General features: G+C 41.8%; 7 protein-coding genes and 3 pseudogenes across 8 annotated transcripts; 2 read left to right on the top strand and 8 right to left on the bottom strand.

The window, feature by feature from the left end:
• Positions 1–1299: 1299 nt before the first annotated feature.
• Positions 1300–1872, bottom strand: LOC102920783 (interferon alpha-12-like). The gene has a single exon (XM_006973994.1). The coding sequence runs from the start codon at positions 1870–1872 to the stop codon at positions 1300–1302; it is 573 nt and encodes a 190-aa protein (XP_006974056.1).
• Positions 1873–11618: 9746 nt separating this feature from the next.
• On the bottom strand, positions 11619–18510 carry LOC102920483 (interferon alpha-12-like). Of its 2 annotated transcripts, XM_042269947.2 has the most exons (2): positions 17971–18510; positions 11619–11696 (listed from the first exon to the last, which is right to left on the bottom strand). In XM_042269947.2, the coding sequence occupies exons 1-2, from the start codon at positions 18463–18465 to the stop codon at positions 11619–11621; spliced, it is 573 nt and encodes a 190-aa protein (XP_042125881.2). In that variant the 5' UTR covers positions 18466–18510. The 2 variants fall into 2 exon arrangements, with proteins under 2 accessions (XP_042125881.2, XP_076419680.1); XM_076563565.1 differs by lacking the exon at positions 11619–11696 and having other exon boundaries at positions 17893–18510.
• On the top strand, positions 16805–17419 carry LOC143271676 (U1 small nuclear ribonucleoprotein C pseudogene; annotated as a pseudogene).
• A 4842-nt stretch (positions 18511–23352) lies between the features above and the next one.
• Positions 23353–23925, bottom strand: LOC102919861 (interferon alpha-12-like). The gene has a single exon (XM_006973992.1). The coding sequence runs from the start codon at positions 23923–23925 to the stop codon at positions 23353–23355; it is 573 nt and encodes a 190-aa protein (XP_006974054.1).
• A 13157-nt stretch (positions 23926–37082) lies between these two features.
• On the bottom strand, positions 37083–37655 carry LOC102912108 (interferon alpha-12-like; annotated as a pseudogene).
• Positions 37656–43971: 6316 nt separating this feature from the next.
• On the bottom strand, positions 43972–44553 carry LOC102913366 (interferon alpha-13-like). Its single transcript, XM_006974053.3, has one exon. It carries the CDS (start codon positions 44551–44553, stop codon positions 43972–43974), a length of 582 nt encoding a protein of 193 aa, XP_006974115.3.
• Positions 44554–54066: 9513 nt separating this feature from the next.
• On the bottom strand, positions 54067–54639 carry LOC102919239 (interferon alpha-12-like). The gene has a single exon (XM_006973991.3). The coding sequence runs from the start codon at positions 54637–54639 to the stop codon at positions 54067–54069; it is 573 nt and encodes a 190-aa protein (XP_006974053.3).
• An 8262-nt stretch (positions 54640–62901) lies between these two features.
• LOC121826147 (interferon alpha-12-like) lies at positions 62902–63474 on the bottom strand. Its single transcript, XM_042269948.2, has one exon. It carries the CDS (start codon positions 63472–63474, stop codon positions 62902–62904), a length of 573 nt encoding a protein of 190 aa, XP_042125882.2.
• A 5924-nt stretch (positions 63475–69398) lies between these two features.
• On the top strand, positions 69399–69894 carry LOC102918949 (U1 small nuclear ribonucleoprotein C pseudogene; annotated as a pseudogene).
• A 555-nt stretch (positions 69895–70449) lies between these two features.
• LOC102918640 (interferon alpha-12-like) lies at positions 70450–71022 on the bottom strand. Its single transcript, XM_006973990.3, has one exon. It carries the CDS (start codon positions 71020–71022, stop codon positions 70450–70452), a length of 573 nt encoding a protein of 190 aa, XP_006974052.3.
• Between the last annotated feature and the right edge of the window lie 410 nt (positions 71023–71432).

Raw genomic sequence — 71432 nt, 5'->3', positions numbered from 1 at the left:
TACTCTGCCAAGACAGGGTAAGATGGTCTTTCAGAAATCCTGCTTCTGAAAATGGTCTGTCAGATACTCTAGGCCTGTAGCCAATTTGAATGCACCAACAATGCTGAGAAACATTAGGTGACTGTCCAGGCTGCCAGCTGTCTTGGTCTACTCTTGCAAGATTCCCGAAAGTTGCTTGCATCCATCTACCATTTCTCAGGTACCATTATGTTCCTTCTCAGGTCTTTGATGGGATTGAAGACTAGCAGTTATAGTTACAACTTAGTATATATAATATCTTAGATAGAACATATTAAGTATTAGATTCAGGTTCTTTAGGATAGGACACCTTTGAATGATCTTTATAACATGCTGTTTACCTATGCTCTATACTTCTCTGGATTTTAGTATGTGTTTCTTGCTTGATATTGTTTGCATTGGTTGTAGTTATATCTTATCTAGGTCATTATCTCTCATTATTTCTGGACAATATTTGATAACCATTCCTTTGTATATAGTCTTGTATTAGTTTAGAACCTTCTTATTTAGACAAAAAGGGGGAGATGTAGTGGGTAGCCATTCCAGCTTGGTTCTGGAAGTTCCAACCCCCATTGAGACTCTGGCAACTGTCACGCCTATGAGGCAGGACGAGGGGAGGCGCCCAGGGACCCGAGAGCTGGATGGGTCAGCGCTCTCTCTGGGCGCTATCGGTGCCGGGACGCTGACCGGTGCAGATTGACTGTGCAGAGCTCCGGAGAACACCGCTGGACTGCGTTACACCTTCCCCAGACCCTGCGACCTACCCATTACTTAATTTGTGAGTTACGCCATTAAATAAATATCCTTTTAACTACGTGGAGTGGCCAAAATATTTTCTCCAAAGGTGTGTTATATTTATGATGTACAGAATGAATTTAGAAGCCTCAAACAGTTTTCAAAAGATCTAATGGATGACACATAAGATTAACCATGTATAGTAAAAAAATTTATTGAATAGAAGAAATAAATTAAGAATAACCGTTTGAAAATTTAAAGGAAATATAAAAATCTATGGTTTAAAAATAAATTAAATCATGTAGATAAACAAACAAGCAGAAGAACTAATAAATAAATTAAATGAATAAATAAACCAACAAACAAATAAAACATCTGAATCAATAAGCAAATGCCCTTACAGATCAACACAATATAACCCAATATTAGGATAACCATCCAGGCTAGTTTGATATCAAACTCAAAGAGTTCTTGGAAAAGGCCAAATCTGAGCAGTGAGGTACAGGATCCCAGCCCAGGAGAGTCCTCTCCACTTTGGCTCAGGTCTTACTCCTTCTCCTCAGTCAGTCCTGCCAGCAGCTTGGCTGAGGAAGACAGGGCTCTCCTGACTTCTGCTCTGACCACCTCCCAGGCACAGGGGCTGTGTTTCTTCTCCTTCAGGTAGACAGTGATCCTGTGGAAGTAGTTCCTCACAGCCACCAGGGAGTCTTCCTGGCTTGAAGAAGGTTCCTGCACCTCACCCTGCTCCACCAGACAGGCTTGCAGGTCTTTGAGCTGCTTAAGGAGGTCAGTGCAGAATGTGTCCAGGAGGCTTGTCTCCCAAGCAGCAGATGATTCCTTTGAGCTGAAGAGGATTAGGACCTGCTGGGTCAGCTCCTGCAGGACAGGGATGGCTTGGGCCTTCTGGATCTGCTGGGCATCCACCTTCTCCAGAGGGAATGCAAAGTCCATTCTGTCCTTCAGGCAGGAGAGAGGGGAGAGTCTCCTCATTTGTGCCAGTAGTGTGGAGACTCTCTTGCTCTTGAGGTGATGAGTGTGAGGCAGGTCACATCCCAGACAGCAACTTGACCAGTAGTGCATCACCACAAGGAATGTCAGGAGAGCACAGGGCCTGGCCATTGTGAATGTGGCAGATCCTGCTGGTCCTTTGGGCTCTGTGGTCCTGAACCTTCTCCTCTAGGTTCTCTGAAGTCCATCCTGCCTGGGTCTGTGTGTCTTAAATAAGAGAAAGCACTAGTTTCCATTTTCTGATTGCCCTCCCAGTACTCTCCCATGTACTTTTCACTTTCTTTCAGTCATTCCCTGCTTGTTTCTGGTCATTATTTTTCTTGCCATTTTTATTTTCATTATTGTTTCCAATTTTAATGCTCCCCCTCAACAAACCTTCTCTAGAGTTTATTCCTGAAAGAAATTGTGGTTGATATTTATATTACAGATATACTTTTCCTGTGTGAAATCACTTGTCTGTAAAGCATAAAACCGTACCTCTAATACTTGGCCTGGAAATTTCTTGAATTTCATGCTGCAGTTGAATTTTGTGCTTCATATATTTCTTAATATAGCTACTTGAATTGTAATGTCAATTTTGTTTCAACTAATTTTTGTGAGTCTACAGGTGTTATTTGAAACAATGGCACATGTAATATTCTTGTCTGTGTTGGTTTGGGTTGCGAGTTTGAGTTATTTTACTCTAGTTATCTTAATAACTTGAGTTCTTAAGTAGATGAAGGCTCAAATTTGGTTTGTATTCTATATTAGTTATTTCTTGTATGATCATTTGGTGGTTATTATGGTACAATCAACAAGAGCTTCCTGATCAAGACGGACATATTCATGTTCATCCCTCAAACTCATGGTGGGACCAGAAATCTTATTCATGGAAGTTGTTCTCTCACTCCACATCTTTGCTGCACACACACATATGTTCAAAAAAACTCATGAAAATGTATCATCTATGCTTTGCTCTAACGAAAAGTTTTGGTGTAATTTTGCCACTTTTGGTGTCCTCTGACCTTAAGATGGGAAGGGATGCCGTTTAGTGTTCCAGGAGACCATTCGTCTGAATGAAGACCATTCGGGGCTTCTCTGTGTTATAGCCATTGTGACTTCTACTGTTAACAGTGTGTCTCTGAAATTTCTCTCAGTCATGGACCTATTTTGTCAGTCTGGGTTTGTGCTTCACAGTGCCTTCAAAGTCAGGATCCATAGATACATCTCCCTTTCTGCCCACCATTCCTGTATGGAGGATCTTTCTACCAAAGCCAATTACCCAAAACAGCATGTGTATTTTTCTAGCTGTGTCTGACTCAAAGATTGTGATCCCTGATTGCTGCCTTTTCTCTACTTGCCCTGTGACTTCTGTGGAGTTTGAGTAGACTCACACTCTCTGCCCCACAGTGGCTCTCTTCTTCTTCCTCTTCTCCTCCTTTTCCTCTTCTTCTTTTAAAGGATTTATTTATTTATTTATTTATTTATTTATTTATTTATTTATTTATTTATTTATTTATTTATTTATTTATTTATTTATTTATTTATTATATATCACATGTGACTGTAGGCCAGAAGAGGGCACCAGATCTCATTACTGATGGTTGTGAGCCACCATGTTGTTTCTGGAAATTGAACTCAGGACCTCTGGAAGATCAGTAAGTGCTCTTGACCTGTCAGCCATCTCTACAGTCTCCTTAGCTATCTTCTTGTACCCCACTCCCTGGGAGTGCTCACCATATCTTGATAACATCAGCACTCACACAACCTGTGGTGTTTGTTTGCTTTTTAGCGCCCTATATCCAACAAGGTAGCTGCTCTCATTTCAGTGGATTCATCAGAATGGCTTTTCTGTTGAGCAGTGTGCACATGGCCAGAGGTCAGAATCTCAAGAATCCCCAGATGTCAACATCAGAAGACTCTAAGGTCTGTAGTAAAGTGTAAATATCCCAGTTTGTCCCTGTAAGATATAAGTGTTTGAATTTTTTTCCCCATACTTATTTTGTGATCAATATTTTTCACTGAGTGCTTGCTGTGCCTGAAGTTGGGAGGTGGAAATACAGACCAAAAGACACAGTGATAGCAGTGCCTCTGATTGCCTGTTAGTTACCCAGAAGTTTGGACTTACAGATATTTATTCAGTTTTACTTTAGTAGTGGATACTGCACACACTCTGTCTTTGTCTATTTGAAAATAGAGCAGAAGAGCCTTGAGGGGTTCTACCACATAATAGAGGTTCAGTACTGCCAATGTGTATAATTATTCATTTAATTTTTGTATGGTGATGGAGGCTCCATGGTGGATGTTATTTGTCTCTTGAATTTTCTTTGCATTGAATATTTTGTTACTTTCCCTCCCCCCACTTTCCTAGAGAGAAGATACTGACGTTGTTGGTGGCATTGAACTGAAATTGTGGTGTCACTTGAAATGAAATCAAAAGAAGGAAGTGTTGTCATCCCAGTGGGGAAGCAATAGCAACAACTTTCTGCTGCACTGTGGTACAGTGTCCTCAGCCCACTTCTTGTGCCCCATTTCCTGAGATTGCTCACCATATCTTGATGACATCAGTACTCACACACAGTGTGGTTTTGCTTCATTTTTAGCCTCATAAATCCTTGAAAATCACTGCTATGGTTTCAGTAGATTCATTTGAAAGTTTTTTGTGTTCAGCAGTAAACACATGACCAGAGGTCAGAGTGTGAAGGATCCCCAGATGTTTTGCTTTTCAAGAGTTGCCATGTTCGTGTTTCTCTTCACAGCAATAGAAACTAACTAAGATGCTCTCCTCACATCACGGTCCTGTGTCAGTTTCTTTATTCCTGTCTCTTGATTCCACAATTCTATTGAACCAAAGCAGATTATTATATCTAACATGTAGAAAATGATATGGCTGTACATAATTTCTGGGCATGGTGATAGTATGGGACTGCTTTAAAGTAATTTATTCTATTATATAAACATAAAGGTTATTAATGTTACCTTCAAAATAAGGACCAAGGAAAGAATGCAGAAAGTCATGTCTAAAAGATGTTGCACAATGACACACAGACTCTGGTTTATCCATAATCATACTCCCTGACAAAGTCTTCTACAATTACAAGCTCTGCAGATCAACTTGGTATCAATCAATTTTCCCCTTATACGCACTCCACAGTGTGTGTCCCTATATATTGGATAATCCTTTATCTATTCCTGTGATTCTTCTGATGACTCCAACATGGCAACCTTCATGTGGGCATGTCCCACAAACAAAGTGACAATGGCTACTTTCTCCTGACTATGAAGTTGAGTGGCTAGACCTGACAGGAGGAAGGAATTTGTAGTTGACAAGTTACTCTTAAGAAGGAGTTGATGAGACATATTGACCTGAGTTACTCCTGCAGGCCATGTCTGGGTCCATAGTCCTGCTGCACTGGTGTCTGTGTTGATGTCCATGGCCACTGTCACCACAGAGGTCCATAAGAACTGTACATGTTGAAATCCAAGGGCCATGCTGAGCCCACCCTGCCCTTCACTGATCCTGGAATGACTAGCCCTGCCCCTCACTGGACACTGCAACAGGAGAGCTGCCTCAGTTCCTCTTGGGACGTATAGCACCACACCCCTCACTGCGGGCACTGGAGAGGAGGCCCCAAGGGAATTGGTGTAGGAAAGCTGTCTCTAACCACAACCTGAGGAGGCTGGTCCCAGCTTCCCAAATGTGGAGCTCAGCTACCACTTAGACCCACATCCTAGACCTTAGGTTGCCCCCCTCATCATCTATCCCATTTATGACCTGATGACTGGTCCTACAGAACATTAACCTGTAGCCGGAGTTTTCTCCAGTCTGCCTGCCCCATGGTCAGGACAAATCTCTCTCACCGGCCTGTCCCACAATCATTTAGACTCAACTGAGTAAATACACAGAGTTTTTTTATTGCTAACAAACTGTATTATCGTGGCAGGCTTCTTTCTATCTAATTCTTCCACCTTAAATTAACCCATGTCTCTTAGTCTATAAGTTGCCACATGGTTCTTGGCCTTCTGCTACCTTACATCTTGCTTGTCATGGTGGCAGCTGGCAATGTGTCTCTGCCTCATCCTTCCACTTCCCAGAATTCTCTACTCTCCTTGTACCACCTATACTTCCTGCCTGGCTACTGGCCAATCAATATTTTATTCATTAACCAATCAGAACAACAGTTTTATCATACAGAACATCACACAGCAATAACCCCAGGATCTCTATGACTGACTTGGTGCAATAACAGGATATTAGGAGAGTTTCTATATGTAGGGTCCAGTGATGATGGTGTTCCAGAGGCCAGACGTCTTGAACCAGACCAATGACTCATTGCAAAGAACATGTGAGGGTGAGGCTGATTGAAGAAATAGGTATACTTTGTAACATACTGAATCTCCTGATGTCATTAGGACAAATGAAGAAGGGTTGAGGAAGTGGGAAAGACAGTGGATTGAGGTGGATTTTTATGTCTGTTTCATTTTGTTTTTAATTAATTTCTGTCGGAGGTCAATGCTGAAGGGGTGAGTGATAGATATGGGAGTGCTGTGAAGGGTCCAGGATTGGGGTGCATGATGCAAAATTCCCAAATTATTATATATGTATATATGAAGTGGATGAATCTCTAGGGTTACTCTTGTAGCTGTACCTACAGATGGCATTGTCTTCCTCCCTTATATGTCCTGAAGAATCCAAAGGGGATGTTGGGTGAAGATACTCTGGGCTGTTGATCTGTGACCCTGCCAAAAACAGATCTCAATCCAGTGTGAATCAGAACTAGTTCACTCTGTACCAGTTAAGAGTGACTGTAATATTGTCTGTAACAAGGATTCAGATTGCCCCTTGTGACATGATCTATCTTGGAGAGGTAACCTGAACTTTTGAAGTCACTCTTTAAACAACAGTCATAAGTCAGTGCATTTCCCAAGCCCAGTGTTGCTGGTCTCAGTAGGCAGAGCAGCGGAGGGAGAATCTGCTTTGAGTGTTCAGACATTATTTTACATCATTCCTAGCTGGGACATGGTTTTCTCAGTTACATGACACATTACAAATGCTTTACATACTGGTCAAAATGATGTGAGGTCAGACACAGAGCTTGGTTGTAGTTATCAACTGAGGGAACTACACACAGACTCCTCCTTCTCCAGAGAACCTCCTCTAGAGAAGACTAGAGGGGAAAAAGCCTTACTGACTCTTTTGTGCATGTTGAGCAGACCACTGTCCAGAAGGCATGACCCCTGTGGACCTGGGAGGGTACTCCCTCCCTTAGATGAGAAGTGAAGGGAATTGAGTCTTCCAAAGTGATGTCAGTTTTTCAGGGGAAAATTCCTGTTTTAGTTTTGGAGAAAAACTCTTCTGGGAAATAAAATTTTTAAAGAAAACACACCAGAGTAAAACTGTTTCTTCTTTGAAAGTGATGGCCTGTAGGGAGCTCTCTTCCTCTCTAAATGCTTACCAGCATGGCAGATTGTTTCCTCTGTCCGTGCCCCTCTCCCTCCTCCTCCCCCTGCCCCTCCCCTTCTCTCTCCCACTGCCTATTACTAGCTCCACCCTACCCTTCCACCTACCCCTCTCTGTTTTTGGCCATAGTTAGCTATGGTTCTTTAGAAGAACACTCTGATTTAAATAAAACAAAACAAAAAGAGGAAACTCTCTCACAAAACTTGAATTGCTTCATATTCTATTTCAACTGGTGGCTATGCATTTCCATAAATATAATAGTCAGAAAGCAAGATGTAATAAATATCAGTTGTAGAATGGCAGAGCTGGTTGATGAGGAGAGAATGAGGAGCAAACACTGTGTCTTCCCATATCAGGGAGGAGGAAACCCGGGCTATGAGGCTAAAATATGGGGTCTGGGAAAGCAGGGAGGGACTGTGAGTATATCAGAAAGAAAGCTGTGTGCACATATATGTACATTATTATATATAGCATGTGCTGTTATTAAATAGTGCATCATATATAATATATATGTTTATACATACTTCCCCTTCAGTGGTTTGCTAGGACACTGTTCCCTATATAAAGTATTTGTAAACCATCAATTCCTTACAGATTTCAGTGGCTAATACTCAGTTCTAAGGGGACTAATTGTAGTGGAGTTCAGGCTACTTTCAAAGACAGCAAAGGCTTTCAGTACTTCAACTGTCTATACTTTTCCAGTCACTCTTCCTCTCTTTTCTTGAAGTGTTGGTTTGATGATAGATGTCTCCATATCCGCTGTATTTCTCTTTTCTTCTGTCCTCGGAAGAAAACCATGATTTTGTCCATGGCAATGAAGCAAAAAATATGATGTCATTGGAAATGAAAGCTGTAGAAAGAAACCGGTGTGTCATCCACATGAGACAGGAGCAGCAATAACATTACCTACTAAGATTCAGTGGAAAAGATCTATGTTGATTATATACAATGATGCTCTGAAAGTGACTCTATATCCTAGGGATCTTCAGGTTCAATGCAATCTGTCTTAGTTAAGGTTTCTATTGCTGTGAAGAGACACCATGACCACAGCAACTCTTTTTTCCCCTTTATTTTATTTTATAATACCATTCAGTGTGGTGGTATTGTGTTCCCCAAAATATTGTGTACTCTAATAAATTTATCTGGGGTCAGAGAACAGACAGCCACTAGATACAAAGGCTAGAAAATGGTGGCACTCACACCTTTAATCCTAGCATTCCAGAGATAGAAATCCCTCTGGATCTCTGTGAGTTCCAGGACACATTGGAAATAGCCAAGCATGGTGACACACGCCTTTAATCCCAGAAAGCCAGCCTTTCATCCAAGGGAGTGGTGGTACAAAGCAGAAAGATATATAAGGCGTGAGGACCAGAAACTAGAAGATTTTGGCTGGTTAAGCATTCAGGCTTTTGAGCAGTAATTCAGCTGAGACCCATTCCGGATGAGGACTCAGAGGCCTCCAGTCTGAAGAGACAAGACCAGCTGAGGATCCGGTGAGGTGAGATAGCTATGGCTTGTTCTGTCTCTCTGATCTACCAGCATGGACCCCAATAACTCGCCTCAGGTTTGATTTTATTAATAAGAACTTTTAAGATTTCTGCTACAATTCAGTTCTACATAACAGCCACAGATTCCTTTATTCTCCCCCTTCCTGCCCCCTCCCCTTCCCCCCAGCCAACCCCCATTCCCACCTCCTCCAGGGCAAAGACTCCCCCAAGGGCTGAAATCAACCTGGTAGACTCAGTCCAGGCAGGTCCAGTCCCATCCTCCCAGATTGAGCCAAGCGTCCCTGCATAAGTCCCAGGTTTCAAACAGCTAACTCATGCAATGAGCACAGGACCTGTTACCACTGCCTAGATGCCTCCCAAACAGATCAAGCCAATCAACGGTCTCACCTATTCAGAGGGTCTGATCCAGTTGGGGGCCCATGACCTACTCTGGTGATAGGATGGCCAAACACCCTAATAGTTGTGCCAGAAACCCCTCCAAGGACTGAGGAATCTGGATGCAGACATCCACGGCTAGGTCCCGGGTGGAGCACTGGGAGTCTAATTAGCAAGAAAGAGGAGGGTTTATATGAGCGAGAATTGTTGAAACCAAGGTTGGATAAAACACAGGGACAAATAGCCAAATGAATGGAAACACATGAATTATGGACCACAGCAACTGTTATAAAGGAAAACTATTAATTGGGGCTGGCTTACAGCTTCACTTCCCACCATCATCTTCATGGTAGGAAACATGGCAGCATACAGGCAGACATGGTACTGGAGAAGGACCTGAGAATTCTACACCTTGATCCACAGTCAGCAGAAGGAGACTGCCACACAAGGCCTAGATTGAGCATATAAGACCTCTAAGTCCACTCCACAGTGACACACTTCCTACAACAAGGCCACACCTACTCCAACACGGGGGATTGGCACGATTGGTACCTCCTATTGTGCCAATTCCCATGGGCCAAACATTCAAACACAAAAGTCAATGGGGGACATTCCTATTAAATCCTCTACACATAACAAAATTTTCTTAATTACATTTTTATTTATTTATAAGATTTGTTTATTACATATACAGTGTTCTGCCTGCATGTATCCCTGCAGGCTGAGAGAGGGCACCAGATCTCATTACAGATATTTGTGAGCAACCAGGTGGTTGGTGGAATTTGACCTCAGGACCTCTGGAAAACAACCAGTGTTTCTAACCTCTGAGCCATCTCTCCAGCCACACAATACAAAATTTATGTTATGTTTCTCCCAGAAGCATCACTTTTAGAATACATACAGACCAGGAGGTGGTAGGGCACGCCTTTAATTCAAGCACTCAGGAAACAGAGGCAGGAGGATCTCTGTGAGTTTGAGGCCAGCCTGGTGTACAGAGCTAGATCGAGGACAGGCACGAAAACTACACTTAGAAACACTGTCTCGAAAAAAATCACAAACAAACAAATAAAAAAAGAGCACATGTGGAACCATGAAGATACAAAAGAATAAAAGCTGTGTTGTGGTGTCACAATACCTGAATTCACATGACAACTACATATCTACGAGTGAGTTACTGTAGGATTACTACCCCTTACCACAGAAACTTCTCACAGTCCATGGCAATAAACAGAGACCCACAACTGATCCATGAACACAAAATAAAGGGCTGACTTCCTGCCCCAAGTATCATTGTAGAAGAGGGAGCAGAAGAATTGTAAGACCCAGAGGCAGTGGATGTTGACCACAGCAAAGCAGTGTTCTCGGACACAACAGGACAGTTGCACTAAGGAACCAAGAGTGGCTATGACCGAATGGACAAGACCAGGACAGACAAAATCCCAGCTTGGAAAATGGAGTAAAGTACTCTTCGAGCTGAGGAACTGTGGCAGTTGATAGCCTCTGAGAGAGAGATTAAGTTGTCCTCAGGGTTGGGGCCCCTGGAAGAAGCTACCTAGGCTCCAGGAGATGGCCCTGTATCCATGCAAAACTGGAAGCTCCAAGAGAAGAAGGGTGAGAAGGAGGAGGAGGAAGAGGAGGAGGACGACATGAAAAACCCATGAAAATTGAGATCTTATAGTAGTGTTGCAAAGGATTAATTTTAAAGGCGTTTCACTTTTCTTGGTAGGATTTACTTCAGGGATGGTTCATGAGGCTCTTATGAATGGGGTTGGTTTCCTTATTTCTTCTTGGTATGTTTGTCTGTGGTATTCAGGCAGGCTAATCACTTTTCTGTGATCTGTTTCTATCACTGTACATGAGCTCACTCATATCTAGAACCCAAAACTGTTAAACTCATAGAAGTTGAGAGTAGATGAAAGGTTCCGGAGGTCATGGAGGTCAGAGGGAGGATTCCTCTGGGAAACATGTGTGAAAGAAGACTAAGTCACAATGTGACAGAAGCAAGATTCACTGGCTTCCCATCAAGCAGTATGCTGGCTTTACATACAGAGAATACTATATACTGGGAGAAGTAGAGGGACAGATTTAGGGTTTGTCTAAACACTATGCAATGAACAGTTGTATCCAGTACAATTTTCAATACTCTGTCTTTTTGTAAAATTTTTATGGTTTGGAGTACCAACTAAAAAGATTGAAATATTTTGAAAAGATCCAAAATTAATAAATCAAAAGTGTTGTATACAGCAAAATTTAATGGGATTCAAAATAATTTTATTGCATGTGATAGTTTGTTACATTAAAGAAAATACAAAACTACGAGATTTAATTTAAATAACTTATTACATAAATAGTAAAATAAATACACTGAGATACTCAAATGGATGCAGACACAAATTCCCTTGCATATAGATAAAATTCATGTTGTTTTGCTGAAACATCTAGGTAGGTTGATTGAATTAATGTTAAAATAAATGAGTCTTTAAAGGATAATTTATGCAGTGTTGTAGCCCAGGAGATTTCTCACCACTTGGTGATTACTTCTTCTCCTCAATCAATCTTGCCAGCAGGTTGGCTGAGGAAGACAGGGCTCTCCAGACTTCTGCTCTGACCACCTCCCAGGCACAGGTATCTAAAGGGAAATAGCTAACATTTCAAACATTCCCTATATCCCTAGACAAATGTCAGCCAATCAGGGTCCTGAACCCTGGAAATCCCCTCACCCCAACCTTTGCTATGATAAAAAAAAAAAACCACCCTGCCTGGGCTCTGGGCTCCATGCTCTCACTGACTGCTGTTTTGGACACAGAGTCTAAGCTCGAGCTTGAAAATAAAGGCTCTTCACTTTTCCATAAGTGATATTGTCTCTTACATAAGTGATTTGGTCTCTGGTGGTCTTTAGGGGTTCCTCTCCATCTTGGCATAACATCTGGGTGCTTGCCAGGATCCCTCAAGCCAGTTGAGAACACTGCCCATAGAGCCTGACGCTGGTCATCAAGTTTTGTGTGATTGTGTTTGTGTTTTCTTGCTTATTTTCATTTGAATATCCTTTTGTAAGGAAGTACCTGCAGAAGGTTCTTTGGATGAGTTTGAATTCCTTTGGTTGATTTGTATCTAATTTAATTTGTATAGACTGGGAAGGCATGACGGCAGTATCTTCCCTGTGGTTTTGTCTCCATGTGCCAGGAGAGCTGTTTTGTTGTCTTGTGTGTTATAATTTTGTTCTTTTCCGGACTAACAAGAACTTAGACTCTTATTTTAGAGTTTTTGAGTTGATCAGATGACACTCTTTCCCTGGGAAAATTGTTTGCCTTTTTGTTGGAATGTCCTGCCTATATAAATGTGTGAATGTGTGAGAAATGTGTCCACAATATGCATGTTTTATGCCTGGTTTATGCATGTGTTGTGACTCCAGATAAAAACTGTACATGGACAGCCTTTGGGGCCGGATGGCGAGCAGAAGGAACAGAGGATCCCTTTGGTTGAACTGGGACAGACTGAGAGTCCTTCTGTCCCCCATTGCTTCCTTGCTCTCTGACCCAGAGCACATGCAGCAGCAGGTGGGGAGAGCACTGTTGTGAAATATGTCTGGCAGTGGCAGTCAGGTGGCCCAGGGGCTGCCATGGGAACTGGAGGTGCCACCTAGCTGCTGGGAGCTAGGGCAGGCCATGAGCACCAAGGGGCCAGACATGGCAGGTTTGAGGCCAGGCCCCCTTGCAGGGAGCCTCTGGTGGAAACTTTGCAACATGGCATGCAGAAGGCAGGAGCAGCCTGGGGCCTCACATAGCTCTGAGCATGCCTGAGTCAGTGCACTGTGGGGCTCCAGGCTGATGGAGAACAGTCCCTGTTGGGGCCACAGGGGGCTTACTCCTGAGGGGACAGGTAAGGATTTGAAGTCCCATCCAGTCTGCCACTCTTGTGCACTTGGTAATCTGGGATTTACAACAGTTTTGTCCCCATGCTACACACTATCCCATCTCATCCTGTGCTGATTGGCAGTGCTCCCAAGGCCTGCCATGGGGCTGCCCACCAAAACTGGAACCCATGGTGGGAGTGAAAACTCATTCATAGAAGATGTTTTCTTACTCCACATGCTTGCTGTGGCATGATCTAGCCTGCACACTAGTAGTCACACACACTTATGTGCACACACATATGCCTACACACACATTTTTATACATATATATACACACACTGTCATAAAGTTTATCATATGCTTTGCTCTGAGGACCAAGTTTAAGCGTATTGTTTACTCTGTTGTTTCTCTGTCCTTAGGATGAAAAGGGATGCTGTACTGGTCTGTGGGTTTATTTGATTGTTTAGTACTGCAGAAGAGCATTCAGCAGAATGAAGAACAGACAGAGCTTCTCGGTGTTATAGCCAGTGTGACTTATACAGTTAGGAGAGCGTCTCTGAAATTTCTCTCTCTCATGGACCAGTTTTGTCAGCCATGGGGATGTGCTTCACAGTCAGCATCCATGTATATTATTCTCTGTCCACATTTCACATATTGAGAGGTCTTTAACCTATACAATTACACAAACACAGAATTCGGGATCATTCAAGATTTGTATGAGTTTAGAGATTGAGATCCCTGGATGCTGCTTTTTCTCTAAGTGCCCTGTGACTTCTTCAGTGAAGTTTGAGTCTACAAAATCTCCGTACTGCACAGTGGGGCACATTGTCCTCAGCCCTCTTCTTGTATCTCACACCCTGAGAGTGATTACCATACCTTGATTACATCAGCACTCACACACAGTGTGGTGTTTGCTTGGTTTTTAGCATCATAAGTGCTAGAAGAAGGCTGTTCTGGTTTCAGCAGATTTATTAGAAAGGCTTTTGAGTTCAGCAGTGAACACATGGCCAGAGATCAGAGTGTCAAGAAGTCCCAGATGTCAACAGCACATGACCCTGTGATCTGCAGTGATGTGTAAATGTCCCAGTTTGTCCTGAGGACATTTGCACTAGGTAAGTATTTGAGATTTTTCCAGAATCTATTTTTGTGATCAATATTTGCTCACTGAGTGCTGCTGTGCCTGAAGATAGGAGGTGAAAATACAGACCAGAAGACACAGTGATAGCAGTGCCTCTGATTGCCTATTAGGTACCCAGAAGTTTGGACTTACAGATATTTATCCAGTTTTACTTTAGTAGTGGATTATGCACAAACTCTGTCTTTGTCAATTTGAACATTGAGCAGAAGACCCTGAGGGATATCTTCACATGGAAGTGTTTCAGTATTGCCAATCTGCATAATTTTTCATTCAATTTTTCTGTGGTGATGGTGGCTCCATAGTGGATGTCATTTCTATTTTGAAATTTCTTTGCATTGAATATTTTGTTTCTTTTTTCCACTTTCCTAGAGAGAAGATACTGGACTTGTGGGTGGCATTGAACAGAAGTTGTGGTGTCACTTGAAATGAAAGCAAAAGAAAGGAAGTGATGACATTCCAGTGGGGGAGCAATAGCAACAATGTTAAGAGTGTTCAACTTAAAAGTTCAATGGCCATAAAATAAAGCAATTTTTCATCAAACTGAGTGCAATTAGGATCGTGAACTGCATAGTCAATGCAATCATAATCAAAATTTCAATGATTTTCTTCCCGGTAACATCAATCTTAAGGCACCTGTGGAAACAGGAAGCTGCTGGAGAGCAGGAATGTCAAGATTAAGAGCAATGGCAGTTGTGTCAAAAGGTCTGATTTTGTACATCACATTCTACATCTCACAGAGGATAAGTGCATCTCTCAGTGCTCCTCAGAGGAGGTTCTTCTGCAAATAGGTGACTGGGCACAGACTCTTAAAAGTGGTCAATGTACAGGGAATAGGTGTCTGAGCAAAGATCAGTATGGCTTTCCTGGCTTCCATAGGGCAGTACTCTTTACACAAAGCTGGCAAGAAGATGCAGATTCCCAGAAAAACTTTCTGACTGCAGGAAACAGGGGTTTGTATACACAATATAGTAGCTGGGGGTCAATATTGATAGTAGCTGTGAGTGTATGTACAGTCTGAGTATGATGGAGACAGACAAAATCCCAGTTTCAAGCAGGGAGCATGTCAGAAAATCCCAGCCCAAGCTGAGAAACTATTTTCAACTGAGGGCTCCTGGGAGTGGAAGATTCAGTTATCCTCAGTAATGGGGTCCCAAGAGGTTGCCCTTGTTTCACTAGATGGCAGTGTATCCATGCACACCTGGCAACAGTTAGCAAAGAGATTCAATGAACTGGGCTGAGCTTCTGGATCAGTAGAAGAGAGGGAGGTGGGGTCCTAGAAGCAAAGGGGGCAAGGAGTCAAGATCATGATGGGGAAAACTAGAGAGACAGCTGACCTGAGCTAGTGGGAGCTCTGGGATTCTGGACTGACAGCTGGCAGACCTGCATGGGACTCAACTAGGCCCCCTGAATGAGTCTGACACTTGTGTGGCTTGATCTGTTTGTGAGGCCCCTGGCAGTGTGACCAGGACTTGTCCCAAGTGCAAGAACTGTCTTTGGGGAGCCCAAACCCTATGCTGGGACACCTTGATCAGCCTGAAGCAGTGGGGAGCTATGCTCAACTTGGTATGCCACACTTTGTTGACTACCCAAGGGAGGACTTATCTTCTCTGAGGAGTTGTTGGGTGACGGGGTTGATGCCGGTAAGGTGAGGACCATAGAATGGGAGGGAGGGACACCTGGGCTTAGTATGTGAAATGACAAAAATTGAAATAAAGAAAAGTTACCAAAAGAAATTGAGAGGGATGAGCTGTGGTGTTTTAGGAGATTTCCATTCACTGCCCTTGTTAGATTTATTTCAGGGTATGTTTTTTGAGGCTATTATGAAGGGAATTTACCCTGGATAATTCTAAGTTCAACCTGTCACCAGGTAGGTTTATGTGGGAAGAAGGGATCTCACCAGGGAAGATGTCTCTACAGAATCGCACTGGAGACCAGTCTCTAAATCACATTAATAACTGATGATGCTGTAGGAGTGTCTAGCAAACTATGGCTGATTCATACCCTGGGCAGGTGGTCCTGATGAGTATTTGAAAGCAGGCTGAGCAGGCCCTGAGGCATCAAGGCAGGAGACAGTGTGTTCCTCCATGACCTCTATATGAGCCACTGCCTTCAGGTTCCTGCCTTGTTGAAGATCCTGCTAAAGTTCTCTAAGTGAGGGAATGTGCTGTGATTTTAAACTATAATAAAATATTTTTACCCCAAAATGCTTTAGGTCATGATATTTTGTCTCAACAATTGAAGCCATCACCAAGACAGGCTCACACTCCATTTTTTCTTTTCTTATGTCTCACTTTTTTAATGGTATGTAGGAAGATCCTCATTTGTTTTGTAATTTATTTTATTTTGGTTTTATGGTCTCCCTCATCTTTGGAATCCAATCAAGTTCATCTGATAAAAGTTAAGGGAGGCCAGAGATGTCAGGGAGAATTGTAGGTCAGGAGGACTAAGGCACAATGGAACACAAGCAAGATGTTCTGGTTGCCTTCTGCACAGCATGTTGGCTATCCATCCAGAGGAGTACTATCTAATGGACAAATGTATGATTTTTACCATCAGCGAAAGGAACTACAAGATGGCTGCATCACCTCACCTCTTAAGTCTAAGCAGTACACATTGCTTCAGTATTATTTCCTACCACGTCCAGTTGTGTTACATTTATAATGTACAGAATGGGTTTAGAAGCATCAAACAGTTTTCAAAAGATCATGTGAGTCATTTCCCGGCGGCGTGGAACCGGGTAGCCAACAGCCTGCGGAGCAACATGCCTAAGTTTTATTGTTACTACTGTGATACGTATCTGACCCATGATTCTCCATCTGTGAGAAAGACACACTGCAGTGGTCGGAAACACAAAGAGAATGTGAAAGACTACTACCAGTAATGGATGGAAGAGCAGGCCCAGAGCCTGATTGACAAAACAATGGCTGCATTTCAACAAGGAAAGATACCTCCAGCTCCATTCTCTGCTCCTCCTCCAGCAGGGGACATGATCCCACCTCCCCCCAGTCTCCCGGGTCCTCCTCGCCCTAGCATGATGCCTGCACCCCATATGGGAGGCCCTCCCATGATGCCGATGATGGGCCCTCCTCCTCCTGGGATGATGCCTGTGGGACCTGCTTCTGGAATGAGGCCACCCATGGGAGGCCACATGCCCATGATGCCTGGGCCTCCAATGATGAGACCTCCTGCTCGACCTATGATGGTGCCCACTGGGCCTGGCATAACTCAGCCAGACAGATAAGAGCAGAAAGGCTCTTTATCACTTTTGTACTTCTTGCTCTGTTTCACCAGGAGATGGCGGTGCTGAGCCTGAATATTTTCTAGCTGATGACAGGAAGGCTTCCCCTTCCAAACAGAGAGAAGTGGGGCAAAAAAAAAGTGCAGCTTTCACTGATATTGTGAAATGTGAAAATAAAATTGTCAGCTGTTTTAGTTAAAAAAAAATCATGTGAATGACACATAAAATTAAGCATGTATAGTAAAAATTTTATTGAATAGAAGAAATAAATTAACAATAAAGGTTTGATAATTTAAAGGAAATATAAAATACTATGGTATAAAATATAAAATCATTAGATAGAAAAACAAGCAAAAGACCTAATAAATAAATAAAACAAATAAATATACCAACCAACAAACAAAACATCTGAATCAATAAGCAAATGCCCTTACAGATCAACACAATATAACCCAATATTAGGATAACTATCCAGGCTAGTTTGATATCAAACTCAAAGAGTTCTTAGAGAAAGCCAAATCTGAGCAGCGAGGTGCAGGATCCCAGCCCAGGAGAGTCCTCTCCACTTTGGCTCAGGTCTTACTCCTTCTCCTCAGTCAGTCCTGCCAGAAGCTTGGCTGAGGAAGACAGGGCTCTCCTGACTTCTGCTCTGACCACCTCCCAGGCACAGGGGCTGTGTTTCTTCTCCTTCAGGTAGACAGTGATCCTGTGGAAGTAGTTTCTAACAGCCACCAGGGAGTCTTCCTGGCTTGAGGAAGGTTCCTGCACCCCACCTTGCTCCATCACACAGGCTTGCAGGTCTTTGAGCTGCTTAAGGAGGTCAGTGCAGAATGTGTCTAGGAGGCTTGTCTCCCAAGCAGCAAATGAGTCCTTTGAGCTGAAGAGGATCAGGACCTGCTGGGTCAGCTCCTGCAGGGCAGGGATGGCTTGGGCCTTCTGGATCTGCTGGGCATCCACCTTCTCCAGAGGGAATGCAAAGTCCATTCTGTCCTTGAGGCAGGAGAGAGGGGAGAGTCTCCTCATTTGTGCCAGGATTGTGGAGACTCTCTTGTTCCTGAGGTGATGAGTGTGAGGCAGGTCACATCCCAGACAGCAGCTTGACCAGTAGTGCATCACCACCAGGAATGTCAGGAGAGCACAGGGCCTGGCCATTGTGGATGTTGCAGATGCTGCTGGTCCTCTGGGCTCTGTGGTCCTGAACCTTTCCCTCTAGGTTCCCTGAAGTCCATCCTGGCTGGGTCCATGTGACTTAAATAAGAGAAAGCACTAGTTTCCATTTTCTGATTGCCCACCCATACTCTCCCATGCACTTTTCACTTTCTTTCAGTCATCCCCTGCTTGTTTCTGCCCATTTTTTCCCACCCTTTTTGTTTTCAGTATTGTTTCCACTGTCAGTGCTCCCCCTCAAAAAACATTCTCTAGAATTTATTCCTGAAAGAAATTATGGTTGATATTTATATTACAGATATACCTTTCCTGTGTGAAATCACTCACTTGTAAAGCATAAAACCTTACCTCTAATACTTGGCCTGGAAATTTCTTGAATTTCATGCCACAGTTGAATTTTGTGCTTCATATTTATTTCTTAATATAGCTACATGAATTGTATTGTCAATTTTGTTTCAGCTAATTTTTTGTCAGTCTACTGGTGTTATTTGAAACAATGGCACATGTGAAATTCTTGTGTATGTTGGTTTGGGTTGGGAGGTTGAGTTATTTCATTCTAGTTGTCTTAATACACTTGAGTTCTTAAGTATATGAAGGATCAAATTTGGTTTGTATTGTATATTAGGTATTTATTGAATGATCATTTGATGGTTATTATGGCACAATGAATAAGATTTTCCTGATCAAGACTGACATATTCATGTTGATCGCTGGAACTCATGGTCAGAGCAAAAACTTATTCATGGAAGTTGTTCTCTCATACCATATCTTTGCTGTACAAACACATATGTTCACAAAACCTCATTATATGTATCATCTATGCTTTGCTCCAAGGAAAGGTTTTGGCATTATTTTGGCACTGTTGATGTCCTCTGACCTTAAGATGGAATGGGATGCAATCTTGGCCTGTAGGTTTCGTGAACTGTTTAGTGTTCCAGGAGACCATTTGTCTTAATGAAGACCATTCCGGGCTTCTCTATGGTATAGCCATTGTGACTTCTACTTGTAAAAGAGAGTCTCTGAAATTTCTCTTTGTCTGGACCAATTTTTTTAGCCTAGGAGTTGTGCTTCCCAGTGCCTTCCAAGTCAGGATCCATGGATACATCTCCCTTTCTGCCCAATATTCCCCTATCCAGGATTTTCAACTAACAGCAATTACCCAAAATGGAATGCACATTCTTTCTAGCTGTGTCTGAGTTTAGAGACTGGGATCCCTGGTTGCTGCCTTTTCTCTATGTGCCCTGTAACTTCTCCATTGGCTTTTGAGTTGACTCACATGCTCTGCTGCACAGTATTACAGTATCCTCAGCCCTCTTCTTGTACCCCACTCCTTGAGAGTGCTCAACATACCTTGATGACATCAGCACTCACACACAGTGTGGCGTTTGCTTGGTTTTTGGGGTCATAACTCTTAGAAGAATTCTGCTCTCATTTCAGTGGATTCATTAGAAAGGCTTTTGTGTTCAACAGTGACCATAGTGTCAGGAATCTCCAGAGTGTGAGTAGCAGAAGACCCTGTGATCTGCAGTGATGTGTAAATGTCCCAGGTTACATTTGTAAAAGATAAGTATTTGTGGTTTTTCCAAAATCTAGTTTTGTGATCAGTAGTTTTCACTGACTGCTGCTGTGCCTGAAGTTAGGAGTTGGAAAAACAGATCAGAAGACACAGTGATAGCAGTGCCTCTGATTGCCTATTAGTTACCCAGAAGTTTGAATTTACAGATATTTATGCAGTTTTACTTTAGTAGTGGATACTGCACAAACTCTGTCTTTGTCCATCTGAAAATTGAGCAGAAGAGACTTGAGGGATTCCATCACATAGAAGTGTTTCAGTGCTGCAATGTGTACAATTTTTCATTCAATGTTTCTACAGTGATGGAGGCTCCACGGGGGATGTCATTTCTGTTTTGATTTTTCATTGCATTGAATACTTTGTTTCTTTTTTCCACTTTCCTAGACAGAAGATACTGAAGTTGTTGGTGGCATTGAACTGAAATTGTGGTGTCACTTGAAATGAAATGAAAAGAAGGAAGTGATGTCATCCCAGTGGTGAAGCAATAGCAACAATGTTAAGAGTGTTCAACTCAAAAGTCCAATGGCCATAAAATAAAGTAATTTTACATCAAACTGAGTGCATTTAAAAACGTGAACTGCAGAGTCAATGCAATCACACTCAAAATTTCAATTATTTTCTTCCCAGCAACACCAATCTTAAGATACCTGTGGGAACAGGAAGCTACTGGAGAGCAGGAATGTCAAGAATAAGAGCAATGGCTGTGGTGTCAAAAGGCCTGATTTTATACATCACCTTCTACATCTCACAGAGGATAGGTGCATCTCTCAGTGCTCCTCAGAGGAGGTTCTTCTGCAAATAGGTGACTGGGCACAGACTTTTCAAGTGGTCAATGTACAGGGTATAGGTGTCTGAGCAAACACCAGTATGGCTTTCCTGGCTTCCATAGGGCAGTACTCTTTACACAAAGCTAGCAGAAGATGTGGATTCCCTGAGACACTTTCTGGCTGTAGGAAACAGGGGTTTGTATACACAATATAGTAGCTGAGGGTCCATATTGATAGTAGCTGTGACTGCATGCACAGTCTGAGTATGATGGAGACAGACAAAATCCCAGTTTCAAGCAGGGAGGATATCAGGAAATCCCAGCCCTAGCTGATGAACTGTTTTCAACTGATGGCTGCTGGGAGTGGAAGATTCACTTATCCTCAGCAATGGGGCCCCTGAGAGGTTACCCGTGTTCCACTAGATGGCAGTGTACCCATGCACTACTGGCAATAGTTAGGAACAAACTCAGTGAACCAAGTCCAAGCACTAGGCCCAGCTCCTGGAGATGAGTAGAAGAGGGGAAGGTGGGACCTTACTAGGGGAAGAGGAGTCAAGATCATGAAGAGGAAAACCAGAGAGACAGCTGACCTGAGCTAGTGGGAGCTGAGGGACACTTGACTGACAGCGGGCAGACCTGCATGGGACCCAACTAGGCCCCCTAAATGTGGGTGACACTTGTGTGGCTTGATCTGTTCGTGAGGCCTCTGGCAGTGTGACCAGGACTTGTGCCAAGTACAAGAACTGCCTTTGGGGAGCCCAAACCCTATGCTGGGACATCTTACTCAGCCTTGAAGTAGTGGGGAGCTATGCTCAACCTGGTATGCTACACTTTGTTGACTCCCAAGGGAGGCCTTTTCTCCTCTGAGGAATTGTTGGGTGACGGGGTTGATGCAGGTAAGGTGTGGACCAGAGAAGGGGAGGGACAGACATCTGGGCTTAGTATGTGAAATAAAAAAATTAAAATAAAGAAGAGATACCAAATGAAATTGAGAGGGATGAGCTTTGGTGTTTTAGAAGATTTGCATTCACTTCCCTTGTTAGATTTATTTCAGGGTATGTTTTTTGAGGATATTATGAAGGGATTTATCCTGGATAATTCTAAGTTCAACCTGTCACCAGATAGGTTTATGTGGGAAGAAGGGATCTCACCAGGGAAGATGTCTCTACAGAATCAAACTGGAGACCAGTGTCTAAATCACATTAATAACTGATGATGCTGTAGGAGTGTCCAGCACACTGTGGCTGATCCTGCCCCTGGGCAGGTGGTCCTGATGAGTATTTGAATGCAGGCTGAGCAGGCCCTGAAGCATCAAGGCAGGAGACAGTGTGTTCCTCCATGACCTCTATATGAGCCACCCCCTTCAGGTTCCTGCCCTGTTGAAGTTCCTGCTAAAGCTCTCTCAGTGATGGAATGTGTTGTGATTTTAAACTATAATAAATATTTCTACCCCAAAATGTTTTAGGTCCTGATATTTTGTCTCAGCAATTGAAGCCATCACCAAGACAGGGCAGACACTGCATTTCTTTCTTTTCTCATGTTTTACTTTTTTTAATGGTATGTAGGAAGATCCTCATTTGTTTTGTAATTTATTTTATTTTGGTTTTATGGTCTCCCTCAATTTTGAAATCCAATGGAGTTCATGTGATAGAATGGAGTCAAAAGTTAGTTTAGGGAGGCCAGAGAGGTCAGGGAGAATTGTAGGTCAGGAGGACTAAGGCACAATGGAACACAAACAAGTTGTTCTGGTTTCCTTCTGTACAGCTTGCTGATTATCCATCCAGAGGAGTACTATCTAATAGACAGAAGTAAGATTTTTACCATCAGTGAAAGGAACTACAAGATGGCTGTATCAACTCGCCTCTTAAGTCTAAGCAGTACACATTGCTTCAGTATTATTTCCTACCACGTCCAGGTGTGTTACATTTATGATATACAGAATGAGTTTAGAAGCCTCAAACAGTTTTCAAAAGATCTAATGGTTGACACATAAGATTTACCATGTATAGTAAAAAAAAATTATTGAATAGAAGAAATAAATTAAGAATAACCATTTGAAAATTTAAAGGAAATATAAAAATCTATGGTTTAAAAATAAATTAAATCGCCGGGCGTTGGTGGCGCACGCCTTTAATCCCAGCACTCGGGAGGCAGAGCCAGGCGGATCTCTGTGAGTTCGAGGCCAGCCTGGGCTACCAAGTGAGCTCCAGGAAAGGCGCAAAGCTACACAGAGAAACCCTGTCTCGAAAAACCAAAAAAAAAAAAAAAAAAAAAAAAAATTAAATCATGTAGATAAACAAACAAGGAGAGGAACTAATAAATAAATTAAATGAATAAATAAACCAACAAACAAATGAAACATCTGAATCTATAAGCAAATGCCCTTACAGATCAACACAATATAACCCAATATTAGGATAACTATCCAGGCTAGTTTGATATCAAACTCAAAGTGTTCTTGGAGAAGGCCAAATCTGAGCAGTGAGGTGCAGGATCCCAGCCCAGGAGAGTCCTCTCCACATTGGCTCAGGTCTTACTCCTTCTCCTCAGTCAGTCCTGCCAGCAGCTTGGCTGAGGAAGACAGGGCTCTCCTGACTTCTGCTCTGACCACCTCCCATCTACAGGGGCTGTGTTTCTTCTCCTTCAGGTATACAGTGATCCTGTGGAAGTAGTTTCTAACAGCCACCAGGGAGTCTTCCTGGCTCGAGGAAGGTTCCTGCACCCCACCCTGCTCCATCAGACAGGCTTGCAGGTCTTTGAGCTGCTTAAGGAGGTCAGTGCAGAATGTGTCTAGGAGGCTTGTCTCCCAAGCAGCAGATGATTCCTTTGAGCTGAAGAGGATCAGGACCTGCTGGGTCAGCTCCTGCAGGGCAGGGATGGCTTGGGCCTTTTGGATGTGCTGGGCATCCACCTTCTCCAGAGGGAATGCAAAGTCCATTCTGTCCTTCAGACAGGAGAGAGGGGAGAGTCTCCTCATTTGTGCCAGGAGTGTGGAGGCTCTCTTGTTCCTTAGGTGATGAGTCTGAGGCAGGTCACATCCCAGACAGCAGCTTGACAAGTAGTGCATCACCACCAGGAATGTCAGGAGAGCACAGGGCCTGGCCATTGGGAATGTGGCAGATCCTGCTGGTCCTCTGGGCTCTGTGGTCCTGAACCTTCCCCTCTAGGTTCTCTGAAGTCCATCCTGGCTGGGTCCATGTGACTTAAATAAGAGAAAGCCCTAGTTTCCATTTTCTGATCGCCCACCCATACTCTCCCATGCCCTTTTCACTTTCTTTCAGTCATCCCCTGCTTGTTTCTGCCCATTTTTTCCCACCCTTTTTGTTTTCAGTATTGCTTCCACTGTCAATGCTCCCCCGTCAAAAAACCTCTCTTGAATTTTTTCCTGAAAGAAATTATGGTTGATATTTATATTACAGATATACCTTTCCTGTGTGAAATCACTCACTTGTAAAGCATAAAACCTTTCATATTTATTTCTTAATATAGCTACTTCAATTGTAATGTCCATTTTGTTTCAGCTAATATTTGTGAGTCTATATGTGTTATTTGAAACAATGGCACATGTGAAATTCTTGTCTATGTTGGTTAGGGTTGCAAGGTTGAGTTATTTTACTCTAGTTGTCTTAATACACTTGAGTTCTTAAGTACATGAAGGATCAAATTTGGTTTGTATTGTATATTAGGTATTTATTGAATGATCATTTGGTGGTTATTATTCCACAATCAACAAGAGCTTCCCGATCAAGACTGACATATTCATGTTCATCCCTAGAACTCAAGGTGGGACCAGAAATCTTATTCATGGAAGTTATTCTCTCACTCCACATCTTTGCTGCACACACACATGTTTACAAAAACTCATAAAATGTATCATCTAAGCTTTGCTCCAAGGAAATGTTTCAGCATTATTTTCCCACTTTTGGTGACCTCTGACCTTAAGATGGAAAGGGATGCTGTCTTGGCCTGTAGGTTTCGTGAACTGTTTAGTGTTCCAGGAGACCATTTGTCTGAATGAAGACCATTCGGGGCTTCTTTGTGGTCTAGCCATTGTGACTTCTACTGTTAACAGAGGGTCTCTGAAATTTCTCTCTGTAATGGATCAATTTTGTCAGCCTTGGTTTGTGCATCACAGTGCCTTCAAAGTATGGATCCATAGATACATCTCCCTTCTGGCCAATATTCCCCTATCGAGGATTTTTCGACTAACGACAATTACCCAAATCGGGATGCACCTTCTTTAAAGCTGTGTCTGAGTTTAGAGACTGTGATCCCTGGTTGCTGCCTTTTCTCTAAGTGCCCTTCTTCAGTGGGGTTTGAGTTGACTCACATTCTCTGCTGCACAGTGGTACAGTGTCCTCAGCCCTCTTCTTGTACCCCACTCTTTGAGAGAGCTCACCATACCTTGATGACATCAGCACTCACACACAGTGTGGTGTTTGCTTGTTTTTTGTGGTCATAAAGCTTAGAAGATTGCTGCTCTCATTTCAGGGCATGCATTAGAAAGGCTTTTATGTTCAGCAGTGATCTGAGTGTCAGGAATCCCCAGATGTCAACAGCAGAAGACCCTGTGATCTGCAGTGATGTATAAATGTCCCAGTTTACATGTGTAAGAGATAAGTATTTGTGTTTTTTCCAAAATCTAGTTTTGTGATCAATATTTGCTCATTGACTGCTTGCTGTCCCTGAACTTAGGAGGTGGAAATACAGAACAGAAGACACAGTAATAGCAGTGCTTTTGATTGTCTATTAGTTACCCAGAAATTTGGACTTACAGATATTTATGCAATGTTACATCATTTGTGGATACTGCACACTCTCTGTCTTTGTCTATTTGAAAATTGAGCAGAAGAGCCTTGAGTGTGGTGGTAATCTAATTGTACTGAAATATTATTTTGATTGTATGTTAATAAATAAAGTTGCTCGGGGGTCAGAGCTATTAGAGCCATAGCAAGAGTGTGGCGGTGGTGGCACACGCCTTTAATCCCATAGATATCTGTGTGTTCAGGGATATAGCCAGCATTGGAGACATATGCCTTTAAGACCTAGGGGGCTGTGCATTCAGACAGTGACGAGGCAGTCACGTGTTTGGGTTTGCAACCAATGAGAAGGCAGAACAAAATACTTTAAATAGACGAACAGACAGGAAAGAGCTCCCTCATTCGGGAGGCTGGGACACCGCAGGCGGAAGGGTGAGATTTTGGCTCTGAGCTCTGACCTCTCGGCTTTCTCTTTTGCATTGCTTCTGTGTTTCTTGTTTGATAAGACGGTTGGTTACATCTATATCTGGCGCCCAACGTGACAAGAATCCATTAAAGACCGCTTGGCTTGGCAGCAGGTCCGCTGTCCTGCAAGGGCGGCAGACCGGGCGGCCGGCGTCCTAGTCCGAGCTTCCGGCTTCCTAGTCCAAGCCACCGGCTTCCTATTCCGAGCTGCCGGCTACCTAGTCCGAGTTGCTGGCTACCTAGTCCGAGCTGCCGGCTTCCTAGTCCGAGCGGCAGCTTCTAGCCCCGGCCTAGGTCTGTGAGCAGCTTGCTTAAAGCCGGTGCTACGAACAACTCAGACCTGCCCTGCCGAACAGGGCCCTGCCTGTAAAGCCAACGCACGTGGTCGGAGTTTAAGGAAGCCAGACCCAAGCCTTGACTAGGCACAAAAGGGAACATGTGGCTGCATTTAAACTTTAGCCAGCTACGCTTTCTTGTTCTCTCTCTCTCTCTCTCTCTCTCTCTCTCTCTCTCTCTCTCTCTCTCTCTCTTTCTCTTTGGATTTACACCTGGGACACTAGGTGGCTGTTTTGAAAATCCCCTCGGATTTCTACTGTTCTACGCAGATTTAATTCGCTGGGATTTCTACTGTTCTATGCAGATTTGGTAAGTCATAAAGGAAACTATTTAAAAGACAATTTTTTTCCACATTTAAAAAATGGGTTTCCTGTGTACATTGGAAGAAAATTGGGTTTTGTTTGAAATTTTAGGCAGTCTGACAATGGAACAACTATATGAGAAGATTAATGTTGATCGAATTATGCAGTTTATCACCATGCTTATTCTCATTTTACTATTTAAAAAGATAGTTGATTTAAGTACCAGGATAACAGCTTTAGAAAAACCTGTTAAACCTGTAAAAATTCAGACAGAAGAAATTAACAGTGAAGTTGGTTTAAGTTTGGATCATAAGGTTGTAGAAAGAAAGCCTGTTTTCACACAGTCACCCTTAATTTATCCAATTAACAGTGAAGTTGGTTCAAGTTTGGATCATAAGGTTGTAGAAAGAAAGCCTGTTTTCACACAGTCACCCTTAATTTATCCTGTAACTGTACAGCAGATGCCTGATCAAATGATGGCTACACAAAATAATTGGGCTCCAATTGAAATGTTGGATTTAAAAAGGTTTAAGGAGGCAATAGTATCTTATGGCATGCATTCCCCATATGTAAAGCAAATGTTAAACTCTTGGTCAACATATAATAGGATAATACCACAGGACTGGTGGGACCTTGCACAAGGTGTTCTGGAACCCAGCCAGAGACTTCAATTTCTGACTTGGTTTAAGGAGGAGGCTAAAAACATAGAAAAACAATGGAGGGATAAAGGAATACAAGTTTGCCAGGATCAGCTTATGGGAGAAGGCCAATATGCTTCAGCACAAACACAATGTTTATATGATGTCCAAACCCTAATTTTATGTCGAACGGCAGCCTTGAATGCATGGGACAGAGTTGAACCAGGAAAAAAATCTGAGTCATTTACAAAGGTGAGGCAAGGCCCAAAAGAGTCTTTTACAGATTTATTACAAAGACTGGCTTCAGCAGTAAAGAGAATGGTCTCGGATTCAGAAGCTGGTAAGGCAATAATTGAATCTTTGGCCTTTGAGAATGCGAATGCAGCATGCAAAAGAATAATCAGGCCATTAAGGGCAAGATCTGCACCTATGGAAGATTGGATTAGAGAAACAATTAATGTTGAGGTTGATGAGCATGATGATACGTGGGTAGGAGAAGTAATTTCAAAAGGTTTGAGGAATGTTAGATGTTTTGGGTGTGGAAAGCAAGGACATTTTAAAAGGGACTGTAAACAGGTCATTCCTAGAAGCAATGTTTATTCAAGGAACAATGGCAACAGAATACCCCTTCCTTCTGGAGTATGCAGAAGGTGTGGTGAGGGAAAACACTGGACCAATGAATGTAGATCAACAAAGGACAGACAGGGTAATCCTTTGCCTCAGTCTTCGGGAAACTCCCAGAGGGGCCTCGCGCAGGCCCCCAGTGCAAATCCAGTTCAAACCTTTCCTGCAGCCATAGAGGAAATCCCTGCTCTGGAGAGCGATTAAATAACCAAATGTCTATTGGAATAAATCATGCTGGTCAGGTTGATGAAACAGAGAGAATAGAAAATTCAGGAGAAAACATAAAGAAAATTTTTTGGCAAACTTCTATTAATGAACAAAGACCAAAATCAACGATAAAAATAAATGGTGTTTTGTTGTCTGGTCTGGTAGACACAGGTGCGGACGTTACCATAATTGCACCAGAATTTTGGCATGCAACTTGGCCTCTTCAGGAGGTAAACGTTCAACTGTTAGGAATTGGGACATTATCTCAGGTGAAACAGAGTGCAAGATGGCTCGAATGTATAGGTCCAGAAGGACAGAGAGGAAAATTGAAACCATATGTGGCTAATGTAACTATGAACCTGTGGGGTCGAGACTTGTTGCAACAATGGGATAGTCAGATTAACATCCCTCCAATCTCAGAAACAAATCATAACCTAACACATGTTACTGAGAGAAATATTAGAAGATATTATTCTAATGAGTGGTCACCAGCCATCCATATTATACAAGAACAGGGCACAATAACTGATGATCTTCCAAAGACACCAATAGCTCTACCTTTAAAATGGTTAACAGACAAGCCTGTATGGGTCCAACAATGGCCTTTAACAACAGAGAAACTCCAGGCTTTAGAAGAGCTGGTAGAAGAACAGTTAAATGCTCAGCATATTGAAGAATCAAGTAGCCCCTGGAATTCTCCTGTTTTTGTTGTTAAAAAGAAATCTGGTAAATGGAGAATGGTGACAGACCTTAGAGCAATTAATAAAGTAATTCAGCCAATGGGCTCTCTACAATCTGGGATGCCTTTGCCTACTCTGTTACCAAAAGGATGGCCTCTCATAGTTATTGATTTAAAAGACTGTTTCTTTTCAATACCCTTACAAGAAAAAGACAAAGAAAGATTTGCTTTTACAGTGCCTACTTATAATAATACTCAACCGGTTAAAAGATTTCAATGGAGGGTCCTCCCACAGGGAATGTTGAATAGCCCAACTCTGTGCCAATACTTTGTACAACAGCCATTGGAAGTGATACGTAAAAAATTTCCTAAATCTATAATTTATCATTATATGGATGATATTTTACTAGTGACTCAAATACAGATACTTTAGAAATAATATTTGAAGAAGTAAAGAAAATTTTGCCTTGCTGGGGATTACAAATTGCTCCTGAAAAGATACAAAGAGGAGATTCTATTAATTATTTAGGATATAAAATAGAGCTACAAAAAATTAGACCCCAAAAGGTGCAAATTCGGAGAGATAGACTACAGACTCTTAATGACTTTCAAAGATTATTTGGAGACATTTCTCATCTACGAACTATTGTTGGGGTAAAAAATGATGAACTGACTAATTTGTTCAAAACCTTAGAAGGTGACAAGTACTTAAATAGTCCAAGAAAATTATCACCTGAAGCTGAGAAAGAATTAGCCTTGGTAGAAAAGAAAGTGCATGAAGGACACGTGGATCGTATTGATCCAAAGCTGGATTGCATTTTGGTTATTTTACCTTCTAGGCATTCTCCTACTGGAATATTGGTGCAGAGGGAAGATATTATATTGGAATGGATATTTTTACCAAATAAACCAAATAAAAAATTTAAAACTTATGTGGAAAAAATCTCTGACTTGATTTACAAAGGAAAATTGAGACTTCATCAATTAGCAGGCATAGTCGCAGCAGAAATTGTCGTACCATTAACTAAGGAGGACATTGAAAAATTATGGACAGAAAGTGAACCTTGGCAAAGAGCTTGCAGTAATTTTTTGGGAGAAATTAACAGCAAATATCCCAAAAGCAATAGAATTGATCTTATAAAGAGAGCTGATTGGATTTTGCCTCGAATTGTACGGCAAAAACCCATATCTGGAGTTCATACATTTTATACAGATGCCAACAAAGAAGGAAAGGCAGGATATAAATCAGAAAATTTAAGTAAAGTGGTTCAAAGTCCGTATAATTCAGTTCAAAAATCAGAATTGTATGCTATTCTGTTGGTATTAATGGATTTTTCAGAACCTCTCAACATAGTAACTGACTCTCAGTATGCTGAAAGAGTGGTGTTACATATTGAGACTGCAGAATTTATCCATGATGCTTCAGAATTAACTTCATTATTTATTCAATTACAAGATACAATCAGGAAAAGGAATCATCCTTTATATATAACTCACATTCGATCCCATACTGGTCTGCCAGGCCCTCTAGCACAAGGCAATGATGAGATTGATAAATTATTGATAGGAAATGTGCTGGAGGCCTCAGAATTTCATAAAAAACATCACGTTAATAGTAAAGGTTTAAAAAAGGATTTTTCCATAACCTGGCAACAAGCCAAAGAAATAGTAAAGAAATGTCCTACTTGTTCCTTCTACAATCAGACGCCATTACCAGCAGGATGTAACCCAAAGGGTACTCAGAGAAATGAAATCTGGCAGATGGACGTGTTTCACTTTGCAGAATTTGGAAAATTGAAATATGTACACCACACTATCGATACTTATTCAGGATTTCAATGGGCAGCTGCTTTGAGTTCTGAAAAAGCTGATTCTGTAATCACTCATTTGCTAGAAGTTATGGCCATCATGGGTATACCTGCACAAATCAAAACTGACAATGCTCCATCATATGTCTCTGTTAAAATGAAACAGTTTTTTGCTTATTACAATATAAAGCATATTACAGGCATACCACATAATCCTACAGGTCAAGCAGTTATAGAAAGATCAAACAGAACTCTAAAGGATATGCTAAATAAACAGAAATGGGTAACAAAAACTCCCAGAAATAGACTGCATAATGCTCTTCTAACTTTGAATTTTCTGAATGCCAATGAGAAAGGAACAACAGCTGCAGAGAGACATTGGATAATAGAAAAAACTACAGAATTAAATCAGCCTATATACTTTAAGGATGTGCTGACCTCAGAATGGAAACCAGGGTATGTATTACATTGGGGACGAGGTTTTGCTTTTGTTTCTACAGAAGAAGATAAGCTGTGGGTACCATCAAAATTGATAAAGGTTCGATTTGAACAAGAGAGACCTCTTAATTAGAGGAGGTGATAGTTCATCAACCAGCATGAACATCCAATTTAAACTAACTGGTATCAATAACACATGCCTTTTTATTTAATCAGATAATAACTTGTCAAAAGGAAACATCCCCAAAATTAGTCTTGGGGAAAGGTTTTTGTTTTTGTCTTTTAGGAGAATGAAGGTTAAGGAATTTGAAGAACACTGGACAAATGAGACAACTGAAGAAAAGTGACAAATCATCTATCCCAAGAAACAGAGTGAAACGGTGTATGGGTATATATTATCTAAAAAATTTTTATGTCTTCCTAAATGTTTGTTTCTGCTTTTCTCTAAAGATTTAACACTATTGGTTTTCTAATAGTCCCATTTCAATTAAAATTTAAAGCTGACTTTGGAGTTGGAGAATGGCTCTCTCCTTCTTTAAAATCAAGCATGTTGTTAGAAGGAAAATGCAAACTCCCTGTATCATGCCAGAATAAGAGCCATCTTCTGCTATGGTACAGGACAAAAGCAAAATTAATTAAGGGACTATTCTATTACTAATCTCAACTCTTTTGATTCTATTCTGATTCTTTAAACTTTTCTTAAAGTATAAATTTTATATCAAAATTTACAAGATTAATATATATATATATGCATTTTAAACTTTGTTAAGATATGAATGGTCACATAGAGTACTAACTAATTCTAGAAAAAAGGCTAGCTGCATTTATATGTTTTTGTATTCGAGTCTCTTATCAGTTTTTTGCAGGAAATCATGGCCAGGCCTAACATCAACTGAAGTCTCCAGAAAGAAGATGGGGCCCCACAACAACAACAATTCCACGTGGACAATAATGATAGCCTTAAGCTGACAAACATCATCCACAGATCAGCTTTGAACTACAAGGTTCTCAGAACATTCTTTCATGATAAAGAAAACTTCGCCCATACCCAGCAGGAAGCAATTTTAAGACTACGTCGCCCACATTCCCAAGGAGGTGGTGTGGGGTGGGTGGTTTTTTGATCTTTTTAATGGGTTTTGGGTCTGGGATAATTTTCAGTATTTAGGGGGGCTGGTTACAAGTTATAGTCAAGGGTTAAGAAAAAGGCTAAGCAAAGGAGATTAGATTTAAGGTTCTTGTTAAAAAAAAAAGGAGAGAAAGAAAGAAAAGAAAAAGACAATTACTAATACTTTACATTGGATTGAATTGTTTTATATTGTATACAAATTTGAAACTGATATTGTTAGAAAATGTTATATGTATGTTTCTAATTGTATTTATACCATTCATTTAACAATGTAATACAAATTTCTGATCCTTGAATGTTATTATTACCAACTACTAGGATATAAAGAAATGAAAGTTAGTAGTTAGACATTACAATAGAACTTGTAGTCATATTAGATATGTTTTAAAAATTGAGCAGAGATGTTTTAGACAGGTCATCTTCAAACCCTTCAGAGATCTACAGAATATGGCATTTAAAATGTTTTAATAACTTAGAAAATTTTTCTTTTTTGAGACATGTCAGCTCCTGGCAATACTAATCTACTTCAGAGAAAATATGGGCATTGAAGAAACTGCATATGGAGTCAACTTTCCTTGTGGCAAAAGTTAGCCACTGGACAACAAAGTATCCTCAAATCAACAGGACAAAATGGACAGACAGAACACGAAACAATGGACTACTGATTCTTACCAAAACAAGTGTGGTTATGGCTTTATCAAAAAGCATCTTCTGAGCCCAGGACAATATGGCCCCATCCCTGAAGTGGCCTTCGCATCCGGAAAAGGTACGGTGCCCTTTTCTTCGAAGGCAGCTTAACAGGCAGAGGGCCGATGGCTTCTGTTGTGCAATGGAACAGCAGCTGAAAGTTCATGCCTCTCGAAAGTAGACTGGCATTTAATAGAGGGATGTGGAGAAGAAGGGGATGCTGAGATGAAGCCATATATACACAGCCAAGAAGAATGGACAGCTGAATTAAAAAACTGTCAACAATTTCCAGAAATTAAAATCCTGAATCATGACAGGACACTAGTGGAATTCAGGTGTTTCTGGTACATGGACTGCTCTCACCCAATGTGAGATTGAACTGTTGACCTTGTGTACATCCTACTTCACAAATGAGTCTGTCAGATACACTAAGCCTATAGGCTGAAGATGATGCCCCAACACTGCGGAGAAACCTCAGGTGACTGCCCAGGCAGCTGGCTGTTTCTGTCAACTCACAAATTTTTTGGAAGTTGCTTGCATGCACTTCCTGTTTTTTATTTTTGTTAGCTAATATTATTTCCTTCTTGGGTCTCTGAGGGAGTTGAAGATTAGTTAGTTATGGTTGAAGATTAGTTACTTATAGTTGAAAAATTAATTAGGATAGAAAGTGCATTAGATACATCTTGGAATTACCAAAATAGGATAGATAATGGAATTATTTTCTCTGATTTGTCAAATACCTGTTTAGGTATTTATTACTTGTATATATTGTAAATAGTTATTGTACTTTTGTATATAGTTTTTCTTTTGTTAGTTATAACCTTTTGCTTTTTTTTCTTTTTATTAAAATAGAAAAGGGGAAATGTGGTGGTAATCTAATTGTACTGAAATATTATTTTGATTGTATGTTAATAAATAAAGTTGCCCGGGGGTCAGAGCTATTAGAGCCATAGCAAGAGTGTGGCGGTGGTGGCACATGCCTTTAATCCCATAGATATCTGTGTGTTCAGGGATATAGCCAGCATTGGAGACATGTGCCTTTAAGTCCTAGGGGGCTGTGCATTCAGACAGTGACGAGGCAGTCACGTGTTTGGGTTTGCAACCAATGAGAAGGCAGAACAAAATACTTTAAATAGACGAACAGACAGGAAAGAGCTCCCTCATTCGGGAGGCTGGGACACCGCAGGCGGAAGGGTGAGATTTTGGCTCTGAGCTCTGACCTCTCGGCTTTCTCTTTTGCATTGTTTCTGTGTTTCTTGTTTGATAAGACGGTTGGTTACATCTATACTTGAGGGATTCTTTCACATAGAAGTGTTTCAGTACTGCCAACGTGTATAATTATTCATTTCATTTTTTATGGTGATGGAGGCTCCATGGTGGATGTCATTTGTCCTTTGAATTTTCTTTGCAATGAATATTTTATTTCTTTTTTCCAATTTCCTAGAGAGAAGATACTGAAGTTGTTAGTGGCATTGAATTGAAATTGTGGTGTCACTTGAAATGAAAGCAAAACAAAGGAAGTGATGTCATCCCAGTGGGGAAGCAATAGCAACAATGTTAAGAGTGTTCAGCTCAAAAGTCCAATGGCCATAAAATAAAGTAATTTTACATCAAACCGAGTGCATTTAGGACTGTGAACTGCAGAGTCAATGCAATCACAGTGAAAATTTCAATATTTTTCTTCTCAGCAACATCAATCTTAAGACACCTGTGGATACAGGAAGCTGCTGGAGAGCAGGAATGTCAAGAATAAGAGCAATGGACATAGTGTCAAAAGGCCTGATTTTATACATCACCCTCCACATCTCAAAGAGGAAAAGTGCATCTGTCAGTGCTCCTTATAGAAGGTTCTCATGGCAATAGATGGCTGGATACAGATACTTCCAAGTGGTCAATGTACAGGGAATAGGTGTCTGAGCAAAGACCAGTATGGCTTTCCTGGCTTCCATAGGGCAGTACTCTTTACACAAGAGCTGGCCGGAAGATGGGGATCCCAGAGACACTTTCTGACTGTAGGAAACAGGGGTTTGTAAACACAGTATAGTAGCTGCAGGTCCATATTGATAGCAGCTGTGACTGCATGCACAGTCTGAGTATGATGGAGACAGATAAAATCCCAGTTTCAAGCAGGGAGCATGTCAGGTAATCCCAGCCCTAGCTGAGGAACTATTTTCAAGTGATGGTTGCTGGGAGAAAGAGATCCAGTTATCCTCAGTAATGGGGCCCCAAAGAGGTTTACCGTGTTCCACTAGATGGCGGTGTACCCATGCACCACTGGCAACAGTTAGCCAACAGATTCATTGATCCAAGTCCAAGCACTGGGCTGAGGTCCTGGAGATCAGCACAAGAGAGGGAGATGGGATCCTAGTAGCAAAGGGGGCAGGGAGTCAAGTTCATGATGGGGAAAACCAGAGAGACTGTTGAACAAAGCTAGTGGGAGCTCAGGGACTCTGGACTGACAGCTGGGGACCTGCATGGGACCCACTTATGTCCTCTGAATGCGGCTGACACTTTTGTGATTTGATCTGTTTGTGAGGCCCCTGGCAGTGCAACCAGGACTTGTTTCAAGTGCAAGAACTGGCTTTTGGAAGCCCAAACCCTATGCTGGGAAACCTTGCTCAGCCTTGAATCATGGGGGAGCTATGCTCAACACTGTATGCTACACTTAGTTGACTCCCAAGGGAGGCCTTTTCTCCTCTGAGGAGTTGTTGTGTGATGGGGTTGATGCCGGTAAGGTGAGGACCAGAGAAGGAGAGGGAGGGACACATGGGCTTAATATGCGAAATGAAAAAATTGAAATAAAGAAAAGATACCAAAAGAAATTGAGAGGCATGAGCTGTGTTGTTTTCGAAGTATTGCATTCACTTCTCTTGTTATATTTATTTCAGGGTATGTTTTTTGAGGCCATTATGAAGGGAATTTACCCTGGATAATTCTATGTTCAAACTGACACTAAGTAGGGTCATGTGGGAAGAAGGGAACTCACCAGGAAAGATGTCTCTACAGAACCGCACTGGAGACCACTCTCTAAATCATTTTAATAATTGATGCCTGCTGTAGGAGTGTCCAGCACAATGTGGGTGAATCAACCCCTGGGCAGTTGGTCCTGATGAGTATTAGAATTCATGCTTAGCAGGCCCTGAGGCATCAAGGAAGGATACAGTGTGTTCCTCCATGACCTCTCTCTATATGAGCTACCCCCTTCAGGTTCCTGCCCTGTTGATGATCCTGCTAAAGATCTGTCAGTGATGGAATGTGATATGAGTTTAAACTATAATAAAACATTTTTACTCCAAAATGATTTAGGTCATGATATTTTGTCTCAGCAATTGAAGCCATCACCAAGACAGGGCTGACACTCCATTATTTCTTTTATCATGTTTCACTTTTTTAATGATATGTAGGAAGATCCTCATTTTTTTGTACTTTATTTCATTTTGGTTTTTTGGTCCCCCTCATCTTCGGAATCCAATCGAGTCCATCTGATAGAAGTTGGGAGTCAAATGTTAGTTAGGGGAGGCCAGAGAGGTCAGGGAGAATTGTAGTTCAGGAGGACTAAGGCACAATGGAACACAAGCAAGATGTTCTGGTTGCCTTTTATACAGCATGCTGGCTATACATCCAGAGGAGTACTATCTAATAGAGAGAAGTAAGATTTTTACCATCAGCAAACAGGAACTATGAGATGGCCCCATCCACTCACCTCTTAAGTCTATGCAGTACGCATTGCTTCAGTATTATTTTTTGTCAAGTCCATGTGTGTTATATTTATGGTGTACAGAATGAGTTTAAAATCCTCAAACAGTATTCAAAAGATTGTATGGCTGACATATAAGATAAAGCATGTAGAGTAAAAAATTTATTGAATAGAAGAAATAAATTTACAATTACGGTTTGATAATTTAAAAAAATATAAAATTCTATGGTATTAAAAATAACTAAAATCATGTAGATAGACAAATAAGGAAAAGAACTAATAAATAAATTAAATGAATAAATAAACCAACAAATAAATAAAACATCTGAATCAATAAGCAAATGCCCTTACAGATCAATACAATATAACACAATATTAGGATAACTATCCAGGCAAGTTTGATGTCAACGTCAAAGAGTTCTTGGAGAAGGCCAAATCTGAGCAGTGAGGTGCAAGATCCCAGCCCAGGAGAGTCCTCTCCACTTTGGCTCAGGACTTACTCCTTCTCCTCAGTCAGTCCTGCCAGAAGCTTGGTTGAGGAAGACAGGGCTCTCCTGACTTCTGCTCTGACCACCTCCCAGGCACAGGGGCTGTGTTTCTTCTCCTCCAGGTAGACAGTGATCCTGTGGAAGTAGTTCCTCACAGCCACCAGGGAGTCTTCCTGGCTTGAAGAAGGTTCCTACACCTCACCCAGCTCCATCAGACAGGCTTGCAGGTCTTTGAGCTGGTAGTAGAGTCCAGTGCAGAATGTGTCTAGGAGGCTTGTCTCCCAAGCAGCAGATGAGTCCTTTGAGCTGAAGAGGATCAGGACCTGCTGGGTCAGCTCCTGCAGGACAGGGATGACTTGGGCCTTCTGAATCTGCTGGGCATCCACCTTCTCCAGAAGGAATGCAAAGTCCATTCTGTCCTTCAGACAGGAGAGAGGGGAGAGTCTCCACATTTGTGCCAGGATTGTGGAGGCTCTCTTGTTCCTGAGGTGATGAGTGTGAGGCAGGTCACATCCCAGACAGCAGCTTGACCAGTAGTGCATCACCACCAGGAATGTCAGGAGAGCACAGGGCCTGGCCATTGTGAATGCTGCAGATGCTGGTGGTCCTCTGGGCTCTGTGGTCCTGAACCTTCTTCTCTAGGTTCTCTGAAGTCCATCCTGGCTGGGTCCATGTGACTTAAATAAGAGAAAGCACTAGTTTCCATTTTCTGATTGCCTACCCATACTCTCCCATGTACTTTTCACTTTCTTTCAGTCATCACCTGCTTGTTTCTTCCCATTGTCTTTTTGTCTATTTTTGTTTTCATTATTGCTTCTATTGTCAATGCTCCCTTTTACAAAACTTCTCTAGAGTTTATTCCTGAAAGAAATTATGGTTGATATTTATATTACAGATATACCTTTCCTGTGAAATTACTCACTTTAAAGCATAAAACCTTACCTCTAATACTTGGCCTGGAAATTTCTAGAATTCATGCTGCAGTAGAATTTTGCTCGTCATATTTATTTTTTAATATAGCTACTTGAATTGTAATATCAATTTGGTTTCAATTAATTTTTTGTGAGTCTGCAGTTGTTATTTGAAACAATGACACATGTGAAATTCTTGTCTATGTTGGTTAGGGTTGCAAGGTTGAGTTATTTTATTCTAGTGGTCTTAATACACTTGAGTTCTTAAGTATATGAAGGATCAAATTTGGTTTGTATTGTATATTAGGTATTTATTGAGTGATCATTTGATGGTTATTTTGGCACAATCCACAAGATTTTCCCAATCAAGACTGAGATATTCATGTTGATCCCTGGAACTCATGGTGGGAGCAGAAAATTTATTCATGGAACTTGTTCTCTAACTCCACATCTTGCTGCACACACACACACACACACATACACACACACACACACACACACATGTTCACAAATCCTCATAAAATGTATCATCTTAGCTTTGCTCCAAGGAAAAGTTTTGGCGTTATTTTGGCACTGTTGTTGTCCTCTGACCTTAAGATGGAAAGGGGTGCTGTTTAGTGTTCCAGGAGACCATTCGTCTGAATGAAGACCATTCGGGGCGTCTCTGTGTTATAGCCATTGTGACTTCTACTGTTAACAATGTGTCTCTGAAATTTCTCTCTGTCATGGACCTATTTTGTCAGTGCTTCACAGTGCCTTCAAGTCAGAATCCATGGATACATCTCCCTCTCTGACCACCATTCCTGTATGGAGGATTTTTCTACCAAAGCCAATTACCTAAAACAGCGTGTACATATTTCTAGCTGTGTCTGAGTTTAGAGACTGTGATCCCTGTTTGCTGCCTTTTCTCTACTTGCCCTGTGACTTCTGTGGACTTTGATTCGACTCACACGCTCCACTGTACAGTGGCACAGTTTCCTCAGCTCTCTTCTTCTTCCTCTTCTTCTTCTTGTCCTCCTCCTCCTTTTCCTCTTCTTCTTTTAAATGATTTATTTATTTATTTATTTATTTATTTATTTATTTATTTATTTATTTATTTATTTATTTATTTATTTATTTATTATGTATATATCATATGTGACTCAAGGCCAGAAGTGGGCACCAGATCTCATTACAGATGGTTGTGAGCCACCATGTTGTTTCTGGAAATTGAACTCAGGACCTCTGGAAGATCAGTAAGTGCTCTTGACCTGTCAGCCATCTCTCTAGCCTCATTAGCCATCTTCTTGTACCCCACTCCCTGGGAGTGCTCACCATATCTTGATAACATCAGCACTCTCACACACTGTGGTGTTTATTTGCTTTTTAGTGCCCTAAATCGAACAAGGTAGCTGCTCTCATTTCAGTGGATTCATCAGAAAGGCTTTTTTGTTGAGCAGTGTGCACATGGTCAGAGGTCACAATCTCAAGAATCCCCAGATATCAACATCAGAAGACTCTGAGGTTTGTAGTAAAGTGTAAATATTCCAGTTTGTCCTTGTAAGATATAAGTGTTTGAGGTTTTTTTTCCCCCAATACTACTTTTGTGATCAATATTTTTCACTGAGTGCTTGCTGTGCCTGAAGTTGGGAGGTGGAAATACAGACCAGAAGACACAGTGATAGCAGTGCCTCTGATTGCCTATTAGGTACCCAGAAGTTTGAATTTACAGATATTTATCCAGTTTTACTTTAGTAGTGGATACTGCACACTCTCTGTCTTTGTCCATTTGAAAATTGAGCAGAAGAGCCTAGAGGGATTCTACCACATAATAGAGGTTCAGTACTGCCAATGTGTATAATTATTCATTTAATTTTTGTATGGTGATGGAGGCTCCATGGTGGATGTTATTTGTCTCTTGAATTTTCTTTGCATTGAATATTTTGTTACTTTCCCTTCCCCCACTTTCCTAGAGAGAAGATACTGACGTTGTTGGTGGCATTGAACTGAAATTGTGGTTTCACTTGAAATGAAATCAAAAGAAGCAAGTGTTGTCATCCCAGTGGGGAAGCAATAGCAACAACTTTCTGCTGCACATTGGTACAGTGTCCTCAGCCCTCTTCTTGTGCCCCTTCTCTGAGAGAGCCCACCATATGTGCCCCTCTCCCTCCTCCTCCCCCTGCCCCTCTCCTTCTCTCTCCCACTGCCTCTACTTGCTCCACCCTACCCTTCTACCTACCCCTCTCTGTTTTTGGCCATAGTTAGCTATGGTTCTTTAGAAGAACACTCTGATTTAAATAAAACAAAACAAAAAGAGGAAACTCTCTCACAAAACTTGAATTGCTTCATATTCTATTTCAGCTGGTGGTTATGCATTTCCATAAATATAATAATCAGAAAGCAAGATGTAATAGATATCAGTTGTAGAATGGCAGAGCTGGTTGATGAGGACAGAATGAGGAGCAAACACTGTGTCTTCCCATATCAGGGAGGAGGAAACCCGGGCTATGAGGCTAAAATATGGGGTCTGGGAAAGCAGGGAGGGACTGTGAGTATATCAGAAAGAAAGCTGTGTGCACATATATGTACATTATTATATATAGCATGTGCTGTTATTAAATAGTGCATCATATATAATATATATGTTTATAAATACTTCCCCTTCAGTGGTTTGCTAGGACACTGTTCCATATATAAAGTATATGTAAACCATCAATTCCTTACTGATTTCAGTTGCTAATACTCAGTTCTAAGTGGACTAATTGTAGTGGAGATCAGGCTTATTCAAAGACAGTGAAGGCTTTCAGTACTTCAACTGTCTACACTTTTCCAGTCACTCCTCCTGTCTTTTCTTGAAGTGTTGGTTTGATGATAGATGTCTCCATATCCGCTGTATTTCTCTTTTCTTCTTTCCTCGGAAGTAAACCCTGATGTTGGCCATAGCAATGAACCAAAAAATATGATGTCATTGGAAATGAAGCTGAAGAAAGGAAACAGCGTGTCATTCACATGAGACAGGAGCAGCAATAACATTACCTACTAAGATTCAGTGGGAAAGATCTATGTTGATTAAATACAATGATGCTCTGAAAGTGACTCTATATCCTAGGGATCTTCAGGTTCAATGCAATCTGTCTTAGTTAAGGTTTCTATTGCTGTGAAGAGACACCATGACCACAGCAACTCTTTTTTCCCCTTTATTTTATTTTATAATACCATTCCATTCTACATAACAGCCACAGATTCCTTTATTCTCCCCCTTCCTGCTCCCCTCCCCTTCCCCCCAGCCAACCCCCATTCCCACCTCCTCCATGGCAAAGCCTCCCCCAAGGACTGAAATCAACCTGGTAGACTCAGTCCAGGCAGGTCCTGTCCCCTCCTCCCAGATTGAGCCAAGTGTCCCTGCATAAGTCCCAGGTTTCAAACAGCTAACTCATGCAATGAGCACTGCCTGTTACCACTGCCTAGATGACTCCCAAAGAGATCAAGTCAATCAACTGTCTCACCTATTCAAAGGGTCTGATCCAGTTGGGGGCCCATGACCTACTCTGGTGATGGGATGGCCAAACACCCTAATAGTTGTGCCAGAAACCCCTCCAAGGACTGAGGAATCTGGATGAAGACATCCATGGCTAGGCCCCGGGTGGAGCGCTGGGCGTCTAATTAGCAAGAAAGAGGAGGTTTTATATGAGCAAGAATTGTTGAAACCAAGGTTGGATAAAGCACAGGGACAAATAACCAAATGAATGGAAACACATGAATTATAGACCACAGCAACTCTTATAAAGGAAAACAATTAATTGGGGCTGGCTTACAGCTTCAGTTCCCCCCATCATCTTCATGGTAGGAAACATGGCAGCATGCAGGCAGACATGGTACTGGAGAAGGACCTGAGAATTCTACACTTTGATCCAAAGGCAGCAGAAGGAGACTGCCACACAAGGCCTAGATTGAGCATATAAGAACTCTAAGTCCACTTCCACAGTGACACTCTTCCTACAACAAGGCCACACCTACTCCAACAAGGCTGTACCTCCTATGGTGCCAATCCCCATGGGCCAAACATTCAAACACATAAGTCAATGGGGGACATTCCTATTAAATCCTGTACACATAACAAAATTTTCTTAATTACATTTTTATTTATTTATAAGATTTGTTTATTACATATACAGTGTTCTGCCTGCATGTATCCCTGTAGGCTGGGAGAAGGCACCAGATCTCATTACAGATGTTTGTGAGTAACCATGTGGTTGGTGGAATTTGAACTCAGGACCTCTGGAAAACAACCAGTGTTTCTAACCTCTGAGCCATCTCTCCAGCCACACAATACAAAATTTATGTTATGTTTCTCCCAGAAGCATCACTTTTAGAATACATACAGACTGGGAGGTGGTAGGGCATGCCTTTAATTCAAGCACTCAGGAAACAGAGGCAGGTGGATCTCTGTGAGTTTGAGGCCAGACTGGTGTACAGAGCTAGATCCAGGACAGGCAGGAAAACTACACTGTGAAACCCTGTCTCAAAAAAAACCATAAACAAACAAATAAAAAAAGAGCACATATGGAACCATGAAGATACAAAAGAATAAAAGCTGTGTTGTGGTGTCACAATACCTGAATTCACATGACAACTACATGTCTACGAGTGAGTTACTGTAGGATTACTACCCCTTACCACAGAAACCTCTCACAGTCCATGGCAATAAACACAGAGACCCACAACTGATCTATGAACACAAAATAAAGGGCTGACTTCCTGCCCGAGGTATCATTGTAGAAGAGGGAGCAGAAGAATTGTAAGACCCAGAGACAGTGGATGATGACCACAGCAAAGCAGTGTTCTCGGACACAACAGGACAGTTGCACAAATGAACCATGACTGGCTATGACTGAATGGACAAGATCAGGACGGACAAAAACCCAGCTTGGAAAATGGAGGAAAGTTCTCTTCTAGCTGAGGAACTGTGGCAGTTGATAGCCTCTGAGAGAGAGAGATTCAGTTGTCCTCAGGGTTGGGGCCCCTGAAAGAAGCTACCTAGGCTCCAGGAGATGGCCCTGTATCCATGCACAACTGGAAGCTCCAAGAGAAGAAGGGTGAGAAGGAGGAGGAGGAAGAGGAGTAAGAGGACATGAAAAACCCATGAAAATTGAGATCTTATAGTAGTGGGGCAAAGGATTAATTTTAGAGGCGTTTCACTTTTCTTGGTGGGATTTATTTCAGGGATGTTTCATGAGGCTGTTATGAATGGGGTTCATTTCTTGATTTCTTCTTGATATGTTTGTCTGTGGTATTCAGGCAGGCTAATCACTTTTCTGTGATCTGTTTCTATCATTGTACATGATCTCACTCATATCTAGAACCCAAAACTGTTAAACTCATAGAAGTTGAGAGTAGATGAAAGGTTCCGGAGGTCATGGAGGTCAGAGGGAGGATTCCTTTGGGAAACATGTGTCAAAGAAGACTAAGGCACAATGTGACAGAAGCAAGATTCTCTGACTTCCTACCAAGCAGTATGCTGGCTTTACATACAGAGAATACTATATACAGGGAGAAGTAGAGGGACAGATTTAGGGTTTGTCTAAACACTATGCAGTGAACACTTGTATCCAATACAATTTTCAATACTCTGTCCTTTTGTAAAATTTTTATGGTTTGGAGTACCAACTAAAAAGATTGAAATATTTTGAAAAGATACAAAATTAATAAATCAAAAGTGTTGTATACAGCAAAATTGAATGGGATTCAAAATAATTTTATTGCATGTGATAGTTTGTTACATTAAAGAAAATACAAAACTATGAGATTTAATTTAAATAACTTAAATTACATAAATAGTAAAATAAATACACAGAGATACCCAAATGGATGCAGACACCAATGCCCTTACATATAGATAAAAATCATGCTGTTTTGCTGAAACATCTAGGTAGGTTGATTGAATTCATGTTAAAATAAATGAGTCTTTAAAGGATAATTTATGCAGTGTTGTAGCCCAGGAGATTTCTCACCACTTGGTGATTAACTTCTTCTCCTCAGTCAATCTTGCCAGCAGGCCGGCTGAGGAAGACAGGGCTCTCCTGACTTCTGCTCTGACCACCTCCCAGGCACAGGGGCTGTGTTTCTTCTCCTTCAGGTAGACAGTGATCCTGTGGAAGTAGTTTCTCACAGCCAAAAGGGAGTCTTCCTGGTTTGAGGAAGGTTCCTGCACCTCCACCTGCTCCATCACACAGTCTTGCAGGTCATTGAGCAGCTGGTAGAGCTCATCGCAGAGGGTGTTTAGGAGGGTTGTCTCCCAAGCAGTAGATGATTCATTGGAGGTGAAGAGGGTCAGGACCTGTTGGATCAGCTCACCCAGGAACTGGGTGGCTTGAGCCTTTTGGATCTGCTGGGCATCCACCTTCTCCAGAGGGAATGCAAAGTCCTTTCTGTCCTTCAGGCAGGAGAGAGGGGAGAGTCTCCTCATCTGTTCCAGGAGTGTGAAGGCTCTCTTTTTCCTGAGGTGATGAGGCAGGTCACACCCCAGACAGCAGCTTGACCAGTAATGCATCACCACCAGGAATGTCAGGAGAGCACAGGGCCTGGCCATTGCGAATGTTGCAGATGCTGCTGGTCTTCTGGGCTCTGTGGTCATGAACCTTGCTCTTTAGAGTCTCTGAAGACAATGCTGTGTGCATCTGTCTTATATAGGGGAAAACACCACTTTCCATTTTCTGAATGCCCCTCCCTTATTTCACAATAGTCTTTTCACTTTCTTTAACTTATTCTCTGATTGCTTTTGGGAATTTTTTAAAGCCATATTGGTTTTCATCTTTGCTTCCTCTTTCACTGATGCCTTCAGAAAGCTGTTTTACAGTTTTTTTTCTAAATAGAATTATCATTAACTATTACTCCACATTAGACAACCTTTGTTTGAAATGTACACATCTATTGTAAAGACAAAATATTTCTCTAAAAATTGTACTTCAAAGTTTTTGTAATTCATTTTATATTTTTACTTCTATCATTTAAATCAATATTTGTCTTAATGTATGGTATGATGCAAAACGTGTTCCTAAGTTAAAGTATTGATGCAATGGTATACTTTAAATTTTTCCAATGTTTAAAGACTAAAACTTATTTTCTTCAAATTGCATTCATTAATTCTACTATTAATTTATATAAAATGTTAGTTGAATTAACAGTGTATCTTAGTTATTCATCCAATGATTGTCATGCCATCATCAGGTCTCGGTGAGTAAAGGCTTGCTGTTCATGCTTGATGAGCTGTATTTGATTCCTGGAACCCATTGCTGAAATAAAGAAACTGACTCCTATAAGGTGGGCTCTAAGCACTTCATTCACAATTTGACAACCTTGTGCCTGCAACACACACTCAGTATATGCAGGTACACACAGAGCCCCCCAAATGACGACCATGACACAAATACACACTAACACAGAAACACACACTCACACACATACCATCAAACACAGATACATACTCACAGACAGAGGAGAGCATTGATACACCAGCACACAATTATACACATACATACACCAACACACAAATATCCACGCATATACACACTCACAGATAGACAAACACATGCACACATATACACATATTCCCACAATATGCACACATAAACAGACTCACATGCACATGCCCACAGACACACACATACACATATTCTCACACTTAATACAGATTTTCAACACATATACACACAGCTATACATGAAAACACACAAGCACACACCAATGTACACATTCTAACACATACAAATACATACCATAATTCAAACATAAACACTCACACACATGTACAAAATTCATATACACACATTAGTACAAACACACACACATGCACAATCACACGTTCCACACATATATACAACATACACAAACTAATACACAAAAACACAAATGTATAACCTTACACATTAACATACAAACTTTCTCACATATATACACAAACACAATACATACACACAGGCACACATGCACACACACTCAAACATACACATGTATAGTCACACACAAATACTTGCAAAGACACACACTCACATATATACACAAGAGTGAGAAGCTATTAAAAATGTCAAAAGTTAATTTTCACTTGTTTTGTCTCACAACTTTGAATGTTAACTGCATGGATTTTTGGGTCCACTGCATAGTAAGAAGACAATGGGACTCATAATGTCACTCACTTCATGGTGGCCAAGATGCAGACAGGGACAAAGTGTGTCCTTAGATGGAGCCCCAACCTTCCTCCAGCAAAGCCTCACTACCGAGTAGTCCACTCATCTCCAACAATCAGCAGGCTTTCACTGATACAGTTTATTCCTTGAGGATGATGAAGGGTCATGTTCCCTGTGAACACTGCTCCCATGAGTACCAGCCTCCAGCACAGGAAATCTGGAGAGACACTCCATATCCAAACCACACATAGGTAAAGTGTCTGAACAATCGATTTCAAAGGCTTAGGTTCTCAAATGCTGTGCCATGAGTACTATTACAATCACACCAATTGTATAATCATTTTAATCAGCACGTGATGTTTATCCTCATGCACAGGACACTGTAGCATTGTTAAGTACCTATAAACAATGTTTGTGTCAAATCATAAAAGAAGCAGTTCTAGCTCCTCAACGTCTCCTACAGCAGCTAGGGATCTGCAGGGTCATTTCTGTGTGTGGAAGATCAAAGTCTTTGTCTTCATTCTGTAAATAATAAATAAATTAATTTAAATAACCACAACAAATAATGTTATATTTATTTTATGTTATGTAAAAAACCCTTCTGCATAGAAAACATTAGAGTCACTATTCCCCTCACCTTCAAACTGCATCTACCTGCAATATTTACTTCTCTGCTGTTGATAATTTCTTTGGAAACCTGTCCCCTCATCTCTGTGTCTACTGACCCTGGGGATGCTTTCCCTGGTTGTGCAGAACCTTCCTAGTGCCTTTCTTCCGTCTCAGTCCATGGCCTTCTGATGTCTGTCTTGGAATCCTTACTCAGGAAGTCTGTCTTTCTGTCATTCTGTGGATGCACATGGATAACAGCACTAACGTGAATTTCAAACGTTTAAGAAGGTGAAAGAAATGTAGGAATCTGTTAAGCATGTTCATAGGGATGGTCTACTGATAGCAGAGTTCTTTAGCATGTGGCTCTGTCTGAAAGTTCATCAGTCCTCTAGATGTAACCAACCATCTTATTAAATAAGAAACACAGAACCAATGTAAAGAAGAAAGCCAAGATTTCAGAGCTAAGAGCCTTACCCGCCTGCTGTAGGTAGCCAAGAGACCTTTCTGAAAAAGACATCTACTTCCTGTGTGTTTGTCTTTATATAGTCTTTCTGTTCTGCCTTCTCATTGGTTGTAAACCCAAACACATGACTGTCTCATCACTGCCTGTTTGTACAGCCCTCAGGTCTTCTATGGTATTAAGATTAAAGGCGTGTGTCTTCAGTGCTGTCTGTATCCTTTTTTCCCCTTTTATTTTATTTTACAATACCATTCAGTTCTACATATCAGCCACGGATTCCCTTTTTCTCCCCTCTCCTGCCCCTCCCCTTCCCCCCAGCCCACCCCTCATCCTTGACCACACAGAGATATACCTAGCTCTTCTACCAAGTGCTGGGTTTAAAGACATGCGCCACAAACACACAGCCTCTGCTATGGCTTGCTATGAGCTCTGACCCCCAAGCAACTTCATTTATTAACATACAAATAAAATCACATTTCAGTACAAATAAAATACCATCATAGTCCTCCATTTCAAGAACACAATTTTGTGTCTGTGCACAAAAACATGCACACATATGTATGTGCAAAAGTTTTTCCATAACTGGGTAGTTATTTATTGGTCAGAGCCTTCATAGCACAGTCTCTTCAGAATGGAGAACCAGATGGTGCTCTTACTCTTTATTTCCACAGGTGACACATTACGAAGGGGTCCTCTGACATTTCTCATCTAAGGAATAAATTGTCCCTCTCAAGAACTACATGGCTGTGCTTTTTCTGGTCCTCAAAGTCAGGATCAGTGTTGACACCTCCCTTTCTGCTGACCCTCTTTGAACTGAGGTCTACAGTGTTCTTCAACCTGTGACAATCACCCAGACCTGCAGTGCTGGTTCCTCCTTGGTATTTATGTGTGTGTGGAGTCTGACCGCAGGATGGTGTTACTTCTAATACCATGGGACTTATTCAGTAGCTCTCAAGTTCATTACCACTCTCTGCTCCACAGTGAAATCTCATCCTCAGCCCTCCCTCTAGTAATTACTCCATGACAGAGGGCTTGAAGGAGGACTTCAGAAGTCATACTGGAAGTCCTGGTCTCTGGGTTTAAGTTTCATGTATCCTAGAAGATTCCTCTTTTATCTCTAGCTGTTCATGTGAAGTATATTTGTTTTCAGTTAAACCCATAGAATTGAGAGTAGAACAATAGGAATAGGTCGGGGAAGTCAGGAACAAGAAAGTCTGGGTAATATTTGGTCAAAGAGGACTAAGTCACCATTTGACAGGAGCAAGATATTCTGGCTTACTACTGCACAGCATGCTGGTTATATAAATACAGAAAAGTACTCTATACTAGAGAAAGGTAATGGTTTCTTTTTCATCAATAAATGAGAAGTGTGAGATGGGTATATCAAAGCATCTAGTTGTGTGGGGGAGAGCAAAATAGCTTGACCACACAGCTGCCATGACAGACTTTGAGGTCCAGAGACAGCTTCTGGCAGGCAACACCTGGACCCAGGAAAAGCCATAAGCTGACCCCTCCCAAAGGGGCCTGTATCTAAGGGGAAATAGCTAACATTTCAAACATTCCCTATATCCCTAGACAAATGTCAGTCAATCAGGGTCCTGAACCCTGGAAATGCCCTCACCCCAACCTTTGCTATGATAAAAAAAAAAACCCACCCTGCCTGTGCTCTGGGCTCTCTGCTCTCACTGACTCCTGTTTTGGACAGAGAGTCTAAGCTCAAGCTTGAAAATAAAGGCTCTTCACTTTTCCATAAGTGATTTGGTCTCTTACATAAGTGATTTGGTCTCTGGTGGTCTTTAGGGGTTCCTCTCCATCTTGGCATAACATCTGGGTGCTTGCCAGGATCCTTCAAGCCAGCTGAGAACACTGACCATAGAGCCTGACACTGGCCAACAAGTTTTCTGTGATTCTGTGATTGTGTTTGTGTTTTCTTGCTTATTTTCATTTGAATATCCTTTTGTAAGGAAGTACCTGCAGAAGGTTCTTTGGATGAGTTTGAATTCCTTTGGTTCATTTGTATCTGATGTTAATTTGTATAGACCGGGAAGGCATGACGCCAGCATCTTCCCTTTGGTTTTGTCTCCAGGTGCCAGGAGAGCTGTTTTGTTGTCTTGTGTGTTATAATTTTGTTCTTTTCCTGAAATAACAAGAACTGTAGACTCTTATTTTAGAGTTTTTGAGTTGATCAGATGACACTGTATCCCTGGGAAAATTGTTCGCCTTTTTTTTGAATGTCCTGCCTATATAAATGTGTGAATGTGTGAGAAATGTGGTCACAAGTGTGTATGTTTTATGCCTGGTTTATGCATGTGTTGTGACTCCAGATAAAAACTGTACATGGACAGCCTTTGGGGCTGGATGGCCAGCAGAAGGGACAGAGGGTCCCTTTGGTTGAACTGGGACAGACTGAGAGTCCTTCTGTCCCCCATTGCTTCCTTGCTCTCTGACCCAGAGCACATGCAGCAGCAGGTGGGGAGAGCACTGTTGTGAAACATGTCTGGCAGTGGCAGTCAGGTGGCCCAGGGGCTGCCATGGGAACTGGAGGCGCCACCTAGCTGCTGGGAACTAGGGCAGGCCATGAGCACCAAGGGGCCAGACATAGCAGTTTTGAGGCCAGGTCCCCTTGCAGGGAGCCTCTGGTGGAAACTTTGCCACATGGCATGCAGAAGGCAGGAGCTGCCTGGGGCCTCACATAGCTCTGAGCATGCCTGACCCAGTGCGCTGTAGGGCTCAGGCCTGATGGAGAACGGCCCCCTCTAAGGCCACAGGGGTCTTCCTCCTGAGGGGACAGGTAGGGATATGAAGTTCCATCCAGTTTGCCACTCTTGTGCACTTGATAATCTGGGATTAAAAACAGTTTTGTCCCCATGCTACACACTATCCCATCTCATCCAGTGCTGATTTGTAGTGCTCCCAAGACCTGCCATGGGGCTGCCCACCAAAACTGGAACCCATGGTGGGAGTGAAAAACTGATTCATAGAAGATGTTTTCTTACTCCACATGCTCGCTGTGGCATGATCTAGCCTGCACACTAGTAGTCACACACGCTTATGTGCAAACACATATGGCTACACACACATTCTTATACATATATGTACACACACTGTCATAAAGTTTATTATATGCTTTGCTCTGAGGACCAAGTTTCAGCGTATTCTTCACACTGTTGTTTCTCTGTCCTTAGGATGAAAAGGGATGCTGTACTGGTCTGTGGGTTTATTTCAGTGTTCAGTCCTGCAGAAGAGCATTCAGCAGAATGAAGAACAGACAGAGCTTCTCTGTGTTATAGCCAGTGTGACTTATACAGTTAAGAGAGCATCTCTGAAATTTCTCTCTCATGGACCAGTTTTGTCATCCATGGGGATGTGCTTCACAGTCAGCATCCATGTATACTATTCTCTGTCCACATTTCACATATTGAGAGTTCTTTAACCTATACAATTACCCAAACACAGAATGTAGGATCATTCTAGATTTGTATGAGTTTAGAGATTGAGATCCCAGGTTGCTGCCTTTTCTCTGAGTGCCCTGTGACTTCTTCAGTGGAGTTTGATTCTACAAAAACTCCCTACTGCACAGTCGGGCACATTGTCCTCACCCCTCCTCTTGTACCTCACTCCCTGAGAGTGATCACCATACCTTGATGACATCAGCACTCACACACAGTGTGGTGTTTGCTTGGTTTTTAGCATCATAAGTGCTAGAAGAAGGCTGTTCTGATTTCAGCGGATTTATTAGAAATGCTTTTGTGTTCAGCAATGAACACATGGCCAGAGATCAGAGTGTCAAGAAGTCCCAGTTGTCAACAGCAGAAGACCCTGTGATCTGCAGTGATGTGTAAATGTCCCAGTTTGTCCTGAGGACAGTTGCACTGAGTAAGTATTTGAGATTTTGCCATAATCTTGTTTTGTGATCAATATTTGCTCACTGACTGCTTGCTGTACCTGAAGTTAGGAGTTGGAAATACAGACCAGAAGACACAGTGATAGCAGTCTCTCTGATTGCCTATTAGTTACCCAGAAGTTTGGACCTACAGATATTTATTCAGTTTTACTTTAGTAGTGGATACTGCACAAACTCTGTCTTTGCTCATCAGAAAATTGAGCAGAAGAGCCTTGAGTGATTCCATCACATAGAAGTGTTTCAGTACTGCCAATGTGTATAATTTTTCATTCAATTTTTCTATGGTGATGGAGACTCCATTGTGGATGTCATTTCTGTTTTGATTTTTCATTGCATTAAATATTTTATTTCTTTTTTCCACTTTCCTAGAGAGAAGATACTGAAGTTGTGGGTGGCATTGAACTGAAATTGTGGTGTCACTTGAAATGAAAGCAAAACAAAGGAAGTGATGTTATCCCAGTGGGGATGCAATAGCAACAATGTTAAGAGTGTTCAACTCAAAAGTCCAAAGGCTATAAAAAAAAGTTATTTCACATCAAACTGAGTGCATTTAGGAATGTGAACGGCAGAGTCAATGCAATCACACTCAAAATTTCAATTATTTTCTTCCCAGCAACACCAATCTTAAGACATTTGTGGAAACAGGAAGCTGCTAGAGAGCAGGAATGTCAAGAATAAGAGCAAGGGCCATGGTGTCAAAAGGCCTGATTTTATACATCACCCTCCACATCTCAAAGAGGATAAGTGCATCTCTCAGTGCTCCTCATAGGAGGTTCTTCTGCAAATAGGTGACTGGGGACAGACTCTTACAAGTGGTCAATGTACAGGGAATAGGTGTCTGAGCAAAGACCAGTATGGCTTTCCTGGCATCCATAGTGCAGTACTCTTTACACAATAGCTGGCTCGAAGATGCTGGTTCCCAGAGACACTTTCTGACTGTAGGAAACAGGGGTTTGTAGACACAATATAGTAGCTGCAGGTCCATATTGATAGCGGCTGTGACTGCATGCACAGTCTGAGTATGATGGAGACAGATAAAAATCCCAGTTTCAAGCAGGGGACATGTCAGGAAATCCCAGTCCAAGATGATGAACTATTTTCAACTGATGGCTGCAGGGAGAGGAAGATTGAGTTATCCTCAGTAATGGGGCCCCTGAGGGGTTGCCCGTGTCCACTAGAAGACGGTGTATCCATGGACCACTGGCAACAGTTAGCAAAGAGATTCCTAGTCCAGGCACTGGGCTGAACTCCTGGAGTTCAGTAGAAGAGAGGGAGGTGGGATCCTAGAAGGAAGGGGGAAGGAGAGTCAAGATCATAATAGGGAAAACCAGAGAGATAGCTCACCTGAGCTAGTGGGATCACAGGGACACTGGAATGACTGCTGGCAGACCTGCATGGGACCCGACTAGGCCCCCTGAATGAGTCTGACACTTGTGTGGCAGTGGGATCAGGACTTGTCCCAAGTGCAAGAACTGGCTTGGGGGAGCCCAAACCCTATGCTGGGACACCTTGCTCAGCCTTGAATCATTGGGGAGCTATGCTCAACCTGGTATGCCACACTTTGTTGACTACCCAAGGGAGGACTTATCTTTTCTGAGGAGTTGTTGGGTAATGGGGTTGATGCCTGTAAGGTTAGATTTATTTCAGGGTATGTTTTTTGAGGCTGTTATGAAGGAAATTTACCGTGGATAATCCTAAGTTCAACCTGTCACCAGATAGGATTATGTGGAAAGAAGGGAACTCACCAGGGAAGATGTCTCTACAGAATCAAACTGGAGACCAGTCTCTAAATCATTAATAACTGATTACTGCTGTAGGAGTGTCCAGCCCACTGTGGGTGATCCAGCCCCTGGGCAGGTGGTCCTGATGAGTATTTGAAAGCAGGCTGAGCATGCCCTGAAGCATCAAGGCAGGAGACAGTGTGTTCCTCCATGACATCTATATCAGGCCCTGCCTTCAGGTTCCTGCCCTGTTGAAGATCCTGCTAAAGCTCTCTCAGTGATGGAATGTGCTGTGATTTTAAACTATAATAAAATATTTCTACCCCTAAATGCTTTAGATCATGATATTCTGTCTCAGCAATTGAAGCCATCACCTAACAGGGCTGACACTGAATTTTTTCTTTTCAAATGTCTCACTTTTTTAATGGTATGTAGGAAGATCCTCATTTGTTTTGTAATTTATTTTACTTTGGTTTTATGGTCTCCCTCATCTTTGGAATCCAATCGAGTTCATCTGATAGAAGTTGGGAGTCAAATGTTAGTTAATGGAGGCCAGAGAGGTCAGGGAGAATTGTAGTTCAGGAGGACTAAGGCACAATGGAACACAAGCAAGATGTTCTGGTTGCCTTCTGTACAGCATGCTGGCTATCCATCCAGAGGAGTACTGTCTAATGGAGAGATGTATGATTTTTACCATCAGCGAAAGGAACTACTAGATGGCTGCATCAACTCACCTCTTAAGTCTAAGCAGTACACATTGCTTCAGTATTATTTCCTACCACATCCAGTTGTGTTACATTTATGACGTACAGAATGAGTTTAGAAGCATCGAACAGTTTTCAAAAGATCATGTGAATGACACATAAGATTCAGCATGTATAGTAAAAATTTTATTGAATAGAAGAAATAAATTAACAATAAAGGTATGATAATTAAAAGGAAATATAAAATTCTATGGTATAAAAAATAACTAAAATCATGTAGATAGACAAACAAGCAGAAGACCTAATAAATAAATAAAACAAATAAATAAAACAACAAACAAACAAAATATCTGAATCAATAAGCAAATGCTCTTACAGATCAACACAATATAACCCAATATTAGGATAACTATCCACGTAACCTTGATGTCAACGTCAAAGAGTTCTTTGAGAAGGCCAAATCTGAGCAGTGAGGTGCAAGATCCAAGTCCAGGAGAGTCCTCTCCACTTTGGCTCAGGACTTACTCCTTCTCCTCAGTCAGCCCTGCCAGCAGCTTGGCTGAGGAAGATAGTGCTCTCCTGAATTCTGCTCTGACCACTTCCCAGGCACAGGGACTGTGTTTCTTCTCCTTCAGGTAGACAGTGATCCTGTGGAAGTAATTTCTCACAGCCACCAGGGAGTCTTCCTGGCTCGAGGAAGGTTCCTGTACCTCACTCAGCTCCATCACACAGGCTTGCAGGTCTTTGAGCTGGTGGTGGAGGTCAGTGCAGAATGTGTCTAGGAGGCTTGTCTCCCAAGCAGCAGATGAGTCCTTTGAGCTGAAGAGGATCAGGACCTGCTGGGTCAGCTCCTGCAGGGCAGGGATGGCTTGGGCCTTCTGGATCTGCTGGGCATCCACCTTCTCCAGAGGGAATGCAAAGTCCACTCTGTCCTTGAGGCAGGAGAGAGGGGAGAGTCTCCTCATTTGTCCCAGGATTGTGGAGACTCTCTTGTTCCTGAGGTGATGAGTCTGAGGCAGGTCACATCCCAGACAGCAGCTTGACCAGAAGTGCATCACCACCAGGAATGTCAGGAGAGCACAGGGCCTGGCCATTGTGAATGTTGCAGATGCTGGTGGTCCTCTGGGCTCTGTGGTGCTGAACCTTCCCCTCTAGGTTCTCTGAAGTCCATCCTGCCTGGGTCCATGTGTCTTAAATAAGAGAAAGCACTAGTTTCCATTTTCTGAATGCCCTCCCAGTACTCTCCCATGTACTTTTCACTTTCTTTCAGTCATTCTCTGCTTGTTTCTGGTCATTTTTTTCTCGCCATTTTTATTTTCATTATTGCTTCCAATTTTAATGCTCCCCCTCAACAAACCTTTTCTAGAGTTTATTCCTGAAAGAAATTGTGATTGATATTTATATTACAGATATACCTTTCCTGTGTGAAATCACTTGTCTGTAAAGTGTAAAATCTTACCTCTAGTACTTGGCCTGGAAATTTCTTGAATTTCATGCTGCAGTTGAAGTTTGTGCTTCATATATTTCTTAATATAGCTACTTGAATTGTAATGTCAATTTTGTTTCAGCTAATATTTGTGAGTCTATAGGGGTTATATGAAACAATGGCACATGTGATATTCTTGTGTATGTTGGTTAGGGTTGCGAGTTTGAGTTATTTTACTCTAGTTATCTTAATACACTTGAGTTCTTAAGTATATGAAGGATCAAATTTGGTTTGTATTTTATATTAGATATTTATTGAATGATCATTTGGTGGTTATTATGGCACAATCAACAAGAGCTTCCCGATCAAGACTGACATATTCATGTTCATCTTTAGAACTCATGGTGGGACCAGAAATCTTATTCATGGAAGTTGTTCTCTCACTCCACATTTTTGCTGCACACACACATATGTTCACATAAACTCATGAAATGTATCATGTATGCTTTGCTTTAAGGAAAAGTTTCGGGGTTATTTTGCCACTTTTGGTGTCCCCTCACCTTAAGATGGGAAGGTATGCCGTTTAGTGTTCCAGGAGACCATTCGTCTGAATGAATACCATTCGGGGCTTCTCTGTGTTATAGCCATTGTGACTTCTACTGTTAACAGTGTGTCTCTGAAATTTCTCTCTGTCATGGACCTATTTTGTCTGCCTGGGTTTGTGCTTCACATTGTCTTCAACGTCAGGATCCATGGATACATCTCCCTTTCTGCCCATCATTCCCGTATGCAGGATCTTTCAACCAAAGCCAATTACCTAAAACAGCATGCATATTTTTCTAGCTGTGTCTGACTCAAAGATTGTGATACCTGATTGCTGCCTTTTCTATACTTGACTTCTGTAGAGTTTGAGTCGACTCACACTCTCTGCCCCACAGTGGCACAGTGTCCTCAGCTGTCTTCTTCTTCTTCCTTTTCTCGTCCTCCTCCTCCTTTTCCGCTTCTTCTTTTAAATGATGTATTTATTTATTTATTTATTTATTTATTTATTTATTTATTTATTCATTTATTCATTTATTATGTATATATCATATGTGACTTTAGGCCAGAAGTGGGCACAATATCTCATTACAGATGGTTATGTGCCACCATGTTGTTTATGGAAATTGAACTCAGGACCTCTGGAAGATCAGTAAGTGCTCTTGACCTGTCAGCCATCTCTACAGTCTCCTTAGCTCTCTTCTTGTACCCCACTCCCTGGGAGTGCTCACCATATCTTCATAACATCAGCACTCACATAACCTGTGGTGTTTGTTTGCTTTTTAGCGCCCTAAATCCAACAAGGTGCCTGCTCTCATTTCAGTGGATTCATCAGAAAGGCTTTTCTATTGAGCAGTGTGCACATGGCCAGAGGTCAGAATCTCAAGAATCCCCAGATGTCAACATCAGAAGACTCTGAGGTTTGTAGTAAAGTGTAAATATCCCAGGTTGTCCTTGTAAGATATAAGTGTTTGAGGTTTTTTTTCCCAATACAACTTTTCTGATCAATATTTTTCACTGAGTGCTTGCTGTGCCTGAAGTTGGGAGGTGGAAATACAGACCAAAAGACACAGTGATAGCAGTGCCTCTGATTGCCTGTTAGTTACCCAGAAGTTTGGACTTACAGATATTTATTCAGTTTTACTTTAATAGTGGATACTGCACACACTCTGTCTTTGTCCATTTCAAAATTGAGCAGAAGAGCCTTGAGGGGTTCTACCACATAATAGAAGTTCAGTACTGCCAATGTGTATAATTATTCATTTAATTTTTGTATGGTGATGGAGGCTCCATGGTGGATGTCATTTGTCTCTTGAATTTTCTTTGCATTGAATATTTTGTTACTTTTTCCCCCACTTCCCTAGAGAGAAGATACTGACGTTGTTGGTGGCATTGAACTGAAATTGTGGTGTCACTTGAAATGAATCAAAAGAAGGAAGTGTTGTCATCCCAGTGGGGAAGCAATAGCAACAACTTTCTGCTGCACAGTGGTACAGTGTCCTCAGCCCTCTTCTTGTGCCCCATTTCCTGAGATTGCTCACCATATCTTGATGATATCAGTACTCACACAAAGTGTGGTTTTGCTTCGTTTTTAACATCATAAATTCTTGAAGATCACTGCTATGGTTTCAGTGGATTCATTTGAAAGGCTTTTGTGTTCAGCAGTAAACACATGACCAGAGGTCAGAGTGTGAAGGATCCCCAGATGTTTTGCTTTTCAAGAGTTGCCATGTTCGTGTTTCTCTTCACAGCAATAGAAACTATCTAAGATGCTCTCCTCACATCATGGTCCTGTGTCATTTTGTTTATTCCTGTCTCTTGATTCCCCAATTCTATTGAACCAAAGCAGATTATTATATCTAACATGTAGAAAATGATATGGCTGTACATATTTTCTGGGCAAGGTGATAGTATGGGACTGCTTTAAAGGAATTTATTCTATTATGTAAACATAAAGATGATTAAAGTTACCTTCAAAATAAGGACCAAGGAAAGAATGCAGAAAGTCATGTCTAAAAGATGTTGCACAATGACACACAGACTCTGGTTTATCCATAATCATACTCCCTGACAAAGTCTTCTACTATTACAAGCTCTGCAGATCAACTTGGTATCAATCCGTTTTCCCCTAATAGGCACTCCACAGTGTGTGTCCCTATATATTGTATAATCCTTTATCTATTCCTGTGATTCTCCTGATGACTCCTACATGGCAACCTTCATGTGGGCATGTTCCACATACAAAGTGACAATGACAACTTTCTCCTGACCATGAAGTTGAGTGGCTAGACCTGACAGAAGGAAGGACTTTGTAGCTGACAAATTACTCTTAAGAAGGAGTTGATGAGACATACGGCCTGAATTACTCCTGAAGACCAGGTCTGGGTCCATAGTTCTGCTGCCTGGTGTCTGTGTTGATGTCCATGGCCACTGTCACCACAGAGGTCCATAAGAACTGTACACGTTGAAATCCAAGGGCCATGCTGAGCCCACCCTGCCCTTCACTGATCCTGGGATGACTAGCCCTGCCCCTCACTGGACACTGCAACAGGAGAGCTGTCTCAGTTGCTCTTGGGATGTATAGCACCACACCCCTCACTGTGGGCACTGAAGAGGAGGCCCTTCTCATACCTTACATTTTGCTTGTCATGGCGGCGGCTGGCAGTGTCTTTCTGCCTCAAGCTTCCACTTCCCAGAATTCTTCTCTCTCCTTGTTCAACCTATACTTCCTTCCTGGCTACTGGCTAATCAGTATTTTATTTATTAACCAAACAGAGCAACACTTTTAACATACAGAACATCACACAGCAATAAACCCAGCATCTCTATGACTGACTTGGGGCAATAACAGGATATGAGGGGAGTTTCTTTACGTAGGGTCCAGTGATGATCGTGTACCAGAGGCCAGAAGTCTTGAACCAGACCAATGACTCATTGCAAAGAACATTTGAGGGTGTGGCTGATTGAAGAAAAAGGTATACTGTGTGACATACTGAATCTCCTGATGTCATTAGTACAAATGAATAAGAGTTGGGAAAGTGTGAAAGACAGTGGATTGAGGTGGATTTTTATGTCTGTTTCATTTTGGTTTTAATTAATCTCTGTCGGAGGTCAATGTGGAAGGGGTGAGTGATAGATATTGGAGTGCTGGGAGGGATGCAGGATTGGGGTGCATGATGTGAAATTCCCAATTTATTATATATATGTATGAAGTGGATGGAAGTCTAGAGTTACCCTGGCAGCTGAACCTACAGATGGACATTGTCTTCTTCCCTACATCTGTACTGAAGAATGCAAAGAGGCTGTTGAGTCAAGATACTTTGGGCTGTTGATCTTTGACCCTGCAAAACACAGATCTCAATCCAGTATGAATAAGAGCTAGTTCACTCTGTACTGGTTAAGAGTGACTGTAATATTGTCTGTAAAAAGGATTCAGGTTGCCCCTTGTGACATGTTCTATTGTGGAGAGGTAACCTGAACTTTTGAAGTCACCCTTTAAACAACAGTCATAAGTCAGTGCATTTCCCAAGCCCAGAGTTGCTGGTCTCAGTAGGCAGAGCAGCAGGGGGAGAATCTCCTTTGTGTGTTCAGACATTATTTTACATCCTTCCTAGCTGGGGCATGGTTTGCTCAGTTACATGACACATTACAAATGTTTTACCTACTGGTGACAATGATGTGAGGTCAGACACAGAGCTTGGTTGTAATTATCAACTGAGGGGACTATATACAGATTCCTCCTTCTCCAGAGAACCTCCTCTATAGAAGACTAGAGGGGAAAAGCCTTAGTGACTGTTTTGTGCATATTGAGCAGACCACTGTCCAGAAGGCATGACCCGTGTAGACCTGGGAGGGTGCTCCCTCCCTCAGATGAGAAGTGAAGGGAATTGAGTCTTCCAAACTGATGTCAGTTCTTCTGGGGAAAATGCCTGTTTTAGCTGTGGAGAAAACTCTTCTAGGACAAAAATTTCTAAAGAAAACACACCAGAGTTAAACTGTTTCTTCTTTGAAAATGATGGCTGTAGGGGGCTCTCTTCCTCTCTAAATGTTTGCCAGCATGGCAGATTGTTTCCTCTGTCCCTGCCCCTGTCCCTCCACTTCCCCCTCCCCCTCCCCTTCTCTCTCCCACTGCCTCTTACTCTTCCCACCTTCCCCTTCCTCCTACCCCTGTCTCTGTTTTTGGGCATAATTAGAATTAGTTGTTTAGAAGAACACTCTGATTTAAATAAAAAAAATCAAAAAAAGAGGAAACTCTCTCACAAAACTTGAATTGCTTCATATTCTATTTCAGCTGGTGGTTATGCATTTCCATAAATATAATAGTCAGAAAGCAAGATGTAATAGATATCAGTTTTAGAATGGCAGAGCTGGTTGATGAGGAGAGAATGAGGAGCAAACACTGTGTCTTCCCACATCAGGCAGGAGGAAATCAGGGCTATGAGGCTAAAAGATTGGGGTCTGGGAAAGCAGGGAGGGCCTGGGAGTGTATCAGAAAGAAAGCTGTGTGCACATATATGTACATTATTATATATAGCATGAGCTGCTACTAAATAGTGCATCATATATAATATATTTGTTCATAAATACTTCCCCTTCAGTGTTGGGCTAGGACAAGGATTCCTATATAAAGTATTTGTAAACCATCAATTCCTTATTGATTTCATTTCCAATGTGACTAATTGTAGAAGGGTTGAGGCTATTTTCAAAGACAGCGAAGACTTTCAGTACTTCAACTGTCTATACTTTTCCAGTCATTCTTCCTGTCTTTTCTTGAAGTGTTGGTTTGATGATAGATGTCTCCATATCTGCTGTATTTCTCTTTACTTCTTTCCTAGGATGAAAACCCTGATGGTGGCTGTAGCAATGAACCAAAAAATATGATGTTATTGGAAATGAAAGCTGAAGAAAGAACTGTTGTGTCATCCAAATGAGACAGCAGCAGCAACAACATTACCTACTAAGATTCAGTGGAAAAGATCTATGTTGATTAAATACAATGATGCTATGAAATTGACTCTATATCCTAGGGATATTCTGGTTCAATGCAATCTGTCTTAGTTAAGATTTCTATTGCTGTGAAGAGACACCATGACCACAGCAACTCTTATAAAAGAAAACAATTGGGGCTGGCTTACAGCTTCAGTTCCCACCATCATCTTTATGGTAGGAAACATGGCAGGATGCAGGCAGACATGGTACTGGAGAAGGACCTGAGAATTCTACACCTTGATCCAAAGGCAGCAGAAGGAGACTGCCACATAAGGCTTAGCTTGAGCATTTAAGACCTCTAAGTCCACTTCCACAGTGACACACTTCCTACAACAAGGCCACACCTACTCCAACAAGGCTGGCTGTACCTCCTATCGGGCCAATCCCCATGGGTCAAGAATTCAAACACATAAGACAATGGGGGACATTACTATTAAATCCATGACACAATACAAAATTTCTTAATTACATTTTTATTTATTTATAAGATTTGTTTATTACATATACAGTGTTCTGCCTGCATGTATCCCTGCAGGCTGGGAGAGGCCACATGATCTCATTACAGATGTTTGTGAGCCACCAAATGGTTGATGGAATTTGAACTCAGGACCTCTGGAAAACAACCAGTGTTTCTAACCTCTGAGCCATCTCTCCAGCCCCACAATACAAAACTTATGTTATGTTTCTCCCAGAAGTATCACTTTTAAAACACATATGGACCGGGAGGTGGTGTTGCATGCCTTTAATTCAGGCACTCAGGAAGCAGAGCCAGGTCGATCTCTGTGAGTTCGAGGACAGCCTGGTGTACAGAGCAAGATCCAGGACAGGCACCAAAACTACACTGATTAACCCTGTCTCAAAAAAAATCATAAACAAACAAATAAAAAAAAGAGGACCTATGGAACAAAGAAGATACAAAAGAATAAAAGCTGTGTTGTGGTGTCACAATACCTGAATTCACATGACAACTACATGTCTACGAGAGAGTTACTGTAGGATTACTACCCCTTACCACAGAAACCTCTCACAGTCCATAGCAATAAATAGAGACCCACAACTGATCCATGAATATAAAATAAAGAGATGACTTCCTGCCTGAAGAATCATTGTAGAAGAGGGAGCAGAAGAATTGTAAGACCCAGAGGCAGTGGATGTTGAGAACAGCGAAGCAGTGTTCTCGGACACAACAGGACAGTTGCACTAATAAACCAAGGGTTGCTATGACCGAATGGACAAGACCAGGATGGACAAAATCCCAGCTTGGAAAAGGGAGGAGAGTTCTCTTCTAGCTGAGGAACTGTGGCAGTTGATAGCTTCTGAGAGAGAGATTCAGTTGTCCTCAGGGTTGGGGCCCCACAGAGAGGCTACCTAGGCTCCAGGCGATGGCTATGTATCCATGCACAAGTGGAAGCTCCAAGAGAAGAAGGGTGAGAAGGAGGAGGAAGAGGAGGAGGAGGAGGAGGAGGAGGAGGAGGAGGAGGAGGAGGAGGAGGAGGAGAAGAAGAAAAACCCACGAAAATTGAGATGTTATAATAGTGTTGCAAAGGATTAATTTTAGAGGTGTTTCACTTCCATTGTGGGATTTATTTCAGGGATGTTTCATGAGGCTGTTATGAATGGGGTTCATTTCTTGATTTCTTCTTGGTATGTTTGTCTGTGGCATTCAGGCAGGCTAATCACTTTTCTGTGATCTGTTTCTATCATTGTACATGATCTCACTCATATCTAGAACCCAAAACTGTTACACTCATAGAAGTTGAGAGTAGATGAAAGGTTCCTGAGGTCATGGAGGTCAGAGAGAGGATTCCTCTGGGAAGCATGTGTCAAAGAAGACTAAGTCACAATGTGACAGGAGCAAGATTCTCTGGCTTCCTATCAAGCAGTATGCTGGCTTTACATACAGAGAAAACTATATACTGGGAGAAGTAGAGGAACAGATTTAGATTTGTCTAAACACTATGCAGTGAACACTTGTATCCAGTATAATTTTCAATACTCTGTCCTTTTGTCAAATTTTTATGGTTTGGAGTATCAACTAAAAAGATTGAAATATTTTGAAAAGATACCAAATTAATAAATCAAAAGTGTTGTATACAGCAAAATTGAATGGGATTCAAAATAATTTTATTGCATGTGATAGTTTGTTACATTAAAGAAAATACAAAACTACGAGTTTTAATTTAAATAACTTAAATTACATAAATAGTAAAATAAATACACACATAATACACAGAGATACCCAAATGGATGCAGACATGAATGCCCTTACATATAGATAAAAATCATGCTGTTTTGCTGAAACATCTAGGTAGGTTGATTGAATTCATGTGAAAATAAATGAGTCTTTAAAGGATAATTTATGCAGTGTTGTAGGTCAGGAGATTTCTCACTACTTGGTGATTTACTTCATCTCCTCAATCAATCTTGCCAGCAGGTTGGCTGAGGAAGACAGGGCTCTCCTGACTTCTGCTCTGACCACCTCCCAGGCACAGGGGCTGTGTTTCTTCTCCTTCAGGTAGACAGTGATCCTATAGAAGTAGTTTCTCACAGCCAAAAGGGGGTCTTCCTGGCTCGAGGAAGGTTCCTGCACCTCCACCTGATCCATCACACAGTCTTGCATGTCATTGAGCAGCTGGTAGAGCTCATCGCAGAGGGTGTCTAGGAGGGTTGTCTCCCAAGCAGCAGATGATTCATTGGAGGTGAAGAGGATCAGGACCTGTTGGATCATCTCACCCAGGACCTGGATGACTTGTGCCTTTTGGATCTGCTGGGCATCCACCTTCTCCAGTGGGAATGAAAAGTCCATTCTGTCCTTGAGGCAGGAGAGAGGGGAGAGTCTCCTCATTTGTGCCAGGAGTGTGAAGGCTCTCTTGTTCCTGAGGTGATGAGTTTGAGGCAGGTCACACCCCAGACAGCAGCTTGACCAGTAGTGCATCACCACCAGGATCATCAGGAAAACACAGGGCCTGGCCATTGCGAATGTTGCAGATGCTGCTGGTCTTCTGGGCTCTGTGGTCATGAACCTTGCTCTTTAGAGTCTCTGAAGACAATGCTGTGTGCATCTGTCTTATATAGGGGAAAACACCACTTTCCATTTTCTGAATGCCCTCCCCTTATTTCCCAATTGTCTTTTCACTTTCTTTAACTTATTCTCTGATTGCTTTTGGGAATTTTTTTAAGCCATTTTCGTTTTCATCTTTGCTTCCTCTTTCACTGATGCCCTCAAAAAGCTGTTTTACAGGTTTTTTTTTCTAAATAGAATTATCATTAACTATTACTCAACAGATAGACACCCTTTGTTTGAGATGTACACATCTATTGTAAAGACAAAATATTTCTCTAAAAATTGTATTTCAAAGTTATTGTAATTCATTTTATATTTTTTATTTCTATCATTTAAATCAATATTTGACATAATGTATGGTATGATGCAAAAAGTGTTCCTAAGTTAAAGTACTGATGCAATGGTATACTTTAAATTTTTCCAATGATTATAGACTAAAACTTATTTTCTTCAAATTGCATTCATTAATTCTACTATTAATTTATATAAAATGTTAGTTGAATTAACAGTGTATCTTAGTTATTCATCCAATGAGTGTCATGCCATCATCTGGTCTCAGTGAGTAAAGGCTTGCTGTTCACGCTTGATGAGCTGTATTTGATTCCTGGAACCCATTGCTGAAATAAAGAAACTGACTCCTATAATGTGGGCTCTAATCATTTCATTCACAATTTGACAACCTTGTTCCTGCAAACACACACTCAGTGTATGCAGGTACACACAGAGCCCCCCAAATGACAACCATGACACAAATATACACTAACACAGAAACACACACTCACACACATACCATCAAACACAGATACATACTCACAGACAGAGGAGAGCATTGATACACCAGCACACAATTATGCACATACATACACCAACACACAAATATCCATGCATATAAACACTCACAGATAGACAAACACATGCACACATATACACATATTCCCACAATATGCACACATAAACAGACTCACACACACATGCCCACAGACACACACATACACATATTCTCACACTTAATACAGATTTTCAACACATATACACACACAGCTATACATGAAAACACACCAGCACACACCAATGTACACATCCCAACCCATACAAACATAAACACTCACACACATGTACAAATTTCCACATACACACACATTTGTACAAACACACACATATGCACAATCACACATTCCACCCATATATACAACATACACAACCTAACACACAGAATCACACATGCATATCCTTACACACACATTAGCACACATACTTTCTCACATATATACACAAACACAATACATACACACAAACACACATGCACACACACTCAAACAGATACACATGTATAGTCACACACAAATACTTGCATAGACACACACTCACTTACATACACAAGAGTGAGAAGTTATCAAAAATGTCAAATGTTAATTTTCACTTATTTTGTCTCACAAGTTTGAACGTTAACTACATGGATATTTGGGTCCACTGCATAGTAGGAAGACAATGAGACTCACAAGTCACTCACTTCATGGTGGCCAAGATGCAGACAGGGACGAAGTGTGTCCTTAGATGGAGCCCCCAACCTTCCTCCAGCAAAACCTCACTACCTAGTAGTCCACTCATCTCCAACAATCAGCAGGCTTTCACTGATACAGTTTGTTCCTTGAGGATGATGAAGGCTCATGTTCCCTGTGAAATCTGCTCCCATAAGAACCAACCTCCAGCACAGGAAACCTGGAGAGACACTCCATAACCAAACCACACATACAGGTAAAGTGTCTGAACACTCGATTTCAAAGGCTTAGGTTCTCAAATGCTATGCCATGAGTACTATTACAATCATACCAAATTTATAATCATTTTAATCAGCATGTGATATTTATCCTCATGCACAGGACACTGTAGTATTGTTGAGTCCCTCTAAACAATGTTTGTGTCAAATCATAAGAGAAGCAGTTCTAACTCCTCAATGTCTCCTACAGCAGCTAGGGATCTGCAGGGTCATTTTTGTGTGTGTGGAACATCAAAGCCTTTGTCTTCATTCTGTAAATAATAAATTTATTAATTTAAATAACCACAAAATATAATGTTATATTTGTTTTATGTTATGTAAAAAGCCCTTCTGTGTAGAGAACATTAGAGTCACTGTTCCCCTCACCTCCAAACTGCATCTACCTACAATATTTGCTTCTCTACTGTTGATAATTTCTTTGGAAACATGTCCCCTCATCTCTGTGTCTACTGACCCTGGGGATGCTTTCCCTGGTTGTGCAGAACCTGGACAGCCTTTGGGGCCGGATGGCCAGCAGAAGGGACAGAGGGTCCCTTTGGTTGAACTGGGACAGACTGAGAGTCCTTCTGTCCCCCATTGCTTCCTTGCTCTCTGACCCAGAGCACATGCAGCAGCAGAGGGGACCAGTAAGGATATGAAGTTCCATCCAGTCTGCCACTCTTGTGCACTTGATAATCAGGGATTTACAACAGTTTTGTCCCCATGCTATCCCATCTCATCCTGTGCTGATTGGCAGTGCTCCCAAGACCTGCCATGGGGCTGCCCACCAAACCTGAACCCATGGTGGGAGTGAAAAACTGATTCATAGAAGATGTTTTCTTACTCCACATGCTTGCTGTGGCATGATCTAGCCTGCACACTAGTAGTCACACACACACACTTATGTGCACATACATGTGCCTACACACACATTCTTATACATATATGTACAAACACTGTCATAAAGTTTATCATATGCTTTGCTCTGAGGACCAAGTTTCAGCGTGTTCTTTACACTGTTGTTTCTCTGTCCTTAGGACGAAAAGGGATGCTGTACTGGTCTGTGGGTTTATTTAAATGTTTAGTACTACAGAAGAACATTCAGCAGAATGAAGACCAGACAGAGCTTCTCTGTGTTATAGCCAGGGTGACTTATACAACTAAGAGAGCTTCTCTGAAATTTCTCTCTCTCATGGACCAGTTTTGTCATCCATGGGGATATGCTTCAAAGTCAGCATACTTGTATACAGTTCTCTGTCCACATTGAGATTTTTCCAGAATCTACTTTTGTGATCAATATTTGCTCACTGAATGCTTGCTGTGCCTGAAGACAGGAGGTGGAAATACAAACCAGAAGACACAGTGATAGCAGTACCTCTGATTGCCTATTAGTTACACAGAAGTTTGGACTTACAGATATTTATCCAGTTTTACTTTAGTAGTGGATTTTGCACAAACTCTGTCTTTGTCAGTTTGAACATTGAGCAGAAGACCCTGAGGGATTTCATCACATAGAAGTGTTTCAGTATTGCCAATCTGCATAATTTTTCATTCAATTTTTCTGTGGTGATGGTGGCTCCATTGTGGATGTCATTTCTATTTTGAATTTTCTTTGCATTGAATATTTTGTTTCTTTTTTCCACTTTCCTATAGAGAAGATACTAAAGTTGTGGGTGGCATTTACGGAAATTGTGGTGTCACTTGAAATGAAAGCAAAAGAAAGGAAGTGATGTCATTCCAGTGGGGAAGCAATAGCAACAATGTTAGGAGTGTTCAACTTAAAAGTTCAATGACCATAATATAAAGTAATTTTTCATCAAACTGAGTGCAATTAGAAACATGAATTGCAGAGTCAATGCAATCATAATCAAAATTTCAATGATTTTCTTCGCGATAACATCAATCTTAAGACTCCTGTGGATACAGGAAGCTGCTGGAGAGCAGGAATGTCAAGAATAAGAGCAATGGCCGTGGTGTCAAAAGGTCTGATTTTGTACATCACATTCTACAACTCACAGAGGATAAGTGCATCTCTCAGTGCTCCTCAGAGGAGGTTCTTCTGCAAATAGGTGACTGGGCACAGACTCTTACAAGTGATCAATGTACAGGGAATAGGTGTCTGAGCAAAGACCAGTATGGCCTTCCTGGCTTCCATAGGGCAGTACTCTTTACACAAAGCTGGCAGGAAGATGGGGATTCCTAGAGACAATTTTTGATTGTAGTAAACAGGGGTTTGAATACACACTATAGTAGCTGGGGGTCAATATTGATAGCAGCTGTGACTGCGTGCACAGTCTGAGTATGATGGAGACAGATAAAATCCCAGTTTCAAGCAGGGAGCATGTCAGGAAATCCCAGGCCAAGCTGATGAACTATTTTCAACTGATGGCTGCTGGGAGTGGAAGATTGAGTTATCCTCAGCAATGGGGCCCCTGAGAGGTTGCTCGGATTCCACTAGATGGCGGTGTACCCATGCAAAACTGGCAACAGTTAGCAAAGAGATTCAATGAACCAAGTCTAAGCACTGGGCTGAGCTTCTGGAGATCAGTAGAAGAGAGGGAGGTGGATCCCTAGAAGCAAAGGGGGGCAGAGAGCCAAGACCATGATGGGGAAAACCAGAGAGACAGCTCACCTGAGCTAGTGGGATCTCAGGGACACTTGACTGACAGCTGGTGGACCTGCATGGGACCCGACTAGACCTCCTGAATTTTGCTGACACTTGTGTGGCTTGATCTGTTCATGAGGCCTCTGGCAGTGGGACCAGGACTTGTCCCAAGTGCAAGAACTGGCTTTGGGGAGCCCAAACCCTATGCTGGGACACCTTGCTCAGCCTTGAATCAGTGGGGAGCTATGCTCAACCTGGTATGTCACACTTTGTTGACTACCCAAGGGAGGCCTTATCTTCTCTGAGGAGTTGTTGGGTGACAGGGTTGATGCCGGTAGAGTGAGGACCAGAGAATGGGAGGGAGGGACACCTGGGCTTAGTATGTGAAATAAGAAAATTAAAATAAAGAAAAGATACCAAATGAAATTGAGAGGGATGAGCTGTGTTGTTTTAGAAGATTTGCATTCACTTCCCTTGTTAGATTTATTTCAGTGTATGTTTTTTGAGACTGTTATGAAGGAAATTTACCCTGGATAATTCTAAGTTCAACCTGTCACCAGATAGGTTTATGTGGGAAGAAGGGATCTCACCAGGGAAGATGTCTCTACAGAATCAAACTGGAGACCAGTCTCTAAATCATTAATAACTGATTACTGCTGTAGGAGTGTCCAGCACACTATCGGTGATTCACCCCCTGGGCAGGTGGTCCTGATGAGTATTTGAAAGGAGGCTGAGCAGGCCCTGAGGCATCAAGGCAGGAGACAGTGTGTTCCTCAATGACCTCTATATGAGGCCCTGCCTTCAGGTTCCTGCCCTGTTGAAGATCCTGCTAAAGCTCTTTCAGTGATGGAATGTGCTGTGATTTTAAACTATAATAAAATATTTCTACCCCCAAATGCTTTTAGGTCATGATATTTTGTCTCAGCAATTGAAGCCATCACCAAGACAGGGCTGACACTGAATTTTTTCTTTTCTCATGTCTCACTATTTTAATGGTATGTAGGAAGATCCTCATTCGTTTTGTACTTTATTTTATTTTGGTTTTATGGTCTCCCTCATCTTTGGAATCCAATCGAGTTCATCTGATAGAAGTTGGGAGTCAAATGTTAGTTAAGGGAGGCCAGAGAGGTCAGGGAGAATTGTAGTTCAGGAGGACTAAGGCACAATGGAACACAAGCAAGATGTTCTGGTTGCCTTCTGTACAGCATGCTGGCTATCCATCCAGAGGAGTACTGTCTAATGGAGAGATGTATGATTTTTACCATCAGTGAAAGGAACTACAAGATGCCTGCATCAACTCACCTCTTAAGTCTAAGCAGTACACATTGCTTCAGTATTATTTCCTACCACGTCCAGTTGTGTTACATTTATAATGTACAGAACGAGTTTAGAAGCATCAAACAGTTTTCAAAAGATCATGTGAGTCATTTCCCGGCGGCGTGGAACCGGGTAGCCAACAGCCTGCGGAACAACATGCCTAAGTTTTATTGTTACTACTGTGATACGTATCTGACCCATGATTCTCCATCTGTGAGAAAGACACTGCAGTGGTCGGAAACACAAAGAGAATGTGAAAGACTACTACCAGAAATGGATGGAAGAGCAGGCCCAGAGCCTGATTGACAAAACAACGGCTGCATTTCAACAAGGAAAGATACCTCCAGCACCATTCTCTGCTCCTCCTCCTGCAGGGGCCATGATCCCACCTTCCCCAGTCTCCCGGGTCCTCCTCGCCCTGGCATGATGCCTGCACCCCACATGGGAGGCCCTCCCATGATGCCGATGATGGGCGCTCCTCCTCCTCGGATGATGCCCGTGGGACCTGCTTCTGGAATGAGGCCACCCATGGGAGGCCACATGCCCATGATGCCTGGGCCTCCAATGATGAGACCTCCTGCTCGACCTATGATGGCGCCCACTCAGCCTGGCATAACTCAGCCAGACAGATAAGAGCAGAAAGGCTCTTTATCACTTTTGTACTTCTTGCTCTGTTTCACCAGGAAATGACGGTGCTGAGCATGAATATTTTCTAGCTGCATGACAGGAAGGCTTCCCCTTCCAAACAGAGAGAAGTGGGGCAAAAAGAGTGCAGCTTTCACTGATATTGTGAAATGAGAAAATAAAATTGTCTGCTGTTTTAGTTAAAGAAAATCATGTGAATGACACATAAGATTAAGCATGTATAGTAAAAATTTTATTAAATAGAAGAAATAAATTAACAATAAAAGTTTGATAATTTAAAGGAAATATAAAATACTATGGTATAAAAAATAAAATAATTAGATAGAAAAACAAGCAGAAGACCTAATAAATAAATAAAACAAATAAATAAAACAACAAACAAACAAAACATCTGAATCAATAAGCAAATGAGCTTACATATTAACACAATATAACCGAATATTAGGATAACTATGCAGGCACGTTTGATATCAAACTCAAAGAGTTCTTGGAGAAGGCCAAATCTGAGCAGTGAGGTGCAGGATCCCAGCCCAGGAGAGTCCTCTCCACTTTGGCTCAGGACTTACTCCTTCTCCTCAGTCAGTCCTGCCAGCAGCGTGGCTGAGGAAGACAGGGCTCTCCTGACTTCTGCTCTGACCACCTCCCAGGCACAGGGGCTGTGTTTCTTCTCCTTCAGGTAGTCAGTGATCCTGTGGAAGTAGTTTCTCACAGCCACCAGGGAGTCTTCCTGGCTTGAAGAAGGTTCCTGCACCTCACCCTGCTCCATCAGACAAGCTTGCAGGTCTTTGAGCTGGTGGTGGAGGCCAGTGCAGAATGTGTCTAGGAGGCTTGGCTCCCAAGTAGCAGATGAGTCCTTTGAGCTGAAGAGTATCAGGACCTGCTGGGTCAGCTCCTGCAGGGAAGGGATGGCTTGGGCCTTCTGGATCTGTTGGACATTCACCTTCTCCAGAGGGAATGCAAAGTCCATTCTGTCCTTGAGGCAGGAGAGAGGGGAGAGTCTCCTCATTTGTGCCAGGAGTGTGGAGGCTCTCTTGTTCCTGAGGTGATGAGACTGAGACAGGTCACATCCCAGACAGCAGCTTGACCAGAAGTGCATCACCACCAGGAATGTCAGGAGAGCACAGGGCCTGGCCATTGGGAATGTGGCAGATGCTGGTGGTCCTCTGGGCTCTGTGGTCCTGAACCTTCCTCTCTATGTTCTCTGAAGTCCATCCTGCCTGGGTCCATGAGTCTTAAATAAGAGAAAGCACTAGATTCCATTTTCTGAATGCCCTCCCAGTACTCTCCCATGTACTTTTCACTTTCTTTCAGTCATTCCCTGCTTGTTTCTGGTCATTATTTTTCTTGCCATTTTTATTTTCATTATTGCTTCCAATTTTAATGCTCCCCCTCAACAAACCTTCTCTAGAGTGTATTCCTGAAAGAAATTGTGGTTGATTTTTATATTACAGATACACCTTTCCTGTATGAAATCACTTGTCTGTAAAGCATAAAACCATACCTCTAATACTTGGCCTGGAAATTTCTTGAATTTCATGCTGCAGT

This window comes from Peromyscus maniculatus, chromosome 2 (assembly GCF_049852395.1).
Source record: "Peromyscus maniculatus bairdii isolate BWxNUB_F1_BW_parent chromosome 2, HU_Pman_BW_mat_3.1, whole genome shotgun sequence".
NCBI lineage: Eukaryota > Metazoa > Chordata > Mammalia > Rodentia > Cricetidae > Peromyscus > Peromyscus maniculatus.
Note: the sequence above shows the minus strand (reverse complement) of the source record. Positions and strands in the feature narration are given on the sequence as shown.

Excerpts from the sequence above, each read along its gene's own strand:
- LOC102920783 (XM_006973994.1), bottom strand. The coding sequence starts at position 1,872 with ATGGCCAGGCCCTGTGCTCTCCTGACATTCCTTGTGGTGATGCACTAC.
- LOC121826147 (XM_042269948.2), bottom strand. The coding sequence starts at position 63,474 with ATGGCCAGGCCCTGTGTTTTCCTGATGATCCTGGTGGTGATGCACTAC.
- LOC102913366 (XM_006974053.3), bottom strand. The coding sequence starts at position 44,553 with ATGGCCAGGCCCTGTGCTCTCCTGACATTCCTGGTGGTGATGCATTAC.
- LOC102918640 (XM_006973990.3), bottom strand. The coding sequence starts at position 71,022 with ATGGCCAGGCCCTGTGCTCTCCTGACATTCCTGGTGGTGATGCACTTC.
- LOC102919239 (XM_006973991.3), bottom strand. The coding sequence starts at position 54,639 with ATGGCCAGGCCCTGTGCTCTCCTGACATTCCTGGTGGTGATGCACTTC.
- LOC102919861 (XM_006973992.1), bottom strand. The coding sequence starts at position 23,925 with ATGGCCAGGCCCTGTGCTCTCCTGACATTCCTGGTGGTGATGCACTAC.
- LOC102920483 (XM_042269947.2), bottom strand. The coding sequence starts at position 18,465 with ATGGCCAGGCCCTGTGCTCTCCTGACATTCCTGGTGGTGATGCACTAC. Across the intron at positions 11,697-17,970 it reads ACAGCCCCTGTGCCTGGGAG|GTGGTCAGAGCAGAAGTCTG; the intron begins GTGGTCAGAGCA and ends TGTGCCTGGGAG.